General features: G+C 29.5%; 1 protein-coding gene across 1 annotated transcript; it reads left to right on the forward strand.

Annotated features, from left to right (window-relative positions):
• Nucleotides 1-31955: 31955 nt before the first annotated feature.
• On the forward strand, nucleotides 31956-57066 carry LOC129988662 (pancreatic triacylglycerol lipase-like). Its single transcript, XM_056096932.1, has 7 exons — nucleotides 31956-32081; nucleotides 38474-38736; nucleotides 43480-43626; nucleotides 46549-46657; nucleotides 48021-48131; nucleotides 50082-50204; nucleotides 55640-57066. The coding sequence occupies exons 1-7, from the start codon at nucleotides 32018-32020 to the stop codon at nucleotides 55930-55932; spliced, it is 1110 nt and encodes a 369-aa protein (XP_055952907.1). The 5' UTR covers nucleotides 31956-32017; the 3' UTR covers nucleotides 55933-57066.
• Nucleotides 57067-68312: the final 11246 nt, after the last annotated feature.

The following is a 68312-nucleotide window of genomic DNA, read 5'->3' on the forward strand; positions in this document are numbered from 1 at the left end:
CTGTAGAAATCTACAAACTTTGTGTAAGGGCTACGTGTTAAAATTCCTAGCTTAATCATAACATGATGCAACCTTTATGCGCATGCGCGCTTTGATGACACCAGGAAAAAAAATACCATGACACCACAGAAGCAGAAGTAAGTTTAAGTTTGTTGGTGAAGTGTATGAATGGAACGAGAGATGGCTGTATGCCATGTAAAGAATTTGTGGACTTGAAGTGAAATATGTAAATAATCTTTGTAAATAATTATCTGTACCTGAGCCCTCGTCCAGAAAATAAAAAAAAAAAAAGATGTTAAAATAGAGAATGCTCATTCGTTATTGAATTTATGATTTCAATGTTTATGTGGACTAATTCATGTTGAAATATTTTAATTATTTTGATTTAGAGTTTCCGAAAAGACAGTTAAGAGTAAATTTTCTCTTACAGTTAGATATTTTTGAATTTGGGGCCTAAAAATCTCAAAACTGCATATCAAATTTACTCAGTATGGCGTAAATCGTTTTTGAGATTTCAGTGTCCTGTGCCACTGAGTCAAGCCATACTTTCTTTGCAATCCAGTTCATTCCAGGTGTTTAATACATATTACCTCCATGTTTTTCATACCAGTTACTTCTATTATTGCAATATAGTTAGCCATTAAACTTGGTGAATGCAAAGACAATCAAACAGGTAACTGCTTTAATGCCCTACAGTTTTGGCATGTCCTGAAAGAGGGCGTTTCAGAGTTATATAATTTTGTCCTTTATATATTTACAGGCAGTGCATTCGAACTCCTTATTTAAGTATTGTTTAAGATTCCAGGTGCTCAACAGATATTACCTCAACATCAATTGCACTTTTTTCGCAGTTTAGTACCAATTAAACTTGACCAGTACATGCGAGGCCAGAATGCTCAAACTAGTAAAGCGACAACAGCTTTAATGACCTACAGCCTTGGTAGGTTCCCAAAGTCTATTTGAGATATTTTCAGGATATCTTAATTGTGTCCTTTAATTTTATTTACAGCCTGAGCACTCACAATTATTATTCAAGTATTGTTTAAGATTCCAGGTAGTCAACAGATATTACCTCAGCATTTATCATATCAGTAATGTGTTACTCTTATTTTTGCAGTTTAAGCACCAATTAAACTTAGCCAATATATTCAAAGTCAGAATAATGAAACAGTTCAAGAGACAACAGCTTTAATGCTCATACTCTTTGGTAGATCCACAAGATGTATTTGAGATATTTTAAGAGCAATTTAATTTTGTTTCTTATATGTTTACAAGCCGTGCATTCGAGCTCCTCATGCAAGAATTGTTTAAGATTTCGCTTGGTCAATAGATATCACCTCAAATTTTTCAATTTTATAACAATTAAACTTGGCCATTGAATGCGGAGAGAAATAAAACAAGTAAATAGACAACATATTCAGTGCTCAACAACCTTGGTGGTTCCCCAAAATTTATTTGAGATTTTCCCAGAGTAACTTCATTTCGTCTTTTGATTTGATTTATAGGCTGTGCATTCGAACTTATTGTTCAAGAATAGTTTACGATTCACAATATTACTGTTACAGTTTTTCCATATTAACATAAAAAAAACCTTTGGAGATAAATATAGTATAATTTATTTTTACAATTGATTCATTAATCGACAAATCAACACCCTGACTAATTTTTCGAGGAATCTTTATTTATATATAAGAAACGGAACTGCAATAATAGTGAGAAAAACAATATGAATTATTGAAATGCAATCATAAAATTGTAATTGTTACCTTTTTATTTATTTTTCAATTTTGAATTTTGAAAATTTTTTTACTTGCGATCCTGAAACCAATTCACTTAAATTAAAAGCTCAATTCTCAATGAAACATTTGCACATCTTTTCATGCGTCAATTACTTCTGTTACTTTTATACATTTCAATAAAGAGTCATTTTGAAACCCGATGAAATGTCTTTGTTTAATATACTGTCAGCATCATCGTGGAATTATGAAAACAACAAATGAAATTTTGAAAAAATACATAAACACCATCGCAAACAATATTTAAAAATATTTTTCTTAAAACTAAACAGTTTAATCGTTTAATAAAAGATTTTTAATGTTTAGTTTGAAATTTAATTTTAATAATGCTTCATTGGACTTCTAAATGTAAAAGAGATAACATTCGAGCACGGCAGATGCCTTATTAATGCGAGTTAAATTTGGTGGAATGCATTCACATTATGAAAGCCTTATTAAGCAAGATTAAAAGTAAAATTTTATAAAAATTCAGTATCTTAAGAATGGTGGCCATTAAAAGATCAAAATGAGGTTTGTATTTTAAAGTCTAATGCCTAAATGAAGCTTCCTTTTATAATTTTCTTACTATTGAAGCTTTTAGGATTTATTTTAACACAGTTGAATACATTTGAAATAAAGAAGCAGACTTCCAAATGTATTCGAATCCTGACACAATTGTATAATTTATCAAAGCACAAATTCTTCTAAATTACATATTTCAAAAAATTCATATTTCTTTATTTCAGAAAAATGCGATATACTATGTTTGCCAATGTTTTTGGATATTTATTTATCTGTTGAAATTTCATGCTTGAGCTGACATTCATATATATAATTCTCACAATATCATTAAACAGACCCCCCCCCATGCTCTTAGCCTAGAAAATACTGAAGATGTAGGACAGTATAAACAAATAAAATCTCATTATCTCATTAAAAGTTGGGGAAAAAGACATCTTCGAACACATATTTCTTCAAAACAAATTTCAATTTGAAGAAAACTGGAGTATGATGACAGCATAAAATATAAGCAAAGCAGCGAAAGTTAGAAGTAATGTTTCTTTCTTTCTTCTAGTAAAAATTGGGACAAACGTTTTTAGAATATTTTTTTGGATTACTTATTCATCTGCTGAAATTTCTGGCTGGAGCAGACGTTAATCTATGCAATTCTCGTAATATCATCAGAAAGGCCAAAGAAAAAAAGAACACTCTTCGTTGAAATACTCTTAATTTAGAAAATACTGAAGATGTAGGAGAGTATAAACAAAAGAAATTTCACTAGAAGATGAAAAAAGCTATCTTCGCACACACATTTCTTCAAAACAAATTTCAGTTTGAAGAAAACTGGAATATGATGATCCCATAAGATATAAGCCAAGCAACGAGAGTAAGCAGTAGTGGTTTTCTAATGGTAAAAGTTCCCCATCCTGTCAGTTTCAGCCGATCACTATCTTCCATAATTCTGGCACAGGATATCTTCAAGTTGTTAGGTGCATATTCTGTAAGATATCGACGCATAGAATTGGCTTTCAGTTGTACCCTTTCTGCTGATAAAATGACGGCAGTGATCATAGCTCCGCACATCAAAAAGTCGATGCCGTACGAGAACAGCATCATTCCCCTTCCTTTCTGGATGACATCAATAACAACCATCATATCCTTGAAGAGACTCACAAGAAAATGTGCAATGATGATGAATATCAGAGCAGACATCACCTTCTCTATGACCTTGAAGTACTTGAGAACATATTGATATAGACGGAATGTCTGAAACACAGAACGCCTCCTTTTTTTCAAGCACAGAGAGAATAAGTAACAGTACAAGCTGTAAAACAGAGCTACAGCGTAGGTGATGCTAGTATTTACGTAAATGCTTGCATATTCGTGCAGTAGAATAACCATAATACTTTGAACTGTTATCTCAGAAGGTACAGGTGCCAGAGAGCAGGTAAGACCCTCCCCTTGGTTCTTTAAATATCGTAATGAGAGCACTAACGGTTGTAGGCATAAGACAAGCAATGTAAAAACAGCAGCTACTTTAGAAGTCTTCAGAGCTTTTTGGAAATCATGATACTTGAGCTCTTCTTGGATGTATTCCAGTTGCTCCATCATTTCTAGAATATCTCGCGTCCTAGTACGAACAAACCACCAAAGTACTAATGAAGTTACCTTCACAGAAATAGTTACGAAAATACTCCAATGAAATTTGAAGGCTAGGCAAATAATTTTAAATATTATGATACCCAAACACATGACGTGGAAAAATATCAAAAACAATATGCTCCAACATCTTCGACGAGGCTTGTTAACATCTATACCACATATTAAAAAGAGAAATGATATAGGCTGAAAAAATTGTTTCATTTTGATAGAAACTTTCTTTTCAACTGTTTTAGAAGAGGTGTGGCTGAAAGAAGAGTTTTTCCGAAAACACCACTGAACGAAGGAGCTCAGTGGGAAAATCCAGGTAAAATAAATGCATGAATTCCATGTCTTTCGTCTCTCCATATCTTTGTAGACTCGATCTAACTCGTGGGTGTTATCAAGTAATGTCTCTCTTGAAACGAGCTCCAACATAATAGGAGAGAAACATTACAACAGAAAACGCACATTGTACAATCGATTTATGCTTAAATCATCGAGATCGTAAAATCGTGCCGCGTTAACAAGATATCGATTTCCATCGCTTGTAGGCATTTTGCGAAAGCTTCTAAATCTAAGTATTCTTCTTTCAAAAGTAGAACAAAATGTATATTAAGTAAACATATTTAATTGTACAATTTTACATTAAAATATAGTTTAAACTCGTTACAAAGTTTATGATCATTAAGTATAAGAGGATTCTGATGTTCAATATGCAGCTTTTATTGCTGATTGATTTTTCACTCATTCAACATTAGTTTAAATACCCCAAATGAAAATTCTTAGAAGCAAAAATTCAGAATTATCCATTAAGTAAACATTTATAAATTATGTTTAAATAGCAATTTATCATTGGAGACATAATTCGTTTCGCTTTAGAGAATCGAGAAATTTTATTGGAAATACAAAATAAATAAATGAATGAATAAAAAATAAAATAAAAAAGTAAAGGGCTGATTATTGATTTCCACATTAAAGGTAGCAGAATTTCCGAAACTAATCATTGATGGGGCACTTAAAGCTGTATTATGCAGTTAAGCTGCAGCTATTATTATTGTTAATTGTATCGGAATCTATATCGTAACTGTCTTGCTTTTCCTCCCATCTTTTTCTTTTTACAAACACACACACAAAAAAAGTCTCTCTCTCTCTCTGTGTGTGCGTGTGTGTGTGTGTGTGTGTGTGTTGGCGCTCTAAAAGATGGATCGTTTCACTGAGATCTAACAAACTTGGTAAAGAAATACTTAAAACTTTTTTAATAGAATTTTCATTCGCTAATAATTAAGAGATATTTTTAAGTATCGCCTTGATAACTCCCATAAATATAAAAAAATTAAAAAAAAAGGATTTTTATATTGGTTTAAAATTAAAAAAAATATCTTTATAATGATATTTTTTTTCTGAATTTAGGCAATTTTTTTAAAAAGAATATTTTTTCCCCCAAATTTTAAAAATAGCATACATTGCTACCTTAAAGTTCAAACTGTTTAAAGAGGTGATTGTCTGTTATAAAAATGTAAGAAAAAGGATTCTATTTGTGATCTTTGTAGTTTTCATGACAAATAAAGAAGTGAAATTTGCTATAATGTTAAAAAGGTAGGTGAGTCTGACAGATGATGTTTTAATAATGCTATGACGTTATAGAAATAGTTTCTAATAGAAAATTCATATATATTCTTTGGAACTAAAATGGGGCGTAAATGAAATAGTAAACGATTTTAACGTGAATATTGGGACTTCGTGGATGCTTTTAAAGTGTCACAAAAAATATTATTACCGACATCCATAGATTTTTCACATCTACGTATGGAAACGACCTCTTAACAGAAAATAACAAATTTCTCTCTTTACTTTTTCTTTCTTTCCGAAAACTTTTGTTTAATTTCTACTTTTTAATCATTAATTTATTTTACAATACATTATCAAACTAGTTTTTTAACTTTTAATGACCGAAGCAGATTACTCACTGCAGAATTTTATTAATGTTGCTACTCAAATGTAGATGGCAGCCTTATCGTGTGATTTTTCTCCACGAATGACCTATATTGAGAACTTGTATGTCATGAGTGACTCGTTAAAGTTTCATCTCAATGAATCTTACAGATAATTTAAAATAAGAATAAATTTACAAAGATAAGAATAAGAAAAAAAAATTATAGCCAAAAAAGACTGGTAGCAGAGCTGGTTATGGAAAAATCCCTCAATATAGATGCAATATTAGTATGGTGATGCAATTAGAATAAACACAGTGACACATGAAGAGAAAGAAATATGAATAAAGAATGCAAATCATTATGCATTTGTGCATTAAGTTATCTATGGAATGAGCCTTTGGATTTCCAGTTTTGCAACAGTTATCATTTCATCGTTCATTTTGAAAAAGATCAAAATATGAATGCATATAATAAGACAAATTTATTTTAATTCGAAAATAAATGCAGTTTTTCTTGAAAGAATTTTGTAAAATAAACATTCCACGCAGTCACAATTTTGTATTCCGAAGATGTTTATTATCTATACGGAAATACAAATGTTTACATATACAGGGTGTCCCAAAAACCTTGACCGCGACTATTGATCGTAGACATATACTGTAAATTACAAAGTTGAGTAAAAAAAGGTGCATATCGCTATGAAATCAATTAAAGGTTTCAAGGGATTAAACTTTAAAATTACAAAATTTAAATTTTTATACGGATCCAGTGAGTAAAATGTGCCCCATCCTCTAATAAGTTCATGTACAAAATTTCAGCAATTTATTCCAAAAAGTCTTAAAGATATGAAACTAAATAACTGACTGAAAAGTGCTGACTTAAACCACTTTTCGATACCTGGATATGAGTTCACAAAAGGGAAAAACCATGTCGGATGTTCGTGTTTTAGGGATCGTACACATATTAACAAAGAAAGTAATGATTGAATAAATAAATAATAATTTTGCTATTTATTGGTTCAAAAGTATTAAAAAATGTGTTGAAATAACAACTTAAAGAAAAGATTACATAAAGAAAGATCATTTAAAGGAAAGATCACATAAGTTTTTTTACAAGTTCATTGATTGGGCTATTTTTAAGTTATATTCTGTAATTCATTATATAAAATTTTAAAGTATTTTTCAGGAAACATATATATTAAAATTTGTATTTAAAACTAAAGATATGAAGTATATTTAATTTTCTTATGATGCATTCCTGCGTCGCGTCATCTGCACTGAAGCTGTAAACATTTACATTTTAATTTGAGATTGATCCTTCTCCAATCTTGTTTGAGAATTTTCATTAAAAAATTCTGAAATTTTGCACATGACCTTATTAGAGGATGGGGCATATATATATATATATATGTATGTGTGTGTGTGTGTTGGCGCTCTAAAAGACGGATCGTTTCACTGAGATCTAACAAACTTGGTAAAGAAATACTTAAAACTTTTTTAATAGAATTTTCATTTGCTAATAATGAAGCGATATTTTTAAGTATCGCCGTGATAACTCCCATAAATATTAAAAAAAAATTTAAAAAAAAAGGATTTTTATATTGGTTTAAAATTAAAAAAATATCTTTATAATGATATTTTTTTTCTGAATTTAGGCAATTTTTTTTTGAAAAAATATTTTTTTCCCCAAATTTTAAAAATAGCATACGTTGCTACCTAAAAGTTCAAACTGTTTAAAGAGGTGACTGTCTGTTATAAAAATGTAAGAAAAAGGATTCTATTTGTGATCTTTGTAGTTTTCATGACAAATAAAAAAGTAACATTTGCTATAATGTTAAAAAGGTACGTGAGTCTGACAGATGATGTTTTAATAACGCTATGACATTATAGAAATAGTTTCTAATAGAAAATTCATATATATTCTTTGGGACTAAAATGGGGCGTCTCTATAACTTGATAATTTATTATTACATTTTCACAGAACTGTTGTCAATATAAATGAACTAAAGGGATGGGTTTTTTTAATAGACGGACTGAATTACGCACCTAATTAAATTAATTGATTAATTAGTATCTAAAAAATTTTATAATGACTATCAATATTTCAAGCTCAATCGATTATTTGTCATGAAATACTCTTTTAAGCTAAGTGTTGTGAACTTCTGATGAAAGTTTCGAGAATTATAAGGTTTTGAATAATAGAGCTCCTAATATTAACTGAATAATAAAAACTATTACATATTTTTCAAATTTTTTTGCCCATTAAGAAACACAACTATATTATATAAAGTAATGCTATAAATTCATAAATAAAAATAATTAACAGATTTCACAACTTTTTAAACACGACTGTGAGAAAAAGGGAATTGTAACATAATCTATAAAATCTTTACATCATTAAAGTCATCATTAAATTGTAATCATTATCTTTAATCATTATCTTTAATCATTAAATTTGACCGGTTAGCTTAACAAATAACGAAAATATCGGAGTCCCAAAAATGCCGAGCATTCTGTAAAAGGTTTTGAAATATTTACACACAAAATTTTCTCCCTTAAAGCAATAATGAACTGTCACGTTTACTTGTTAAGGGACCCTATATTATTTTTTCTATTGATCTTTTCGACTTGAAACACGAATGTCTTCTTATTTCACGGCTCATGGTTCTTATCCCCATCTCCATCAAGGATTTTAAGATCTTTGTCGAGTGCCAAAGAATTCATCTATTTAATTCATCAATTAATTTCACAACTCAGGTGGCAAAGCTACTTAATAAGAAGACTCTTTCTCTGCTTTGGAGGCCGCGGTGGCCTGGTGGTAAGGTCTCGGCTTGTGAGCCGTAGGGTTTCAGGTTCGAGACCCGATTCCACCGAAGAACCGTCGTGTAAGGGGGTCTGTTGTACGTTAAATCCGTCATACCAAACGTCCTCCCGCTGGTGTGGTGTGGAGAGGGGGGTGCCAGCTCAGGTGTCGTCCTCGTCATCTGACCGCGGTTCAAAATTACGAGGTCCGTCCCAAAATAGCCCTAGTGTTGCTTTATAACGGGACGTTAATATAACTAAACTAACAAAACTAAACTCTGCTTTGGAAGTATAATTTAAAATCTTAATAATATCTTCATAATATAAATAATATCTTCATAATATAAATAAAATCTTCATTTGTACTTCTTTAAATAGTATCTTCATTTGTTTAGATAAATGTATAAGAAAGTAAAATGCCATGAAAGTTAGACGACGTGATTGAATTAATAGCACCAATTTGGTAAGTGAACAGCTGGTGGCCGAAGCAGTTTGATTTCCAAGAATGTATGCGTCAGATTAACTACTTTCACATATTAGATCATCATATTAAAATGTTGTATGATTTTTTTTATTTTTCAGAACTATGCAAAGGCGTCTTCCGAAACATTTCATTGCATAGGTCACAGTTTAGGTGCAAATATATGCGGCGTAACAGGACGAATAATTCATACATTAGGAGGAATAACTGGCAAGTTTTTTTTGTGCCTTAAGTAAACAAGTTTTATTAACTGATAAATTTTGTCATTTTTATAAATTTCAGATCTATATACATTGTTTTATTTCTTTAATAATTTTCAAAACTCGCACGGCATTACTTGTGACGTGATGGAGGTTAGTAAAATCCAAACCACCATAATGTGAAACAAAGCAATGTAGAGAAAGCATAATAATAATAATAAATAGCTTGTTTATTTAGCTTGTTTATAGCAAAGCTTGTCTAGTATAGCTTGTTTATAGCAAAGCTTGTCTAGTATAGCTTGTTTATAGCAAATGAATTACAGACGATAAAAAAAAAATCGATAACAATAAGAGATGCGAAGCTCAAACTCTATCAATAAAAATAGCTAAATATGGGATTGAATAATAAAAAGAAACAGCTCGTATTTGCTTAGGATGTTGGTATTTGACATACAAATCTAATAAGTCTGTGTAATGAGTTGTCTGCATATTCGTTTTTTCGTGTTTAATAAAAGTCATCGTTCGTTACTAAAGGACTGTTTCTTCATGTGTGTGTGTGCTATGGTCAATCGATGGTTATAGATAATAATTGCAGTTAATATTATATATATATGTAACATTATTTGTTGTGAAGCATGATGCAGTTTTGAGACAGTGAAGATACTTTTAATTTTTGTGACGTCGTTTTATTTCATTTTGAAGAAGCAAGCATATGTACAAGCGATAAGCACACAGAACGACACAGAGAGGAATGAGGAAAAAGCTCTTGGACTTTTTATCCCTGGTCTTATATAACCTATGATTTTGATAGGGAAAACATTTCTTCATAATACTAATATATTACGAGATTTCGATAGGGATTTTTTTACACACGCGGAGAAGGTAGGGGAAACAGAGGGAGATTTTAAAAAAGAATTTGCCTGATCAGCAGTATTTTATCTCTTCACGCGCAGTGTGGGAAAGTTAGATTTTAGCTGATTCAACAATTTAATAAAGCTTCTCTTGAATTAATTAAGTAGAGACAGTGGAATTGGATCACGAAATAAGAGAATATTTTAGAATGAAGTTACTATGGGCTAAATTAAGATAAAATCTTGAAAATTAATTAAATTGAAATTAGAGTTAAATTATCATTACATATATATATAAATATAAAGGCATATTGGTAAATATATATATTTAGTATGAGACTCCATATAAATTAAAATCTAATGTGTAGATAATTACTTACAGGAAGAACTTTGGTTAAGATGAATTTGATTGGCAAGTGGAAGTTTCCTACCTGAATCATTCAGACATCATGTAGAAACCAATGGATTCAGCGTTATGGGCATGTGTAGCCCGTGTTTCATATATTTGGTGGGATGCTTTGTAACGGTCTTTCCTGATTTTGTCATCTGTGACCTTTGCCAGATCGGGGTGGTTGCTTTGTGTTCAAATTTATTAAGCATCTCGCTCTTCTTTGAAAATCAGCAGCACAACTAAGATAAACAAAGATCAGGAATTAGACTTATATTTTTTTTCATTAAAACTAAAGCAAACAATTTTTTTCTTTCGTGAGAAAAAAGTTGGAATTTTCATTCTTTCCCTGCAGGGCGGGATATAAGAGTTTCAAGAGTTCAAAGGATTTTTATAGATTTATACGCTCCATCTAATGTGAAGTCAAAAGAAACCGAAAGATTCTGCTTAATGTTTGCACTCAATACATCCAACCCTCAATTCGTTCTACAAATTCACTTTCGAAATTCTAGCATAATTTGTAGATACGGAAATCAAACATATTCTTGTGCTGTTTCATTTTCTTATGCAAATGAAGCGAATACCTTACTCTCCTTCGTTTCCTTTTTAACTTTAGCATATGTCAACAATTGAAATCTGAAAATACACAGAAATTCATGAATATTAGAAAATGCAAATTTTTAATTCATGAAAATTTTTCATTTTTCCATAAAGTTTGCATTTATTTGTACGGTTTAATTTGTTAATGCTGTATGAATGGAAAATCTTTCAAAAATTTACTCACATATGTTAAAGATCCATTTAGAAATAAACAATTATGTAAATTTGTGTATCTTATACATTCAATACTTTTAGGAAACAAATCTGCATTAAGAATCTTGGCAGATCAAAGTTTTTAGATTTCGTAAACTTAATTATTCCACTTCACGGATAAAAACCTGTACATACTATTGAATGAGCTCTCAAAATACAGAAATAATCTGGAAGCAAATACGAGCCAAATCCAATTCAGACTGTTCTTCATTTTTTCTTCCAAATCCGCGATTTTATTATATAAAACAGATTCTGACAGACGTTAATCACATTATTGATAGAAAAGAAATCCTTAAGGAAAACTACACTGTGTGGGAAATGCTTCACTACTTTTGTACATACTGTCGACCCATATGTATCAGTTATATGATAGATAAAGTGCGGCAGTCAGTTCAACAACTATGAAAAAGAAAATTAAATCAGCAATTTTACTAATAGTGGTTAGCATATCTGTCATTAAAACAGGTAAATAATGAGTTATACTCCTTTTTTTTAATTTCAAATTTGCAAACTAAATTCAAAATATGTCCCTTTATCTTGATTTTTTACGAATCTTTTTATTCATTTATATTTAAATTGATTTTTTGCTTGTTTGTATTATAACTTTTTCGTACATTACGAAAAATAAGATTTTAAAAATGCATAATAGTAATTTATTATAATTTTAAAAATGTGTAATGGATTATTTTGAGCATTTTACTAGCATTTTCCTAGCTTTTATTCGGATTCTAACAAGATTTTGCTATAATAAAGATTTACTTCTAATAAAAATTATTACTATGTATTTCAAAAAGATTGAATTAAAGAGAGGTCGTGGTTTACGCAGTATGATATTACTTGAATCCATTTCATACTTTTCATCAATTAGTGATAGTATCTGTTATATTAGTTAATTTACAATAATTAAAATATTTTTTGAACCCAGGGGTTTTCCAAGCGGCAAGGTTTGAAAAGAAAAATGCGTGTATTGGACAGAAGTTGAAAATCCCAAATAATTTTTTTCGAGGCATCTTTTATTTAAAACAAAAAAATTTTCTTTCATAATCTTACTACCCATTTATTAAATAAACTTTCTTTAACTTCTTGGCCTTTTACACTCATTCAGTTGAAATTTTTCTTCTATTGTTACCGTCATCGCGCTCAGAAGTTCGGCAACCCCTACAAACGCACGCAAACATCGCATTACAGGAAATCCCTCGATTGAATAGGTTATACACGGAAAACCTTATCATTGGATCATCTCTACCTACATTTTTGGTAAACCTTGGCTTATTTTGCACTTCCCTTGGCTTTATTTATTTGTTTTGCTTCTCAGATTTGTATCGCTTTTTCCAACTCTCTACATTGATCTAGTATAGCATTGAGGAAGAAGAAAATATCTTTTATCTTTATGATTCGATACTGTTTGCAGAAAATGCTATGATTTCTTTTGCGTTCTACATTCATTTTGTCCTTTCACGAGCGGTGAATGCATCAAAGAGAAACAATTTTGCCACTCAAATAAATTGTACGTATGCGTGCTCCCTCTCATAAATATACGATTAATGACCATTACTTCAAGTTTTTGCCTTACATTTTACTTCCACTTTTATTATGGATTCAAGATTAATTTATTTACGTAGCAGTTCTTGCACTTTTTGGGCCTTCATTCATGTGTTTATCTTTTCCTCTCTCTACTCGTTTTTTTAAGAATTTTTTTTCTTATTTTCTCAGGTTTTTACTTCCAGTTTTTAAAGATTTATTTTTATTTCTTTTATATTGTCTCATATTTTTGTACATCGCTTTTTTTGTGTGCTTAATAATATTTCTTAATTTAATCTAAATTTTAATTAATGGTCCTAAATTTTATCTTACATTTGCTCACGTTACTTCATTCTAAAAAAATTTCTGATTTCCTGATCCAAATCACACTTTTTATTTCATTACTTCTAACACATGCTCTAGATAACTGATTAATCCCTTATTTACTGAGGCCATGAGCGAAGGAATAAAAATACCTAGCGCTGCGGAATTCTTTCAAAAATATCTAAAATTCCCTTTCCTACATCGATTCAGTCAAAAAAAAAAAAAAATCCCCATCAGAATCTTTTAGTAAGTCAACCAACTGACTCTCCGACCCGCCACGAAGGCACACGGATTTAAACCATAAGGCTGAATGACCCGACCGCCACAACAGCAACACTGGCTGGAAGTGCAGTTGAGTCCTAAGGGCCATCACCGGCCACGGTACAACCCTCCCCGAAGGAAGTACGTCCCGTCATCGATGGGAGGAATCAGATCCCCCACCAGGGTGGCAAGATCCAACCACCATGTCGGAAGCATCTCATCCTCATTTCGAGGTGCCCCCCGGGGGGGGGCAGAATCTCTTAGAAAAATCACTAAGGGGAAAAATTTCTGTCACTTTTGCACTTGGCTTCTGATAGGAAGGAAGAAGCCCTTCCTTCTTTTTCCCTGTGCACAATTCATGGCTTCCTTGGAAAAATAGTTCGCAGTTAAATTTCAAACGTTTCTTCCTTTCGTAACTATCAAAATTATCTTTACACAAACATATATATATATAATAAAAGACAAGCAGTATTTTGATGTGGAAGTTTGCAAACTGCTTTTGCGATGAAAAAAAAAATAATAATTTAGTTAATTTTGAATTTGAAATTTATACTATGAAGAAGGAATTTAAGTATACTCTTCATGTATTATTATTCGTAAGACCTGTTTAGACGTATTAATATTATTTGTCAGATATTCATAAATGGCTTTTACGGGACTGAGGAATTCCAGTTGCGAAAACGAAATTCCAAATCTTTGGAAACACAATCTCACTCTACTTTCACTTTTCCTGCAGATAGTGCTTTCTGGTTTTAAATAATCAAAATGGAAATCTTCACCTGAGTTCGAATTATTTTCTGTCAAATGGTGAGGTTTTGATTTCATAATTCTAAATCACACAGTTCTATTGTTTTGCTATTTAGTCGGCATGGGATTCTACCGAACTCAATTTTTACAGCCTTTGTTTTGAATTTAAAAATAGCTTTTTAATAGAGTTCTTGCATTTAGATCAAATTCCTGCAATCTGCGGAATTACAGGCAAATTAAATTTCGCCATTTTGCTCCCACATGAATTTTATCTCTCACGTAGGCATAGCCTTTCAACTGTTCTATTATTACTTACTATGATTCTCTTTTTTTGTATGTGTCTACAAATTTTGTTTTGTAGTGACTGAGGTACCTTATACTCCTTCAAAAATTTAGAAATACCAACTTTAATCAGATGTGCACCCATTTTCTTATTCATTTCATTATAACTAAAGCCTTATTCATGCAATATTAAAACTTTGCAAAGTTTTTTGGGTGAAAAAAAAATCGAATTTTTATGCCATTTCTTTTATTTTTTTTGTTTTGTCTACTCACAAAATGGTAGAGCATAAGTAAAGCTAATTGGATCGCAGTGACAAAAAACACGAAAAAATGACCTCCCCACAGCTCCAAAATATGGGATCCATTCCTGAATTTTATTAAAATCAATATGTCATCTTATTGGCTATCAAAACAAACATATTCATTGACTGCACTCTAATAATAATAAAAAAAAGACATAAATGGAAGCAAAGTATGCTTCTTTATTCTAGTTTCTTCACTAAACTTTTTTAAAAAACATATATTCTTGATAAATTTAAAAAAATGATTTGTAGCACAAAAGTATTAATACAAATACTATTACTTTTATGAGCATCCAATCTCCAAAAACGCACTTTTCCAAAAGATTTCCACCATTTTCGGCCATTACCATATATGTAGCCAGATTGAAGAGGGGAGTCTAAACAAATGCCTTTCTTGTATCCGGATTCTTTTGAGTAATTATTAATTAAAGTTGATTTAAAATTTATTACGCATTGAATATTAAAAGCTTTACAACTCAGAATTATACGTGTTTCGTTACATTAACGTCCTGTTGTAAAGCAACGCTAGGGCTATTTTGGGACGGACCTCGTAATTTTGAACCGTGGTCAGATGACGAGGACTACACCTGAGCTGGCACTTCCCTCTCCACACGACACCACGCCAGCGGGAGGACGTTTGGCATGACGGATTTAACGTGCAACAGACCCTCTTGTACGACGGTTCTTCGGTGGAATCGGGTCTCGAACCTGAAACCCTACTGCTCACCGCCGAGTCCTTACCACCAGGCCACCGCGCCCCTATCGTTGTTTCTTGTACTTTACAACAAATAAATACAGACGGAACTGTGGCCGGTAAATGTATAAAAACAATCAAAATTATTTTTTAAATATATGTTTATTTAAAAACGTGTTTGCATTATTCAACGCGCATGCGGTATATTTTATCCTTGAAAACCATTTACAAATGATCTCTGAATTGCAAGAGTAGAATTCTGTTTTTAGTAGCGATTCATATTAAAATGTATGCGAGTGTTTTTGCATTGAATAATAAATCAAAGTATTGTTATCTGAGACCAAAGAAAGTTTGTAATCTCTTGCTAATATTTATTTTTAAAAATAAAATTTAATCAATTAAATATCCAGTATGAACATAGAAAAAAAAATAATTTACCAAAGGCTAATTATATATTAATAAAAATTTTCAAATGAACAGGCATATAAAATTATATATCTTCCACATTAAGTAAGTTTAGGAAGCAAATATGCATTAAAAATTTTCATATTTCAGCATTTCTATATTTCGCAATCTTAGTAATTCCACTTTATCCGAGAAGTTAATGTATTGAATAAGCTACACGAAGCAGGAACAATCTTAAAGCACGTATATAAGCTATGAATTTACAGTATTTTAATCCAAATTGCTATCGTTCAGCTTCTTATTTTCAAATTCGTGACTTCATTATGTACAGATTCCTGCAGATGTAAAATCGCAATATTGATTCAGGAGAAATCTTTAAGAAACGCAATACTCCGCTGGAAGTACTTTACTACTTCCAGTTCAATTCAGCACTAATGAAAAAAGCTTTTGAGCCTGCCATTTTACTTATAGTTATTAGTATATAAATCATTAAGACAGTTAAATAATGTTATAAATTTTCTTTAAATTTGCAATTTGCGTAGTAAATTCAAAATATGGCCTTTTATTTTTATTTTTCTCTTTTTGATCATTTATATCTAAACTGTTTTTTCTTAATTAATAATTATTTAATTAATAATTTGATTCAATCATTACTGAAATAGTAGATACTCCAAATAATAGATATATTTAATTTAATGATAACGCAGCAAGTTAATTTAATCTATAGAACAATGGTGAAAGAAAATTGCAAAACCTCAAGAAAACAGAATGGTATTATAGAACAAGATGATTAAGTTAAATGTTGGACACTTAAATCAAAACGTTCAGGGTTTTAAATACTATAAAAATCTTCTTTATCTGACAATTACAAGAAGCATGCGATTTTAGATATAGAAAAATCGTGAAAGAAAAGTGCATCATCTGAAGGCCCCTGTGATAAACTGAGTGATATTATAGAACAAGACGATGAAATTGAATATTAGACTATTAATATTAAGCGCTGAGTATTTTAAATACAATTAAATCTTCTTTTTCTGAAGATTACAAGAGTATAAGATTTTTGTGAATTCTATGAAACAATGAGATAAAATAAAAATAAATAAAATGCGGAAAATATAATAAAGAATTTCAATTCATACATGTTTATGAAAGATTCTAACAGAACTATTTTTACACTATTATGAAATGAAAACGATTTAATTTATCCTTAAAATTGGATAAATATAAATATTTTGTTAGCAGAAAAAAAAAACTTTATTCCATATAATATATATATATATATATATATATATATATATATATATATATATATATATATATATATATGTTTATTTTGCTTCAAAACTTAAATCTATCCTACCTAATTTCGAGAAATAATTTTGAAATTCAAAGTAATAAAAAAAATACTTCCTGAGTATGCATTAAGGGAAAAAAAGAAAGAAATATGCCGGTGTCCTGGCATAGGGGTAGCGCATCTTCCCCGTGATTTGAGCGTCCTGGGTTCAAGTCCCGGTTCGGGCACAGTTGTTCTTCATCTGTTCTATCTGTGAGATGCATGTATGTGCCCCCTGGAGTATGTATGTGCCCCCATTCATTGGAGTGAATCGCATATTTGATGCAGCAAGAAAACATGAAATACAAAAGCAGAATCCACCGTCAAACAAAGACGATTCGATTCGGTACTTTCTATACACTCCAAGTAATAGGAATGAGCCTTGCCTTATACAGCCCGATCCCAAACAGATCGACAGGTGTGTGTGCATTTAACCCAAATTACAAGACTAAATTTATGATCCATGGATTTGCTATATACCTGACGCCTACAAATTTGTTTAATGTAAGATGTAAAGGACTTTTATTTCATTTTTATGATGCCTGACTTTTATATCATTTTTAAATCATTTTTATGATTCCAATAGCACAGAAATATTATATAGTGTTAGCTTAATACTAAATAAAATGACGTATACCAATGCATGCAGAATTCTGTACTAAAATATTGTATAGTGAATAAAAATATTTAATAAATTCTAAATTTTCAAAATATTACAAAATTAAAGTTAGTATAAAAATATTTGAATGTTTGAGGAATATAAATCAAAAAGAATTTTCTCCTCTTTGCTGCAATAGAAATGTTCAGAACATCAGAAGTCATTTACCGAGAAGTAATTTTTTGAAATATATTTTGAAGGATTTACTTGTTTACTATTTTGTGATTTTACTTCACGAATTTCTTTCCTAACAAAGTGAAATTTTCACTAGAGCTTAGATCAGATTTCTCGTTGAATATTGCATCCAAATGAAAAAAAATCAGAATACTGCTAGAAAATGGCATTTATAACAAACAAAACAAAGAGTAACAATTTTTTTTCAAAAATATATCTAAAATTTGAAAAATAAAAGCATTAGATTTTCAAAAAATTTAAATTTTTAAGTCGGATGTATCTTCTCAGATACCTTACAAGATTGTGCATCATTTTGACGTTTTTTAATTTTGAATGTCAAAAAATACCTACAAAGGGGTTAGAAGACGTAGATCAAAAGTGTGAAATCTGATTCCTCTGATCATTATAGCTATCTTCCACTTATCAATCGAATAGGTTTTGTGTTTATAGTACCATTATAGACGATGTTTGGCATTAACATCTGTAACAAGTGGTTTGGGAACTCTGATCTGCCGTAAATGCTCTCTTTATTAAGATGGCTTTTAACTCCCTACAAATCTGGAAAATACCTATTTTTTTAAAAAAATAATATAAATTCAGCATACAGATATTTTTTTTTTATTTATTACAAATGTCCAGAATAGTGGCTATGGCGCCATTAGCTAATGTCAGAGACAGGGAAGAGAGGAAGGAAGCAAAGCAGTAGCTGATTTAGTGTTAACCAGGGTGCACCGCGTGGAGGCCAGCTACATTACACACTACATTTTCATATGAAATACTTAGAGTACAAAGGAATTTATGATGAGAAAATTATATTTAAAATGAAAATATGTGAAAGTTACTTTTGCAATATCCTTTAAATTCTGGTTCCTTAAATCTTATTTTTTAGGAGTCACAGCAACACATCAAAATTTCATTGATCTTACCGTTACTTTCAGATCTTCTCTCTGTCTTAAGGGATATCATGAGGCGGTTATATCTACAGGAAATTTTCTCTTCCTCGATAGATATCACATTCTTATAAGTGCTTTCAAACAGAATAACAGATATGTGCTGTTATTAATAATAACGAATGTCTGTGCTTATGCCTGGACATACAGGCTAGATTATTTGCACTAGAGCTACCTAATTTGCGCATATTTATTTTGGAAGTTGAGAATGTGTTTCGGAAGGAGGTTTTAGAAATTTTTATTAAAATTTTAATAGATAAAAAATAAAGTGAAATTTTAACGTTTCTCCTCTATGGCATAGAAGCACAAAAATCATTTTTATATTATCTTAAAATTTAATGAAATTGCCGCTTCAATTATATCAATTTCTTTCGCGGTATGATTTTATCTCTCTTCATATACAATTTTAAAAATGTATTTTAAGCCTACTTTATAACTATATATATCATAACTGAAATGAAGTTAGAATCGTTTTCATATTTGCTATTAATCTTTTCCCCGGCTTTATTCCCATTGCTGAGGATAAAAATGCAAATATTCGATTTATTTTTACATGCCAAATAAAATCTGAGTTTAAGGCATGGTTTTAGTAAAATTTCTGCAATATTTTTGTTCTACTTACAATGAAAGCTTAACTTCAAAATCAACAAATTGCAAAAAGTTTTGAAATGTGCATATTTTTAAATATTGGTTTTCATTTCTATGATATTATTGGATATATAAAGATTACAACATGGTACCATGCTTTATAGAGTAGTTTATTTCATTTCAATTAAATTTTCACTGCTAATTTTTCACATGATGGCCCATGATCCTTGAATCATTGCAGACCTGACTCCCATCCTCGTCCAGCAATATAAAAATTTTGGCGAGGCGCTAATCTCCGAACGATTTTACCGATTTCATTCACTAATTAATTATGCGATTTGGCGCGCATGATTAACTAATCCGAAGTTTCAATTTAAAATAATACTTTCATTTGTTGAGATAATATGCATACCATAAGTGTTGGAAGATATAACTGTTACTAATGATGTGTGGGAGCAGCTTGTGGCTAAAGAACATTAATTTCTAAGCGTGTAGGTGTGAGATTTTATTTACTTTCACATTTTGGCTTACTTTATTAAAATTTTGGGGCATTTTGTCCTTATTTTTCAGAGTCATGCAAAGATATCTTTGGAAAATTTTCACTGCATAGGTCATAGTTTAGGATCTCATGTATGCGGCGCGGCAGGACGATACCTTAGGAAGAATAACTGGTTAGTTTCTTAAGTCTTACGCAAGATTTATTAGTCGGTAATTTAATTTTTTTCAGTAACTGTTGTCAATTACTTCGGGATAACTGTTAACTTTTGGATTTGTTTACATTGTTTTATTTTATTAATACCTACCTAACCCCGCAAGTTGGTGCTTCTGACGTGATGATAATCAGTGAAATTAAAATTACGATAACTTGAAATAAAGTAATAGACGGATCAAACAGATTAGCAATAATTTACTCTTTCATTTTTCTTCGTGTGAATGATATCGGTTTGTGATTTGCAAACGATAAAAAAATCCAAATAAAGAAATGAAAATGAAGCCAATTTGCAAAGAGGGAGAAAGAAAATAAAATTTGAAAATTTGTTACAAATAATGCTACTAAGATTTAAACTATATAAAAATAATTTTCACAAAGTTCGATTTCTCAATTTTTTTTTCACTTTCAAATCAGAAAAGAAGTAAATTACCTTATGGGTCATCAGAGAAAATATTTAAACATTTCAGAAAAACAAAAACTTTTATGGAAACTGAAATTTTGTACATTCGTGATTTAAATCATACCAATTTTCGTGTAATCACCTGTAAAAAATAGAAAAAGTGAACGGAATTAAAACTTTAAAATTTCAGATTTAATTCAATAGTTTTTTTTTTTTAATTTGACACCACCCCTTGAAATTTTCTCAAAATTTTGTAAATTACATCGAAGCTGTAAATGGATTTTTTCAGAATGGCATCTATTTTTATAAAGATGCACTGACTATTTTTCTACAATCACTAAAAAATAATCAAAATCATGATCACATTGATCAAAATCATGCAAAACTCTTGCAAAAACAACAACAAAATACGAAATAAAACTTTTGTACATTAAATTTTACTTTAAAATTCCAGGTTTCAAAATGAATTGAATTAAAACTACGATTTACTGCGATGCACATTTCGTTAGTGTTACTATGATAGATTAGTTTGAGTACCGTGGACACATAATCATATCAATCCCCCCCTCCATAAAAAATACCTTTTTCATGAACATATAACACAAATAAGTAAATCTTTATAATCTTGTTCTTAGAAAATTCTTAGCATAGAAAAAGCGTCTAATATATACATATCTTTATTGTTCTTAGTCTTGGATCCAGAAGGGATGCCGTTATACCAGTCACTAGGGATTGCAATACCGGACCAAAATTTGAATACCGGTATTCGGTATTTTTTAAATCTTAATACCGGTATTAGAAATTTTACAAAAAGAAAGAAAACACAGGTGTTTCTTTGTTTTATTTGCCAGTTTTGTTAGAGAGTGTAAATATCACAAAAAATAATTTGTAACTTATAAATTATAACAGCATATAATCACAAAAAAGCAAAGAAATATCTTATTAATTTAAATCACAAAAAAGTGTAAATATCACTATTCAGTCTGTGATACTATTACAAATTTTTGAAATGTGATCTTAAAAAACATAATCATCAATTGTACTGTCATTAAGCCTGAAAAGTAATTTTGTATAAAAATTACCAGCTGTCGAAAACGCTCTTTCGGCATCTACGCTAGTTGGTGGTACTGTTAGCAATGCGCGATATACTTTTTCCACGTATTTAGCTCTAAATCCCTCATCTTCAAACAAATCGATTTCTCGTCGGATGGTTTTGAATACAGCTGATTTCGGTATTGCATTTTGGTTTGTTGAATTTTTTTTTATTTATCGCTAATTCTAATTTTTGTTCAAGAGACAATTCTTTTTCACTATCGATAGTAGTGACATCATAATCTTCGATAATTGAACCGAATTCTTCTGAATGTGGATAGGTTGTTGGGTAAAAAATTTTAAGAAAATTTACTCTAAACTTAATCAGATTTGAACTGGTTATTTTCTTTTCTTTTTCATTTTTAAAATCCTTATAATTATGTAAATACCATAAGACATTTTCTATTTCGATATGCCTATCTTCTGTGCGATTCTTCAATGTAATATATAATTCTTCAGATAGTGATGTGTACTTTTCTTTCAGTGACTGCAACATGAAATTTATTGTTGTATTAGCTGTTAATAAATTAGAATCTCTCCGACAATGCCTCAATAGTCAGTTTTATTGGAAGTAGAGCTGATGTAGTTCTGGATATTAAGTCGAATTCACTATCTGAAAAATTCATTTACAGGTTTCAGTCAATTATTGCTTTTTGGATTGGATTTCTCAGTTTCAAAAATCTTTCCATCATTAGGAGTAAACTGTTTCAACGTGTCTTAGAATCTAATATTAACATATATTCTGTTTTATTTTCAGTTAGTTTATATTTAAGTAATATATCCTTTTTATAGGGGAACTTTTGAATATCTTAACAATTTTTAGAGCTTTATAAATTATAGGAAGCAATTCTTGATAGGTTAATATTTCATCCTCATTAGCAATATCTTCTTCAACAATTACATAGTCATTATCTTCATTGTCAATATCACTCTCACTCTTACTCTTTTCAAAGTTGGAATCCGAAGTTTCTATATCCACAGTATTTGGATTCTTTTGTTCTTTATTTTTTTGGTATAATACATCTATTGCTCCTAAATGAATTCTATGTGCATAGCACAACTGCTGATTTGCACCAATCAACTTTTCAACCTTTTTCATAATTGTTGCCCCATCAGTCGTTATGGATACAATATTTTCTTTCAGGGATAATCCATGTTTCGCTAATTTAGATTTAAGCCATTAATTGGCTAATTAGTTTCGTCTGTTAGGGAGACATAAAAACAAAAACGTATATTGTTTTGCTATGTTCGCGATACCTGAACATATAGTGGAGACAATTTTAAAAATTTCTAGTAAATACCGAAAAACCGGTATTTAAACTTGTGAATACCGGTATTACGAAATTGTACAAATGGCTCAAAATACCGGTATTCGGTATCCCGGTATACCGGTATTCGGTATCCCGGTATACCGGTATTCGGTATCCCGGTATACCGGTATTGCAATCCCTACCAGTCACTGACCCATCATACGTCTTAATGACACAGATGAGGACTTTATCGACGTCATACATACGATATATACTCGAGTAAAATTTTTATTTCTTTATGCATTATTAATTTATTACCTTTGGTTATAGTTTCACTAACTGAAAATATTTTATATGTTTAATTACAATCAAATCCTTACACAATACTTTATATCTACGCTTCCATCAATAAAATATTTTTAAACGTATGAAGATAGGCATTAAAACCGCTCTATTTTATTAGCTCTTCTTTACTCACGATTCTTCTCATTGTTGACGAGTTACATTTGGCAATCAAATGGTTTATCAGTAATAATGGTTGTATTTAATTTGTATTTAATGCAATCACTATTACTGATATCAATTTGATGCATTACCTTGATGCTCATGATTTTCTTCCCCAATGACGAATTTTGGTGCTTAAATTATGACAGACAATTGAAATTTATTGTTTAAACTTAAGCAGAATTTTTTTAAAAAGTATTATTAAACAGCCAAAATTTGTATAAACGTTCATTTTATAATTTTTAGCTGTATAAAAATGAGTTTTGAGCAATAATTTAGGCAGTTATTTTGGGAAAACACCGAAGAGTATCAAATTTTTAATTAATTACGTTCTAATGAAAAAATCAAACTGTATCTTCGCAATGCACATTCCGATCCTTCCAAGTATAGTTGTACCGAATTTAGTAGTTCAGTGTCAAATGTTCTAGTCCTGAAGAGTGCTAAACATGCCGATACATTCTTACACACTCATAGAAAGAGAGAAGGACACCGTTTCTTTAAAATAAATAAATATTTTGTTAAAATTCATATTAAAATAGAAATTTCTTTTCAGACTTGAAGAGTCTCATGCTAAAATTTTCTATTTGTGCTAATTTTATTTTATCTTTATGTAGAAATATCGACCCTATATAGAATTTCAAAAGACATTTTTGCTTTTTTTCCTAAAGTCAAATCATATAACGTCGTATTAAGAAGCTGCCATCGTTAAAAAGTCGTATTTTAGGGGAAATATCCTATAATATTATTTTTAGTATTCGCAATTACTGAACCATTTTCTTTATAAATAGGTTTGAATTTTGTTTTTGAATATAATTTTTGGAAAACTACATTCATATTTGTATAACTTTATTTGTTTTCTGGTTCGCATCATTAAATGCTGTTTTCCCGAATTCTAAATGTTGGTATCATCTTACGAAAGACCATACAAAATTTAAGTTCATGCGTACTTTTTTCTTTATATTTGGTGGTATACAATTACAGTCTTTCGTTAAAGGCTTAAAAAAATAATTTTTTTCATATAAAAAGATTTTGCAGGTTTTTGAATGCTTTATTAGGCGGAAAAACTGATAATGCAGTATTGTTTATGATGATTTCTAGTATTTAAAGACTGGAAAGAAATTCAGTATCTTTCTTAGTTCATATTTATTTTCGGCAGGCTGAAATCAATTGCTCATTACGAGTTTTGGAGGTGATTTTCTCTTCATCGTTAGTGAACCAATGCCTCTAAGCTGGAGATCTCCCCACCCCCTTTGCAGAAAGCCTTAAGCAAATTCAAACTCTGGTTAAACAAGCACAGACTAGTAATGTCAACTGAAAAGCAAATTATTAAATAAATTAATAAGTAGTCATAGGATCCTTTCCTTTGACTGTTCCTTTCGAAGAATCTGTTTACATCAGCGATTCTCTATCCCTTCATTCGGCATGTGGGAACCGCTGACGCAATCATTTTTACAAAGCTTCAGTTAAATTAATTAGAAAGAAAAAGTGGAATAGGATCAGGAAATAAGGGAATATTTTAGAATGACTTTGACATGGGCTGAATTAGGCTAAACAATTAAGAAATTAATTAGGATTAAATTAAATTTTAAAATATCATTACACACACACACACATATATGACGATACGATTACAAGATCATAATACGATTAAAAGATCATGTACTGAATATCATTGATTTCAGTTGTTGCGTTCACATGCATGCGAAAGTATAGACCAACAGATGTTAAACGGTTTGACAGATTTTGTTCGAAATGTGATATCTACATTTGAGACGCTAAACCTGCGACCTGAACCTAGACCTAAACCTGCAATTTTATTTACCTATATCCATACACTTTGAAGTGACTGAGTTCATTTGAAATTGAACAGCAGGAAAACAGAATGTGTTCGAATGGGTTTTTTTAAAAATTCGATGTAAATCTACAAATTTGATCATTAATTCACTTACCAAATTCAATCAGTCTAGTCCAAAGCGCATTTAAGTTCACTTGTTTTCAGACTGCCGTATGGACAGACATAATGCGAAAATGGCGCTATTCGAACTCATGGTCTAAAAACTGGTCATTCGACAAAGCTATTAGTTGAAATTTATACAAAACTTTCTTTTTATTTATACTTCGTATAAGGAAAATTAAAAAAAAAAAAAAAAAATAGAAGCCAAATATGCTGTGCTTTTTTGTGTCTAAATGAAACGATTGTTTTTCCTTTCTTTATATTATTATATTATGTCAACGTTACTACTTTTTTTTTGCATCTTTTACATATATGACATTTAAACGAATATTTCATGTCATCATACTTGGAAATATGAATCACACGAGATGAACGGAAGAAGAACACAGATTTGCATTTCGGAAAAAAGTTCTGATATTTTCATCAAATTTGTACTTACTTGAAGGTAGTAGTGAAACGATTACAAGTATATTCCACATCTTCAATTAAAAAAATCATCTTTTTTAAAGTTACTTATTTCGACAAAAAAACGAGTCTTGTTAACGCGAATAGTTTTCCGTTATCCATTCACGGTCCTGATTCAAATTGTGTTCTGCACCCTATATTAAAGACGACGGCGTTAGTATAACCTATTTTTATTCTTCACAATAACTAGACGTACAAACATATAGGTAATTTTATGGAATAACAACAAACTAAGGTGATTCAACTCAAGCTAAAAATAATTATACAGAATTGTTTGCTTGCTTGCTTGCCGCAACAAGGGATTGGATTGAGAGGCAGGCATTGAGTAAACAGAAAGTCTGTCAGAATGACTCTAATATACAAAAATTAAAACTATGCATTTCGAATGCTGTACAAATCAAATCTAAAGTGCATTTTTATTAACATTATAATGACAACATTGCTATCCTCTTTTTGCTGCAGGAGATAAAGGGATGTAATTCGAACAATCATGTCCACGATTTAATTCAAGCTATCTAATTTATAAAATAAGCGAGATTATTAGAAATCGAGATTAAATTTTGATACAATTTTTAAAGATTTTAGATACAGGGTGTCCAGTTTAATCGTGGTCCAATAGCTAGAAGTATATGACTATCTCTAAACCATTAGAGATAGTCATCTACTTCTATCAGAAAAATGTTTGAAATGAAGTAAAGAATAATATCTTATGTTGTTTGAGTCAGCAAAGATAATGCATAAAAATGACAAAATCTGGAATTTTATCCCTGTAGTTTCATTCACTATATTTAGTAAAATATTTTTGACACACTAATTTTTTTTTAAAAAAATTGCTCTTTATAAGACCAAACCTAAGAGTTTTGCAATTTTGAATATCAGAATGTTGGACTATTTGCACAGCTTTGTTTTACTGCGTTATGAATATTCTTAAGAAGATGCTTGCCTATTGAAATAGCCACTTTCGTGATATTGGTTTTAGATATATTTCGGTATCAAGTCTTAAGGGTATTAAGTCTTAATTCCTGCACTTAGAATACTTATAATATTATGCTATTTGCTTGAAAGGAATTTGATACATATTAAGTTTTAGTCACTTTTTTAACTCTCTAGATAGTATAATTCTAAGACGTCTCCGACAGCATTTTGATTCTGAACTTGTCAATATGTTACCGTTAAAGTTCGAAAGCCGTTAATGTGCAGTTTACCTAGCTAATCTGCAGATGAACTGATTTGCTCCGAAGTTCAGAATCAAGAGTTTTCCATATTTTAGCTAGGTGATGTGCATATTAGCGCCTTCTGTATCGTTAAAGCTAAAAAACTTGTTTTGTGGTGAAATAGACTTTAACGAGGAAAGGTATGGCAAGACTGTATTGTGCAACATCTGTAAAAAGAATATGTATCGGAAATTTCAGCGTGATGAAGTCAAGAAAGGTTTAGAAAACAAGCAAAGAAAATGTAGTTTCTAATGCAAAGCATCCATATGTCGATGAAGGTGTCACTGTGAGAATTAAGCTATCCGGTATAGACAGAGCAAAAATTGGTGCCCGTTCGAATTTTACTATGGTTCTGAGTAAAACGGAGGATGTGTTTCGTAAACTTGGTACTACAGCGGGTATTTTAAAACAATTGTATGAAATCAGATATGAATTCAGTGATTGGAAAAAGAGATTTTCAACAAAAAAAAAAAAAAAAAAAATATGTCACTGCGGTAAAAATATATTTAAGTCAAACAGCAATAAAACAATCCCTTGGTACCGAGCAGGGTTTCAAAAATTGTACGAATAGGTTTGCTTGCGACAAAAACCAGCTGTTCTGGAATTCAAGGTGTCACCAATCTTTAGATTGAATTAGAAAGTAAGCATAATTTTATCACATGTTTCGCGTATTCATTTCCATAATTGTAATAATACGTTAAACCATTTAATTCTTTGTATCATAGTTTTTCAATTGATAGATGATTGATTCTATTAACTAATATTCTCTTTGTTTGATTGTATTAACTTTATTCCTTAGATTTCAAAAAAATAAACAAACAATATTAATGTAAGCATACAGAAACATTGTTTGTGTTCCAGGAAATATCTTATTTTCATTTTAATGAACGCCTAGTAACCATTAGAGATTAATGAGTGGCAGAAGGCGAGCTGGCGTCCTGGTACAGGAGTAGCGCGTCTTCCCCGGGAACTAGGTGTCCCGGGTTCGAATCCCGGTTCGGGCATGGTTGTTTATCTGTTCTATCTGTGAGATGTGTAAATGTCCCCCCCCCCCTGTGAAAAGCGGGTATGAAAGCGAAAGTGATGCATAAATAGCTAAGACGTACTCTTGGCCCTAGTTGGCACTACTTAAAACAAGAGACGTTCCCTTGTTTAAAATCGCTGGCTTCGTCTGCGAGCTTGTCCATGATAAGTGCCATTAGAAACAACAACAACAGTAAGTGATGTGCTAATTATCTAGGTCATTCGCAGATTACATAGGTAATTTACAAAATGAGACAGTTTTCTGTACTTTACTGGATCACCTCAGTTAATGGACAGATTAGCTGTCTAATCTACAGATTAACTGATTTTTGCACTTTAGAGGTAATAAATATATTATTAATTTTGTGTAGATCTTGTAATATAAAAACGTAGAAAGTTATTACTTAAATATTTAATTAACATAATCAGCTGTGATAAATATTCGTACTATTTATCATTTAGACCAATAAAAAAAAATTCAAATATTGTTACAGAGAATTAAGATAAAAAGTTCTAAGATGATTCGTTGGTAATCACAGCCTCCACTCCATTTCAGATAATTTAAAGCAATTTCCTAACATTTTTAGCACATACCATTGAATTTATAGTAGTTGATAAAAAAATGTTGGATTAAACTAAATTTTGCGTTGAACCCAATTTCGAAAATAATTCAAATTCAAATACTTCAGAATACTGGAGCATTCAGGTTTTCTTTCAAAGGAAAAAGATATTCTCTAATCCTCAACAACTGCAATGACAACCCATGCTTTTAACCCTTAATTGGTGAGGTGAAAATTTAGGAATTAACTGGGGAGACACGGTCTATGAGACAGCATTTTCTTTACATTCAAATTAAACTTTCTAATGAAAGTATTAGTATGAAAATCAACCAATGCATTCTGCATATACTTTTTCTTGATATATAAATGTGTTTTAGAAATTTTTCAAGATTTATTATCGTTAAAAAAAAGTAATTGCATTTGAACATACATTTGCTTCCCAAATTACATGTTACAACAAATAATATTCTTGAAAAAAACATATTACTTTTTACTTTTTAAATCATATTTATTTTTCCAGTATACAAAGGTATATAGAAAACAATATAATGGAAAATTCAACAATTATATGAAAACAGAAATTGACAATAGGTCAAATTGGCCCTTTATATTATCGGCATTCCTTCTACGCAGAAATCTGTAAACATTCGTATCACGGTTTTCGAGGACTTTTTAAACATATAGGTTAAGTACTAGTATAAAAATCAGCTTGTAAATTCTATAAATATTTTTCTTGTTGTATTTATAAACTTTAGTAATTTTTCAAAATTCATTATCACTAGAAAAAGTAAGTATACTTGAAAATACATATAAGAATCAGAATAATGCGAACTTTCATCGAAAAAAATCTGCACAATTATCCTCATCACCAAAATCACTTACTGCTTCATTGAAAAATCTCTGAGGACGTGCTTCATAACAGGGATCAGTAGGTTAGAGGATATTTCGAGGACCCAGTTTTAGAGTCATCTGCAAAATCTTGTATAATACTGGAACACAAAGAGGGGGTTGCGGTCTCACAGACGTCGCGCAAAGAAATGGCTGAAATATTTTTAAAAGCATCCGCTGAAACCGGTTGAAAGAGTACACATATAGTGAAGGTCACGAAATAAAAAGCTACATGATTAATCCATTCGATTGAGCTAAAAAAAGAATAGAGGTGACCGGAAGTCCATCCTTAACGGACTGAGATGCCGCATCTCTCCAGTTAAGAGTTTATATACAAAAAAGGATTCTGCTTAGCTAATGGTTATCAAGCAGACGTCTACTCTAACACCTTCTGAGTGTTCCTAGTCAATCTCTCATTCCAAAAGTCCTTCCGGGCGAATTATCTAATTTAGCAATCTTTTCGCCTTTGGTATTCAATCAATTATACTTTACGAGATGAAGAGGAATATTGAAGCAGATTCAGGTACTACCCGTAGTTTTGTTGAATGGGCGTATGGGGCTTTTCAGTACTGACAGAGTTAATGTAAATTGAATAAAATAATATATGATGTATGTAGAATATAAAAATGGTTACACTGCGAACTATTTTATCATTTGCTAAATGTAGTGTTATTTTATATCAATCTTTGATTATTTTGTTTATTAAGTAGATTTCGTAAATTGACTAAGTGGTTTATTCCTGAGTCACTTTCTTTCATGACTAAAACTTTATAAAACGACATCATTAGATGCTGAGTTTCTTGTAAGTGATCTTTGTGATCACCATATTTAAGTCCATTAGATCCTTCAGCATTATTTAAAAGAACTAGAAAAGAGCATTCACTTATAAAGAATAGATTATCATATTATCAAAGTGTTTATCATAACTATATTTTAAATAATGTTTCATTTTGTAATAAAAATATTTAGTTCGTTTGACTATGTTATTTACTGCAGAAGTTTATCAATTTTCACACAACTTCTACAGTAAATAACTTACCCCCTTTTTTTTTTCTTTCGCTTACAAGCTGAGTACTTGTTTTGTGCTTTTCTTTTGAGAATCTAAAGCAATAAGAAAAAAATATAAGCATTTTATTGTGACACATGCATTGTAATATATCGAAAGCTGATTATTGTTTCTTTAGATAAATTTCATATGCATTCAATTTACTTCAAACAAAATATTCATCCATTTTTAAGGCAATGTAACTTTTATATTGTACGTGTTTGAGTATCAAGAAATTCCTTTTATTAAATTGAATTACTATGATAAGAAATGATATAAAAATTTAGAATTGATATTTTTTTTTCAGAATTAAATTTATTGACTATTTAAAATAAAATTCTTTACTTCATTTAAAAGATATTTTTTACTTGAAAGTACATACTTGCTTTTAGGTGTACTTTTGAACAGTTTTTTTTTTTTTTTTTTTTGAGATTTCTGCTGAAAGAGACACGAAACATCAACAATAAAGCGCAAGCGAAGTGTGTTCAAAGACTCACAGAAATCAACAACAACTCGCAAACAGTAAATCATTATTAAACAACAGCAAAAGTACAGTCCGAGGGCTCGCTTTGCGATCAATCTTTCGAATAGAATTTCCAAGATTGATGCACTTTAGTTCTTTCGAGTTTGTATCTTGTCTTGTTTGTATCTTGTATCTATTGTTTCTTGACAGTGCATATAATTTTCTAAGTGAATTTGTGTGTGGTGATATCGATATAATTCTTTTATTTTTCATAGAGATATCGCCATAGTTTAATGGAGATATAACCCTATATCTAATAGATATATCGACACAATTCTTTTATTTCTCCTTCCTCCATTAAGTCAAATGGTTACGAATAGTGGGGTCATAAACTTCGAATACATTCAATATTCGTCATAATACTTTAATATCCTTTATTAATATCTGTAAATTTTTCTTTCATGGAAATAGTTGCGCAGGAAGGTAATATTACAGAATCATAAATTTTATTACCAAATCATTACATTTAAGCATTGCTAGATTTCATAAGTGTGGTAATTCCACTTCACTTGAAAATGGCATTTTATATAACTGTATCAACCGCAAGAAACGGAATTAATCCGAACGCATATAAAGCACGAGATTGCCCCAGCTAATCGTTTTCATCTTGACGCCTTCCAATAATAAGTCTCCAAATGCGTGACTTCACGAAAAACTTATGCAAATACGTATCACCTAATTCATTCAACCTTCCCCTACTCCGTGCTTAAAATACTTTGTCTACACTGAGGATCTGCAGTGCAGGAGCATTCAATTCAGAAATATGAAAATTACTTTTAATTTAGCACTTGTATTGGCAGTATTCAGCATATTTGTTATTAAGACAGGTAAATATTAAATAATCTTACTTTCTTTAATTTTTTGTTTGCAAAATGAATTCAAAATATTTAAAATCTATTATTTTATCATTATATTTTTTACCTTTTTATTCATGTATACCTGCCTTTTTTCTCGCTTGCATGTATTATAACGTTTTCATTCAATACGAAATTAAGTCTTTAAAAATGCATATTGGACTGCAAATTTAATGTATCATTTTCAGCATTTTGATGTTTTTTTATTATTATTTTAATAAATATTTTTTTTCTTCCTTTAAAAATTATGCACAACGTTATTTAAAATTACTTTCCTCGGACAGAATATTAAATAATTCGAGTTATGAAGAGCATTAAATATTTTTTTAATAATTTAAGTAAAAAGAGTTTTACCTATTTTTATATTATTTCACACAATTTTTAAACCCCTATTCATTCCTTTTATGAATTTATGGCAGCACTTAGAATTTAATTACTTTACTGATTTTCAATAAATTTTTATAAAAAAGTATATATTAGGAAAAGCAGTCACGATGAATTTTCTGTATTTGAACAGCTAAATAATAAAAAACAATGATGAAAGCAGAATATTTTAATAAATTCATATGTAGGAATATTACTTTCAAGTTTATTTTTTTAATTAATTTCAAATTATCTTTATCTATCCTTCAAATTTAAGCAATAAAGTTGATTAGATATCTGAAGTTATTCAAACATCAACAATATATTTACTTAACATCCAGTAATTTTCAATTATTTTTAATTGAAACTTAATCTTTAAAATAAGTTGTTTGATTTTTTTTATGCATTTTTTGCTATTATTTACAAAGTTTTACCAAATGCATTAAAAAAAATCTTAAATGCATAAGACTATGTTAAATTCACATGTAAGGATGCTACTATTCTATTCATTTAAAATAAATTTAGCAATGCAATATTTTTGGAACTAATTTTTATTTATCACATATTATTTCACATTTTTAGACAGTAAAATTGATAAGAATTTGGACTTTACAACGGTAAAATTAACAAATAAATAAGATATCGCCAATTTTCAATTAATTTTAATTATAAAGTTATTTTCAAAATAAGTATTTTCGTCTATTTTTCTCACATCTCTTACCCTCATTTATAAAAATTTACACAAATTCGATGAAAAAATTTTAAAAAATTATCGTGAAAGCATAAGATTTAAATATAAACATAATGTTGTTACAAGTAAATCCATATATGCGATGTTAGCTCGGTACAAAGTGATCATAAAAATTTTATCCCAATATTTAAGACCGTAACTATAGTACCATTTACAAGGAACGGAATAAAATTTCAGTTCAAGATATTTTGTATGGATAGATATCTCAATTCTTGAACAGAAATTTATAGTACCATTCACAGGAACGGAATAAAATTTCAGTTCAAGATATTTTGTATAGATATATATCTCAATTCTTGAACAGAAATTTATAGTACCGCTCACAGGAACGGAATAAAATTTCAATTCCAGATATTTTGTATAGATAGATATCTCAATTCTTGAACAGAAATTTATAGTACCGCTCACAGGAACGGAATAAAATTTCAGTTCAAGATATTTTGTATAGATAGATATCTCAATTCTTGAACAGAAATTTATAGTACCGCTCACAGGAACGGAATAAAATTTCAGTTCCAGATATTTTGTATAGATAGATATCTCAATTCTTGAACAGAAATTTATAGTACCGTTCACAGGAATGGAATAAAATTTCAGTTCAAGATATTTTGTATGGATAGATATCTCAATCCTTGAACACAAATTTTATTCTGTTCCCGTGAATGGTACGATAGTTATGATTTGTTATGTATTAGAAAGCTAAAAAACAATTTGGTGCAAAATAAGTACCATCCTTAAAACAACATAGCAAAAACGTTTTTGTATAAATTTTAGAAGTTACGTTAAAGATTGCTTGTGAGATGTTTGAGTACATATATTAGCTGTATAAATTCTTTAAAAAATTATTAATTTCTAGTTGAATTAAAAACAATTTTAACTATGAAAAATATAGACTATTCAACTAACAAGTGGAAAGTATTTCAACAATTTTAAAATTTTTTTTCAAACTACACATATGAACATTAAATCAAGGATACTAAAGATGAAAATCAGTTTATTTCCAAGTAAAACCATATAGATGTGTAAAGAACACTATTAACATAATATGAAATATAATATTAAGACATGAAATAAGAAATGAATAAGAATAGGAAACATATAAGTGGATGAGACGTATTGTTATTACAACAGTCAGCATCAATTAACTTCGTTATAAATATAAATAGACACAAAAAAAAAGAAAATTTATTCTCAACCAAAGTAAGTATTGATTTTATAATCTAACGTGTATTATCATATTTAGTATTGATTTTATAATCTAACGTGTATTATCATATTTAGTATTGATTTTATAATCTAACGTGTATTATCATATTTAGCATTGATTTTACAATCTAACGTATATTATCATATTTAATGATGTAGGCATACATCTTCTTACCATGGAACATCCCAGATAATATTAGAAAAGCTACACATTGCCTTTCTAACATTTTTTTGTTAACTGAACAGTTAGTCTGATTTCAAATGTGCTAACAAGAAGTGTATAAAAAATCAGGAATGAAAATAAAAGATAAAAAAAATGCAGAAATTAAAAAAATGCAATGGAAAATCGTCTAAGAAGCAATAAAAAAGTTATCATAGCAAGCTTTTCGTTTTGTGGTAGTCAGTTTGAATTTTTGCATCTCCACCTTCAACTCGGGCACGCCATAACTATCACATCATACGAAAAATTGCCTGCTGAAGCTCGCCTTTCGTAATTTCCCTCAGTACTAGCTTCTTAAACTGGTTAGCATATAAGTAAGTTACAAGTTGTACCAGTAGACAACTTTAACATTTTAAATTAAACATTATTTTTCAAAGGTATCAATATTTTATTCTTTGGCACAAATATTTTAAAGTTTTTTTAGAGGGTTGGTATGAAGAGTAAAGATATATGGCAAATTGAACAGATCCAATCGGTACGTTTGGTATTTCATTCGAGTTGGGAAGAGCACATGTTCTTCTAATTAAACTTTCTGACTCATGTTTTAAAAATAGTATTGTATACAAAATAATTTTATATTGTGTTTTATAGAACAAAATGTCCTTTCTTCACTAAATGGTTTTAAAACGAAACTACCATACATTAAGTATTTCGCTATAAAAAGCTTTTGAAATAAATCACCATGTTTGAAAGAGTTAAAAAGATATATTTTTTTTCAAATCTCAAACTAAAAATATGTAACAAAAAAAAAGAATGACAATTGAAATTTTGTTAATTAATAACTGTCAGAAATGAACACAAATGACCTCTGAATAAAAATGAATGAAATTTAGATCATTTTTATTTAATACAATTAAGTTTGTACTATTTTTGACTCTAATGACCATACCTGGCGTTTGGCGTGAACTGTCAATCTGAATTCGAAAGAAGAATTCCGATTTTCTGCGCTAATGATGTCTTCGATTTGGTCGAAAATGAATCATTTTCGAGGAGCAAATATTTCGAAGGGATTTTTTTCTGACTTACATGAAAATAACAGCCCTCCATTTCAGTTGTCAAAAACAGGTTTTCTAAGGGCAAATTTAGAGATTGCCTTTGCTATCTATTCGTTATTTGCCCAGGATGATAAGGTTGTAAGAATAGTCTCCAGAAGAAGTCCCCCCGGGACACAACTGAGCAAGAACAACAGATATTTGTTCGTAATTCCCAATCGAAACGAGAAATGTTCTATAGCAAAAGTGTCCTGACCACACTTTCGTGGAAAATTGTACAGGTGATTAAGACAGAAAGTTTGATTGACTACGAATTCTAAATTGTTTTTTTCTCAAGTCAATTCATTGTCAGAGCGGTTGAATGATGCCAAAAACATGTTAACTAGACTCCAGAAAACCTTATTTGTACATTGCTTAATGAAGAATTTTTAGTGAAATTCAGGCTTATCTTGAAATATGACTAGCATTATTTACCATATAGGAAGTACTAGAAACGGTTATAATCAAGAACAGGCCACTGTTACTATGGCACTGAATTGCTGATTTGATATGGAGAATTTTCCATAAAATGCTTAAATACGCCAGTCCAGTTTATTGGAATATGATTTTGAAACAACAGCGGAAGAAGACTCTGACTGGCCTCACAAGAAAGACAATATAAGAGATAACCCCGAAGAAAAAATATATAATTTATTGTGAATGTTAGACATTTCCTCCCGATTTCATCTAGATTGAGTGTTTAAAGTGTACGTACACACTAGAAGATTTTTTTTTTTAAATTTTAACTTTAAAAATCCAGTTTTTTTCACAGTAGGTCATTAATATATGTTTAAACTCATTTCAGTGAGAGAAAAAAACCATATTACACTAATTATTAATTAATTAAATAAAATTTAATGAGCTAATTAGCCTATTTTTTGAAACATGATATCTTGAATTCTAACTTGTGCAGACACACAATTCTAGTTGACAATTATACCTAATATTAGTCTTCATGTTGTCTGCCTCAATCAAGTTATAAAAATATATAGTTTTTTTAAAACAATTTTTTCATCAACGATGAATAGAAAAAGCAAGATTTTTTCTGTAATTTTAACCTTTTAAATAGCTATTAAAAATTTATGTCTATAAATAGCTTTGTTTGAGACACAAAACATCCGCTATTTCATACAGATTATTTTGATATATAAATTACTGTATTTGGTTCATTTCTTGTTGAGTTATGATTTTTTGAATGAAGCAATATAGTGGAAAAATATCATTCTTCACAAAATGAAATTTAAAAACACCGTAACTAGAGTTTTTAATGAAAGCACCTCAAGAAAAATAATTATAACTCGAGAAATATTTCGAATAGTGACAACATCTTGGTATCGTTTGAAAGCTAAAGGAAAGGATCAGAGAACATTGTTAAGCTTAAAAAAAAAATTGATATTTCAAACGATTTTCGAAGTTTTAAGTGTGTACATACACCTTAATACACATGTTTGAATGATTGGTGGTAGCACATCAGACCGTTAAATCTGATTTAAACGGTCTCCTAGCACTGATTTAAACGGTCTCCAACCTATTGCGGGAATACTTGGGTAATTAAATACTCAGCATGGTCGTGTGTTATAGTGACTTACGAAACACGGTAAAAAAAATGTCTACTTACTCTCAGATAAAACAGAGAATATTATTTTTTCAAGGCGTGATATCAAAACTCTCTGTACGTACAAGAAATTTTCTTATTTAATTAGGAACTTCGAAATATGCAATCTATGTTTTAGATTTTTTTTAGATTAAACAGGTTTTATTTTTATACATTACAATTAAAGCAAATTATATTTAACTTTCGTTTACGAACATGTTGTGAAATAAACTTTGTTGCAACAGCGTTTAATTTTAATTTTGTTGATTTGTTTTAGAGTGCAGGGCAGAAAAAAAAATATTTTTGCTTGAAAACAAAAATTCCGTTTGAATAGTTCCGTCTTAATAGTTTATCATTAAAACTTCATTGTTTGGAAAATTCTGTTTTTTTTTATATAGATCTCAATTTGAGTATAAGAGACGGCTCTCTATGATTTTTTTTATCATAATTAAGCATACAAACCTACTGAGAAACATGTTTTAAAAATAGCTCATTTAGACTCAGAAAATCGATTGATTCGATAAAATCTGGAACTGAATATATTGACTATTATACTGCTATGCTCACTTTATACAAGATGCATAGAAATTCAAGAGATATATACCTGGAAAGTACAGAACAAATTACATGGAGGATTTCAGAGAAGTTGATGAAGATGCAAAAGCATGGAAGAGAGAAATGAAATTTCTGCGTTAATCTCAATCATTTCCTCCCAGTCTTAACAATTGCTTTATTTACCATTACTTCACCAATAAGGTTTGATCAGTCCAATTATGCGAGAATTGATAACTCATTAGAAAACTGTCTTTATCAGTCCAATTATTCATGAATTGAAGATTCATTAGAAAACTCCTGAAATTTCCAGTGGACAATAGAGATTCTTAGAAAGCGGATACTACCCCCCCCCCTCCTAAAAGTCCATGCATTCGAAATTTCAATTGCTAAAGATCAAACCCATTTGCAAATTTTTCAAATAATGAAATTAAGCTTATACATATGGAATTGACGGTCACGTTTTCTAAATAATTTTTACCTCATTTTTAAAAGTATGCAAGTTGATTTCTGTTTATTTATCCATGTAAAATAACCACATATGTGCAGAATTGGACGGTTTTAAAATATTTTATTCCTTTACAAAAACTAAACCTAGTTCAATTCTTTTTCAGTATATTATAATTGATCATTCCATTTGTTTTTCAGATGCCTTTTTGGATCTGCTCTCATTTGGAATGCAACTGGTATTTGATGGAATGAGGAAGAGTTCAATCCAGAAGCGAATTCCGCCGTCAAACAGAGATGATTCTATCCAGTACCTTCTATACACTCCAAGCAACAGGAATGAGCCCTGTCTCATACAGCCGAATCCCGAACAGTTTGACAGGTGTGCCTTTAATGCAAATTACGAGACTAAGTTTTTGATTCATGGATTTATTGTACAACTGATTCCTGGAAATTTGATTAATGTAAGATCAATTTAATTTTATTCTTTTTTTTTTATGATACTCAATAGCACAAGAATATAATCTAATAATTACATAATATTATGAGTCACAGTGAATATGGAATATTATAACAAAATATTCTATATTACTTAGCAATATTTCTGAACTTTCAAAAACATATTAAAAGTAAAGATTGATAGAAACTTTCCTCAGGATATCACTTGGCTTAACTTATTATTATTATTTTTTAAATTTCAATGGGAAATCTATTATTTATTGGATCATGGATTTATTGTACAACTGTTTCCTGGAAATTTGATTAATGTAAGATCAATTTGATTTTATTCCTTTTTTTATGATACTCAATAGCACAAGAATATCATCTAATAATTACATAATATTATGAGTAACAGTGAATATGGAATATTATAACAAAATATTCTACAATACTTAGCAATATTTCTGAACTTTCAAAAACATATTAAAAGTAAAGATTGATAGAAATTTTCCTCAGGATATCACTTGGCTTAACTTATTATTATTATTTTTTAAATTTCAATGGGAAATCTATTATTTATTGGATCATGGATTTATTGTACAACTGTTTCCTGGAAATTTGATTAATGTAAGATCAAATTGATTTTATTCTTTTTTTATGATACTCAATAGCACAAGAATATCATCTAATAATTACATAATATTATGAGTAACAGTGAATATGGAATATTATAACAAAATATTCTACAATACTTAGCAATATTTCTGAACTTTCAAAAACATATTAAAAGTAAAGATTGATAGAAATTTTCCTCAGGATATCACTTGGCTTAACTTATTATTATTATTTTTTAAATTTCAATGGGAAATCTATTATTTATTGGATCATGGATTTATTGTACAACTGATTCCTAGAAATTTGATTAATGTAAGATCAATTTAATTTTATTCTTTTTTTTTATGATACTCAATAGCACAAGAATATAATCTAATAATTACATAATATTATGAGTCACAGTGAATATGGAATATTATAACAAAATATTCTATATTACTTAGCAATATTTCTGAACTTTCAAAAACATATTAAAAGTAAAGATTGATAGAAACTTTCCTCAGGATATCACTTGGCTTAACTTATTATTATTATTTTTTAAATTTCAATGGGAAATCTATTATTTATTGGATCATGGATTTATTGTACAACTGTTTCCTGGAAATTTGATTAATGTAAGATCAATTTGATTTTATTCCTTTTTTTATGATACTCAATAGCACAAGAATATCATCTAATAATTACATAATATTATGAGTAACAGTGAATATGGAATATTATAACAAAATATTCTACAATACTTAGCAATATTTCTGAACTTTCAAAAACATATTAAAAGTAAAGATTGATAGAAATTTTCCTCAGGATATCACTTGGCTTAACTTATTATTATTTTTTTTTAAATTTCAATGGGAAATCTATTATTTATTGGATCATGGATTTATTGTACAACTGTTTCCTGGAAATTTGATTAATGTAAGATCAAATTGATTTTATTCTTTTTTTATGATACTCAATAGCACAAGAATATCATCTAATAATTACATAATATTATGAGTAACAGTGAATATGGAATATTATAACAAAATATTCTACAATACTTAGCAATATTTCTGAACTTTCAAAAACATATTAAAAGTAAAGATTGATAGAAATTTTCCTCAGGATATCACTTGGCTTAACTTATTATTATTATTTTTTAAATTTCAATGGGAAATCTATTATTTATTGGATCATGGATTTATTGTACAACTGATTCCTGGAAATTTGATTAATGTAAGATCAATTTAATTTTATTCTTTTTTTTTATGATACTCAATAGCACAAGAATATAATCTAATAATTACATAATATTATGAGTCACAGTGAATATGGAATATTATAACAAAATATTCTATATTACTTAGCAATATTTCTGAACTTTCAAAAACATATTAAAAGTAAAGATTGATAGAAACTTTCCTCAGGATATCACTTGGCTTAACTTATTATTATTATTTTTTAAATTTCAATGGGAAATCTATTATTTATTGGATCATGGATTTATTGTACAACTGTTTCCTGGAAATTTGATTAATGTAAGATCAATTTGATTTTATTCCTTTTTTTATGATACTCAATAGCACAAGAATATCATCTAATAATTACATAATATTATGAGTAACAGTGAATATGGAATATTATAACAAAATATTCTACAATACTTAGCAATATTTCTGAACTTTCAAAAACATATTAAAAGTAAAGATTGATAGAAATTTTCCTCAGGATATCACTTGGCTTAACTTATTATTATTATTTTTTAAATTTCAATGGGAAATCTATTATTTATTGGATCATGGATTTATTGTACAACTGTTTCCTGGAAATTTGATTAATGTAAGATCAAATTGATTTTATTCTTTTTTTATGATACTCAATAGCACAAGAATATCATCTAATAATTACATAATATTATGAGTAACAGTGAATATGGAATATTATAACAAAATATTCTACAATACTTAGCAATATTTCTGAACTTTCAAAAACATATTAAAAGTAAAGATTGATAGAAATTTTCCTCAGGATATCACTTGGCTTAACTTATTATTATTATTTTTTAAATTTCAATGGGAAATCTATTATTTATTGGATCATGGATTTATTGTACAACTGTTTCCTGGAAATTTGATTAATGTAAGATCAAATTGATTTTATTCTTTTTTTATGATACTCAATAGCACAAGAATATCATCTAATAATTACATAATATTATGAGTAACAGTGAATATGGAATATTATAACAAAATATTCTACAATACTTAGCAATATTTCCGAACTTTCAAAAACATATTAAAAATAAAGATTGATCGAAATTTTTTTCAGGATATCACTTGGTTTAACTTATTATTTTTTTAAAGAATTTCAATGGGAAAATTATTATTTATTATACTGAATATTATATCCTACTATTAATCCTACTATTATTTAATATAATGATTATGAATTACTACTACTACTAATATATTACAAAAGCTGAAATAAAAGCTATTATAATTCTATATTTATCTATGCTTTTTCAATATGAGTTTGATGAAGTCATGTAATCGAAGTGTTATTACATTGAATAAGTATTTGATTTTCAGTATCGTAAGAATATTATAAATGTAAAGGCACTTCTGAATACACAGTAAAATAAGCAGAAAATATATTCTTAAATATTATGGGAAAAGAAGATAAGAAAAAAAAAATTAAAAAGTTTGTATGAAGGAAAATAATTTAGCAAAATCAAAACGAAGTGTTTTTTATAATTATTTCAGCCGCCTTTGGCGACCAGTTTGTTGGTGAACAAACTGTTAGGCTGCTAATTATTAATATGAAATACACTTCTTTAAAAATCAGTTCATCTTGTAATATGAAAAGACTTAAACATTTGTTTCAGTCACATGAACAATCACATACAAACAAATAAATACATGAAGTAGTTTACTGCAAATTACAAAGCGAACATATTATGAAATAAAAGCGAAATTGAAAATCCTACAATTGATTTCATAATTGGCAAAATCACGTTTTTTTAATATTTTGATAGAAAGTTTCAATTCCATCATAGCATTTAAAAGCATTGTTTCAGATCGTGTATCAATTTTTTTTTGAAAAATATTTTTAAAGTTAAATGAAAAATTGTACGAAAATGAAATTTATATAATTAAAAAGGTAATTTTTAAGATAATAATACAAAAAGCATTTTTATAAGAAAATTGTTTTAAAAAATATGAGCATCGCTTTCCGCAGGCAAGTCATAACTATTAAGGCTAGACTTAAGATACGGGCGCCAAAATTGAAAACTTTTGTAAATAATAGTTACCAATAATTGGACAAAATTATCCGAAAAAATACCATTCTATAAATGAGTTTGTCACTCTTAAATAAACACAAATTAGGAAATAATATGCTAGAAATCGTTGAAAAATAAAAAGGGTAGTAAATCATCAATAATTTTTTGAGGAACTGACCAGTTTTTATAATTTAGGATTTAATAATGTAACTTGGAACTCACTTGGTTTCATTTGTTGGGTGAATTTGTATAATTTCTAAACCATTGTACTAAAAATTACTGAAAATGGAAGAATGCATATTAGAAATCTGACTCATAGGAGTGTTTTCTTTTTTATAATGCTTTGCTAAAATGGATGTTTCTTTAACAAATTTTTTTTATCCGATGCCGATAACTGGGCAAAATTATACAAAAAAAAATTACCATTCTATAATTAAATTTGCCATTCTTAAATAAAGACGAATAAGGAACTAATGACCTATAAATCATTAAAAAATAAAGTATGAAAAAAGTTGACAATATAAGAGTTATCGAACATTATATCTAAATATCACTATAGACAGCCGGATATTTTACAAAATGTGGAACAGCGCAATATTCGATATTCAGTTATTATCATTGAGCCTGGTAATTCAAAGTTATCGTAATCGGCTGATTTCTATAAAAAAAATATCGCAGAGCATAATATTGGAGGTGTGCTAATATATCTTTTAAAAATCTACCCATGTAAATCTTTGGAAAACATCTTTATCACAATAGGTTGATATTGGATATTTTTTTTACATAATTTCTTCCACTAAGGTGAATAATTGTAAGTTATTAGTCTCTAAAATTTTCTGATATGTGTAATAATTTATCTGAAATAAAAGAACTGTATCATTAATTCAAATAGATTATGAAGGATGCCCTACTGGAGCATGATAACTATAACGTTATCGTGGTCAACTGGACAACTTACGGTGTTATGCCTTTCCGTAATGCTTTTAAAAACTCTCAAGTGGTTGGGGAGAAAGTGGGAGAAATGATGACATTTATTCAGGTGAGTGTGGAATTATTATTACTTTTCAAATTTGATAGCTGAATCATAGAATCAATACAACTGTTAAGACATTCATTTGCTGGACAAATTGCATATTCGTTTTTTCAGTGTTTCACAAAATAATTTTTTGATTTAATGTGAATTAAGCTGAAAGCTTATATGTTGGCTAATAAATAAAGAATTAACATAAAAGTTTGTAAAAATAATTATTTTAATCAGCTAAATTTTGAGGATTTTCTCGAACTTCTCTTTATTACAAGCAATGCCCTCCTCTCACCCTTTACATTATAATCTTCAAGCACATGCTAGAGTTGTATTTTGACAAATCCTTAAAATTCGTAGAGGGTGTTTGTAAGATAATCACATATTGACCCTCTGTATGGCATATGGATAAAACCAGAATAACCGGACCACCACGGCAGCATTGGCAGGAACTAATATAGAGTCGTAAAGGCCATTACCGGTCATGGTACAACCCTTCCCGTGAGAAGCACGTCCCATCATCGGCAGAGGATAGTCGAACTCTACAACATTTCTACATCCATGACCACAAGAACTAACCTCCATGCCGGAAATTTCTCATTTTCAAGTCTGAAGTACCCCCCTGGTGAGAGGAATTTGATGATAATAAACCGCTTTACCCAGATATGTTTTCTTAAATTGGGTAACAGAGAACTGTATGGTTGCTGCAGGATTTCAGAAAAATACACTGGCAAAATGAAGTCAGACTTTATCATGATATTGAAACTATCCTGTTGCTTATGGATGTGATCTTGGAGAATTTTCAAAAAATCCCTATAATATGCTCCAATTATTTTGCATATAGAGATATGACACCATTCTAATACACCATTAAAGATATATTAAGAAAAATTACTTGAACTTTGCCGGCATCAACCACTCACGTCTCCTTCAATGTTGGTGATGGAGACTTAGACATAGAATTCCGTTACTTGGACTTAAGATTACAATGATGAATTCAACTTTCATCGACAGTTTAATTTTCGAAAGTAACATAGTATCATTTAGTATTCACAAATTTAAACCCGAAAAAATTTCCACTACAAAGAAGAGACAATTGATTTCGAAAAAAGAAGGTTTCAACGCTCTGCTTACTGCTCTAATGGAAGTAAGTACACATTAACTCAAGTGCTATGATAGCAAGACAAAATCATCGAATCACTTTAAGAAACCTATTAGAAAGAGACTAAGCATTTTATTGGGTGTCACTCACATGCTTAAATGCCCTCTCTGAGATTGTTCTTTCTCCAAAAAGATATTTAATTTTCAGCAATGCACATTTAAACAAAAATTAAATTAGACATCTTGATAATCAAAAATAATCATGCTATCTAATATTATTTGCACAATCATAAGACATCAAACATTGTTCAACTTCATTTACAATATGATAAATGCCTCAGAATAATCTTATGCTTTGTGTATCCTGCAATTATATCCATTGCTAAAATGATATGGAGCTATCTTTTGATGTAGTAAAGGCTGCATTCTTTGAGTAAAGATATTCTTTGTCTTTTGGGAAAATTTTACAAGAATTTCAAGTCATTATTGCTAAAATAAACTGCTAGTTTCAACACAGGTAGTTCAATTTTTCTGGTAAAATTTGAAAATTAATGCCTTAATCTGAAATTCTTATATTTTTGATGATATAGTTTCATCACACCCTTAAATTACCATTTCATCGCACATTTCTTAAAGAGTAAATGTTTTGGAAGCTTAAGTTTTTTTTCCTAAGTTATGCTTCATTTTTTAATCAGTCAGTAGTTGTCAGACAGGTAAACAATGGAACAATAAATATTTATTTCACAGAATGATGCACTAGGGTATTTTTTCCGATATTAAGAAAACTCAATAATGTAACAAAAACGCCATCTGCATATTTTAATAAAGATAGATCGTATCGTACGAACTGTCAATTTAAAGAGGGTAGGTAGGAGAGCACGGGGAAGTTGTGCACAATACTGAAAAATATTATCATGTGTATGGTAAAGCTCAATGGTTAGGCATTCTGGCAGCTATTTATAGATAGAAGGGGCGTATTAGTACAATGGGCAGTGGACATAAAAGTGGAATTGCTGAGTTGGTAATTCATCAAGGCCTGGCGGTTAGTAATCCATGATGGAACTAGCATATTTCTAACTTTTTTTTTATGGAATTCAATATAACTTGTCAGACTAAAGTTTAAAAATGCCAATGATGAGAAAACTCCTCGTTATGTAGCTTCTCTTAGATAGCAATTGAAATTTAGCTGACATGAATGCCGACATCATACAGAGAGCGGCATATAACCACTCTTTGTAGTTGTGCTGTAGCTGGGTCTTAACTGTCTATTGTACTACTCTATATTAAAGCAAACAAGAGATTGACAGACAAATGCTCAATGCATTGTGACAACAATCTCAGATATCTCGCTTGCATAAATTAATCATTGACATGAGGTGATTGATAGTCGCCTCATGTCAAAGAGGAATGTTCCATCGAGAGATTGACCACAAGATTATCGGTGTCAAAGTTGAAGTGTCTGTAAGATAAGACGAGAACAATCATTTTATCGATCTTATCAGTTTTTAAGTGGAATTGATCCTTATCACTGTCCACCTTGATTTTACCAATTTAACTTATCGATTAATTTCGTGATTTTGCGTGCTAGACAACTAATATTAATCAGGAGATTCTATGTTAATTGTAGAAGTATAATTTGAAATAACATTTTTATTTGTCGAGATAACAGTGTTATTTCAATTTATACTTCGATGTTATTATGGTAATCGAAGTTGTTTATAATGCATAAAATTGCATTTGCATGAAATGAAATGAGTTATATATGCATGAAATCTTATTTACTTTTATATTTAGATTCATTATATTAAAAATTTGAAATATTTTGTTCTTATTTTTCAGAGCCATGCAAAAGTATCTCCAAAAACTTTTCATTGCATAGGTCACAGTTTAGCTTTTAATTTATGTAGCATAGCAGGACGACATGTTCATACATTAGGAAGAATAACAGGTTAGTTTCTTATGTTTTAAATAAGCGACTTTCATCAGCTGACAAATAAATTTTTTGCTAAGTATGGGCATTTATATTATTTTAAAATCTATCCATATTTCCAAATTTTGTTAATAAATAAAAACATCCTCATCTCGTTACTCGTGACATGACGAATGTTACTGAAATCAAAACCAAAACTAAAATAATTAAAACGATGGAAAAAAGGATGATGATTTTGCACGTGTATTTTATACTTCCTGGAGGGGGAAGGTTCAGATATAGGGGTGAGAAATTCCCATGATGATGGTTCAATTTCGCCACTTTGGAAGGTACAGAAATGGTATGAGGTCGGTTTCATCCTGCCGATGACAGGACGTGCCTCCTACGGGATGAGTTATATCATGACCTATCATGGTCATTAGGATTCAGCTAAAGATTCCATCGATGAGTCACAGCGTTCGGATTATTCAAATTTTCAGTGCACTTTTGGGCATGTAGGTGTAGTCATTTATGATTACACGTTTATTTTCTTTAGAGATTAGTACATTGCTTAGAAAACTACAAATGACAAAAATGGAAATACTGAATTGGAAATGAAGTCATCTGGAAAAATAGAGAGAGAAACAATGAAATCAGAAGGTTTGTCGCAAACAGTGCTATTGAATTTTAAGAACTTTTATGAATTATGAATTCTGGAATTCAAATCTTGTGAAATAAAAGAAATAAAGCCAAGAATCAGCAAAGAAGAATCTCTGAACACTGGAGAAGAGCACGAAATGAAATTGAAATGAAAAGAGGAATCTTGAACTTTCATATTACAAGTTACAGATAAATATTTGAATGAATACGTCAAAAAATTTGGAAAAAGAAATCGGAAATAGAAAAGTGTATGCTATAATTTTTAGCTTCAATTCATAAATATTTTTGTAAAAAAATGTGGCCAATGTTTACGAAGTTCTCAAAATTCAGTAAATTATACCAGAAGTGTGAGATTCTTTGGAATGATAACTGCTTGTTCCCTATGAGGCTGCATTATTATACGCATTATTATATGAATATATATTATATTCTAAGCTTTATTGTATGCATACTTGCATTATTTGTATAGAATCATTAGAAACCATACTTTGATCAAATTTATGCTCAAAAGTTCGGAAAAAAAGCAAAATAAAATATTTTTGCATTAAGTTTCGAAATTCGGGCTTCAAGATGCATGCCTTGAGATGTCTACTTTGTATGTATAGAAAATTTCGTGACCGTAGGAAACACAGATCTGCTTGGGCATTGCAGACATGTTTATTAATCCTCCTTTTCACAAACACTTTCTTTTATAAAAGTTAGCACAGAAATTACATTAAACATTGCTTTTTATTGTTTTTAGGATTGGATCCAGAAGGGATGTCATTGCGCTGGCAATATATCTCTAATATAAGCTCTGATCCTACTGATGCTGATTTCGTGGATGTAATCCATACCAGCAGTACAGATAAGGGTAAGAATCTTATTTCTGTTCATTCATTATTATGTTATCAACTTTTGAGATAACTTTTTCGATGAAATTTTTTCGTGATAATATTTTTTGACGAAATATTGGCTGTGTTTTAATTTCAGTCAAATCCTATTGTAGACAGTCGTAATATCCATGCTTCCGCCAATAAAATACTTTTGAATGCCTTATTAAGACATTAAGTATTAAAAACATACTATTTTATTAGCTTTTCTTTTTCTTTTATATTACTTTTAAGTTTCAAATTACTTTTCTTTTTTAAATGAAAGAAAAAAGTATAAAAGTAGACAGAAACATTTGATAAGTTTTTTTAAAAAGTCACTTTAATAGCATATCAGGCAAAATGCATAAACCTCTTTTATCACAGAATGTACACAAACATAAAAGCTGGTCACTGGATTTTTTTTGTCATTTAATTATTTAAAAGGGAAAAGATATAACATAGTGTTCATAATTATTATGAAAATGTCATGTTTAATCTTTAATGCACATTTACCTATGAGTGGATTTTCTCAGAAGCATACATCTGAATACACGTTGAAATTTAATGATTTAAATGAAATCAACTTCGCATAGTCATATTTAAAAAGTAGTATTTCCGGAATAAAAATATTTCTAAATAATTGTGTAATCTTGGCGAATTTCTTGGAAAACATTCGAAATGGAACATTTTGGTTTGCTTAAAGCTATAAAGATAAATCATGATTTATTAAGAGATAAGAAAAGAATCATAGGCAATAATTTATTTAATCTATGAACTACAAGTATCTCGTACATTGTTACGAGAACACCAATATAACATTTTTACGGGATAAAGATTTTGACAAGTAATCCCCAATAAAATGACTGTAGTCAAAAGTTTATATAAGTTCTTATACTAAAATTTTTGTTGAAAATATTTTTTTAATTAACATTATACACATTGTAATTGCCCTTTGTTTACGATCCCATGCCCTGTGTTAAACATAATGTGTTTCTCTGTATTTGGCCTATACTTAGCCTTAACCAGAGACTGAATTTCCAAACGCTGCCAGAGACATGAAGTCAAAGTCAAAATGACTCCATTGTTATTTTTCAAAAAGCAAAAAGCTTTGGAAAAAGCTTCTTTTGCAAAAAGCTTTGGGATTTATTTTGGAAACACAATTACATTCCGAAAATCGTGTAATTATTAAAAATATTAAGTGTTATAATATTAAATATTGGAAAGATGTTATAAGAAAAACCTAAACAATCTTTTAATGCGTATTTACTTCGTTTAGATATTACAGAATTACACTTACGTTAGAATTCTACAAACAAAACTGAAGATTACAATATTTTAAGAATATTTCCTTATTCTTTTTGCATTATTCGAATTAAAAGCAGTTTCAGAGACATGGAGGCAATGACTCCATAAATAACAATAAACATTTTGAAAAAGAATTACTCAGTTATATGCACGTCTTCATACTTTTACTTTTGTCAACTTACTGCTAAAAGAACAATTGAAGGTACTGAGGAGATGATTATATTCAAGGACAAAGTACCACGTGATAATCAGAGCAAATGAACAACGTGCAGTCATTTTGACTCCCGTCTCCAGTAACGGTAAATGTTCCTAAATTACCTCCTCAGTACCTTCATCTAATGACGACAGTTCTGACTAATTTAGAATGCCTAATGATTGTATCCGCATAGGAAAGTTGGAATTAAAAATTGCCTCTCCTGCCTAACTTTGAAAAATTAAAACTCCCTACACAAACTCCATGCGAAACCAAAACTCGACACAAACCTGTACATTTTACTCATATTCGGCCAATTCTTTAATTCCAGCCATGTTATCAAACTGGTTATTCTAGCTATCAATTATGTTCAGTCATCGCATTTATACTTCTATTAATTTATCAATTTCGACAAAATGTAATCAAATCAGATAAATTTTTCTTGCATATTCAGGTGGTGGCCTTGGATTAGAAGAGGCAGTTGGTCATTTCGACTTCTATCCTAATGGTGGTGTGCAGCAAACCCCATGTGATTATGGAAATACATATAAAATAACTTCCGGAAAAGAATTCAGAGGTAGTATATTGTTATAAAATGTTATACTTTTATGCTATTTTGAAATAAGCTGTATCAAAAATGAAATTTTATCTTTATTCAATTCAATCAATCCTTTCGATGCTTTGTTTTACATTTCAATTAGTTTCAAATTAAAAAACAACAACATTGCACTTAATCTAAACAATCTCGTTATATTGCTGATTATATTGTTACGAATCTGCAATGTTGCTTCCCAGCACAGTTAGTTCCATAAAAAAAAAGACATATTTTTTTTGTTTTTAGACAAAGTTTTATATGCTACTCTTTCGGATGATGATTGAATGCCGGATCAGTGATTCCAGGTTTGGCGATCATTTGGTGAATTTTCGAAGGATTTGGCCTCTTTGTTGATGAAATAGATGATACTAGAATCTTCAGCACTTTCGGCGATAGGGGCAATAGAAGGAGAATTATGCTGAATCTCCATGAACCTTCTACGCCCAGCTCCGGAAATTACACTAGCCTGGCAAGCTAATTCGAAGTGAGTCGATTAACGAGTGTTTGCTGAGTCATATAAACAATCAGCGACGGATAGGTTGGATCAGTCCAGCGAAGCTCAAGCGCTGAGTGGAGCTCAAAGAATTAGCGAATTAAGAACATGAGTTGAGTCTTCAAACCTAATATTCAAGCAGTGACTAGCTGTATGCTAAATAGTCCGTTGTAGAGTAGTGAGTCGGTAGTTGAGAACAAATAAGCAGTGGAGAACAGCACACGTTTGGGGAAATTTTAGAAAATAGCTAGGTGAATTCTCCCCTTCTAATGAGTTCTGTCTGGCCGCTTTGGATGCTATTGGGGTTATTACTATCAATTACTATTTGTGGGCTGATATTTGTTGCAAGTTCTGCTATGTATTGTTTGTGTACGTCTCGGCTGTGGTTTGTGGTTTGTGCATTCGTGTTAATATACGTCATTATTTGTTATTGAGACCTGTTGATTGTATCACCATACACCCACTACAGCGAATACGTCGAATTTACGGAATTTTGTAAACATAATTTTTTTCCGTAACAATATATACCTCAATGCATTCTGGAGGAATATGTAAAAAGATTAAAATTGAACATTTTTATCTAATGCAGCAACTGCGAAACAATATTTTAAACTGCTATTCTAGCTATTACAAATGCTCATGAAAACAGAATTCTAATATTACATTTTCTCAAAATCAATTATTGTTGAGCAAAGATGTGATGTGCAGTGTATTACAGATATCTTGACATTGAATGGAAAGTGGTGCCAAGATATCTATAATCCACTAAGAAGGGCACTGATTAGTTTTTCAAAAACCTATATAATAGCAGTTTCCTTTTAATTAAGCAACCATTCACATTCAAGACTGATATATGCAACTAAATTAAATTGGTATCAAATATACTTTTAGCTGCCTTCGGTAACCAACTATTGGTAATGTCAACCAAATTTGATAAATTACATGATATGACATCAAATGAAAGTGCTATTGTAAATTATACTAACAGAATAAAAGCATGGGTCACTCTAATTTATTAAGTGTACCGCTTCCTGCGACCAGCTGGTTCTCCAGAGTTAATGATTGCTAAAAATTTTTATTAAATATTTTACTTAACTGAGTGTTAATGGTTTCTTCAGCAAAATATTTTTAAGCTTCAAATATTGATAGATATTTAATTGCATATTATATTAAAATACTTCTAGATGCTGCTCATTTTGCTATTCATTTCTCTTATTTTCTCTTAGCTCCATTAAAATTATCAAAAAATGGATATACTTTGCTATTTCTAGCCTTTTAATAATTTAACCGAATTTCTAACCTGAAACAATTTAAAACTTGGAATGTTTCTTCATATTAATAATATTTAAAATATTAATATATGTATATATTTTCTTTTTCTCAGAATTAACTATGCATTTCTTGCCTTCCTGAGAAATATATTTTTCCAATAATTATTTGCATAAAGGACAGGATAGAAATTATCCCCATAAAACAAAGACGAAAAAACAATATCAAATTTAATTGCAACTTTTATCAATAATTTTGGTGCTCTTCCAAAATTCTTCAGTTTTTGCATTATTGTTAGTAAAAAGTTTAATATTTACTCAAACTTCTAACATTTCTTGTTGGAAAGTGCGTGTAAAATATTTTTTAAAAATAATTTATTAAATGCAGAAAAAAATGGCTGTTGTTTAAATGATATTTTTTTTAAAAATATTAAGTTGGTACAAAAATCATTTTTGTGCTATAATATTTTCTTCAATTATCTCAGAAAAACTACAGAAATTTGCTGATTTTTAATTAATTAAAATTTTAAAAATATCATTCCGACTTTTTCTCTTCATGCACTTTTCCATTCTTTAATGCGGCAAATTTGGTAGTTAAACAATTTGGCTTGTAAACCGTCAACCTACATACTCACGTAACATAGCTTATTGTTTGTAGAGCTTGTTCCTGACGACCAGCTGGTTCACCGAGAATATTGATTGCATTTCACTTCAAATAAATCGTTTATAGATAACTTTATGTTCATGATTCTGTCAAATTGTCAGACATTAAAGCTGTATAACTTCAATTGTCTTACATAAGTTCTGTTTACTATGAATATAATGATATATAATTTTTTAATGGAGATTCCCATAATATTCAAGCTCTATTAAAAATATCATCCTATCTTCTTATCATCTATCATCTAATTTCCGCTATATTGTAACTTCACGTTATTATTCATCTTGTAACTATGCAAATATTAAACAAGGTGCTCTTTATACAGCTCTCAAAAATGGGAGAAAATCATATAATTAATTATTAGATAAAGCATTGAAAACAGTTTGAATTTCAGGATAACAATGTAATTTATTATTGAAAATTAAGCGAAAATTTAAAAAAAAATTGATAAAATTCAGAAAATATTTGTAAGACAATATAGTTGATAACGTTAAAAAGATATTTTTTTGAATTTTAAGATGATGTAAAACTTAATTTCGTGCTGTAATATCATGGGAAAACGCTAAAATTCAGCCTGATGTTTAATTAATTAAAATTTAAAAAATTCGCTCCTAGATAATTATTCTCACCTTCCAAGGTAAATTTATTTAACATGTGCCGAATGTGGTAGTTATAGGTCAAATTGACTGGCCTGTAGAGTGTCATGCACACACACATACACACACTCATGTTAATTATTATTATAGATAAATTCAAAGTACATAAACTACTTAGAGGATAAAATTGGTGTAGGATGTCAAGTTAGAGAAGTACGCCAGATTTTATTTCCCACATTTCAGAAAAATGGGAATTTCCCCGGAAAGGAAAAGGATACCATTGGAAAAATCTTTAAACTTCATGGTTTTTGAAGTGAAATAAAAATTGCCGAAATGGGTACTATTAATATTCTCAGGGAAATTTTGTTATGCATTTTTTTGCCATAGATAATCAATAGTCCCAAAGTATTTTATCGATTTCTCTCTCTCTCTCTCTCTCTCAAAAAACAAACAAACTAATGAATGATGGTAAACAAGTGATTATTGATAAAATATTTGAAAATTCTGAGCTATCATATAAAATTAGAAAAGCTGAAATTGGTATACAGGTTGCTGCTGTGTACCAATTTCTGTTATATATCCCCCCCCCAAAGAAAATGTGGTATTGTTTAGTAGCAGTAGTATTGTTTTTTGAGATTTACCTCGAAAATAATAAAGAATGGCAGCGGCCTATCAAATCAATTTTTTTTTTTCAATTTTTCTTTATATTTTAAATATATCGTTACGGAAAAACTTCTTAATAATAATTCAAAAATCTACATCCTGCTATGAAAGCAATCCAACAGATTCAATAATCAATAATAACGCTTTATTCAACACGAAAACATAAACATATAGACAACTAAACTTAGCCGAAGCATAAACAAGAGCAATAGTAACAGCACAAAGAACTCGGAGAGAATTATGCGGAAAAGAGACCACTCTTCTCAAACATATGCAATTCTCCAATCACTACCCCCTTGAGTTGAATTCGATTGCCGATTCGCTACTAACGCAATTCTTGATTCATTACTAAGTGACTACTTAGCAAACAATGCTATCTCAAATCTCGACTGATTTCTGCTCTGTCTTTCGGCTTTTTATAGTTTTCGTGACAGGGTAGATTAAAGCTGTGGAAAAATCAACACAACCCAAGTCTTAATAGATGCATCGCCACAATTCTTGTATTCTTGAATTTTCTATTCTGTTGAGAAAGTAGTCACATTTGTCGTCAAGTCATCAAAATGTTCCCAAATCAGGCTTTCAGTGTTTCCATTCAGCATCCAACACAGATATTTATAAAACAGTCTTTATTACCAAGAAACTAATAAAGCTGAGAGGCAACATTGAAAATTCGTAACACTATATATTAATAATAGATTTTAGAAGATATTCCATGATGGTTTTGATTACTCTTTACTGGTGAAACTAAAATAATCACGTGAAGTCAAAGGCAGATAGATTACTGTATCATAACTCATACGATATAATTACATGAAATTAAGATTTAATTGACAGTTTCATTACTTTCTATTGTAAACTTCGAATTCTTTTCTTCTGAAAGGCAGATAAGGAATTTAAAAATAAAATTTTGGTAACTTACTTGAAGTAAGTCATGCTAACTCAAAATTATTTCATTATAGCTATTACAAAATTTTTAGGAAGTTTACAAAAAAAAAGAGAGAGAGTGTTGAAATCTTATATGTGGCAAGGCAACCAATTCCATTTTTTTTCTTGTTTCGAAGTAAGATGAAAAAAATAAATGGAAGCTTTCGAAAGACTGAGGATTTGTGATATTTTATTCTCAAGAATTCAAAAGACTTTGCGAATGCGGAATATTAAAGTGAAGATTTATTTATCCGTTTTATTCCTGAAGAGTCCAATTCGCCCATTTCAGCAATGAACGGAAATCGACAATTATCCTGCGGAATTTCCTTCCTTTTCTTTAAGTTGAGAGATTTCTCAGAGCTTTCAAAAGATATTTGCTATCTTTCTTCGAAAATCTAGACTTCAAAAATACAAACTGAGATTGAAGTCTTGGACTTCTGAAGTTGATCGGAATCAGAGGGTTAAAAATATCAATTCGCAGATAGAAAGATTTTGATTAATATCTCCCTTAACACAAAATACCGAACAGCATTGTTACGATATCATCCCGAACATTAGCCGGCATTCAGAACATCGGAAAACATCATGGGAGTATCGTACAATATCTTGTGCTAATTGAGATTTGTTTTTAAAAAATGTAAACTGAATATTAAATGTAATATATTAATGTTTTAAAAATTAAAATGTATTAAAAAATTTAATGCTTCCAGTATTTTAATATTTAATCATTCATAACGTGAACAATTCATGCTTTTTGTTATATTTTTTTTCATCTTATGTCTTTATATAAATCATTTTGTGATATTTTATAGTTCGAACGGTTGTGGACAAAATCATATGCAGTCACCATGCCGGGATTTATTATTTCACTCACTCTATCACTGATAGATGCAAATTCACCGCCAATGCGTGCCAAAGCTACTTAGATTTCCAAGAAGGTCGGTGTTCGTCCGGTACCACCACACAAATGGGATTTCATGCCAAGAAGATACCTGGGATTCTGCCCAAGACCAAATTCTATCTAAACACTCTGGGACATCCACCTTATTGGGAAGAAGAAGAACTTGGGTTGAACGATATACCGGATGATTCAAAAGTTTGTTAACATTTGAAAATCCAATAATTTGCTGAATAATGTAGGTAGAGAGGTAAAAATTGACACACATGCTTGAAATGATAAAGGGTTTTATTGAAATCAGAAGGAGTGTCAAAAAGGACCAAGAGATGCCTTGGACAGCAAAAAGTCAATGACGCCACATAAAATGAACTTGAGCGAGCGAGAGAGAAGGACATGAAACCTCAATCCTTCCATGTTGACTTTGTCAGAAACGGCATTGTTAATGAAGCTGTACAATCAGAATGGAAAATCTGCTTCTGCAGCGTTAAGATGCTATCGCTATAAGAAGGGTATTCGAACAGGTAAAGATTACGTGATAAGTGTAACTATGAAGAAAATGATTTAAAAGTTCGAAATTACGGGTGTTAAGATAATCAGCCCCGGAGTGGATATGACGTAATGGGTTATAGGTGAATCACGGCCGTATGTTGAACATTTGTTCTAAGGAACATTGATGAAAGTCAGTTGCTATGTTAATAACTGCTTTTGTTGCCATATGAGGCGCCATCTATTGGCCATTTTCTGCGCTTTTGTGGAGAGGGAGTTTTTCATAAAACCCACGTCATTTCAATCATGTGTACCAATTTTTACATCTCTACCTATACTTTTCCGTAAATTATGGAATTTTTAAATGTTAACGGACTTGAATCACCCGGTACTTAATACATGAGAAATTCTATTAAATATCATTATATTAATCTATAAAGAACTGGAGCTGGCTACAAGTTGTACAGAAAGAATATAAAAATGATTTTATATCCTTTTATAATTTCGATGTCCTTCCTGCAAATAAAGAATTAGCTGGAAATTTAAATATCTGATTCTTAGTTCAAATGGATCAACTGACAAATTTTGTTGATGCAATAAGGATCGTTTCTATAACGCAAAAGAGAACACAATATTCAATTAAATGAATTAAAAAGAAAAATTGCTAAAAACTAATGAAATCTAATATATTTTGATTACTGAAACATTTTGACTTTTTATAATATAACAATACGAGATGCGAAGTTAGAATGCCATTAATAAAAATAATTCAAAATAAAATTGATTTATAAAGACAACAACTTTTATTTAGATTGTTGGATAGGTATGTTATATAAGCCCATAATGAGAACTAAAATTACCATAATTTATTTTATACATTCTGTCTAATTTTTTTCAATTGCAATTTCTAATAAAACATAAAAATCTAAATACTGTTCAAATGAATTGAAATTTTTTTTAAAGGCCTGTATCTTCATTTTGATTCATTCGAAGTCAAAATAAAAAAAAAAAAAATGCAATATTTTAGCATATTTTTGAGTTGCTTTCTTTACTTAATTTTAGTACTTGAAAGGAATATTTTCAGCACCTTAATTCACTATAAACTTTAACATTCTGAAGTGCATTAAAAAATTAATTAAAATTTCCACTTCTCTAAAAATCTTTGATGTTTTAAGTGAATTGTTTTGTTAATTCTAAATGTTTTAATATTAACACATTTATTAAAATTATTATTTTAAAAATTAAGCATTATTTTATTATAATTATTATCTTTTATTTATTTTTTATTACGTTTAAACTTTAATTAAATCATGCATTATTGATTAAAGTTGTTAAACATCAAAAATAAATCTTTACTACATATTTATTTTGAAAATTATAGGTTTTATATTAGATGCAGTTTTTCTTAATTTTTGAGTTAATCGATTTTATTGTGATCCATTACTTTTAAAGTACAGAAGAAATTTCAGTGCAACTGAACGAAAAATTAATATTTTTATACTTTATTAATTAAAATATTATTATACAAAATATCAAAATATGAATATTATATTAATTGATTGAATTAGATATATTTTTAATATTCAACTCGGTAATTAAAATAAAAAAAATTATAGATAATTCTGCTCCTACAAGAATTACTGATTCTAATATGTCAACAATTGACAAGAGAGATACAGTTTTAGAAGTAGAAGAATCTTATTGGTGTTATGCTGTAGAAAATTTTTTATATATAAAATTGTTTATATTCTGAACCTTTACAGCCTTTTAATTACCCACATAACAGAACGCTTCTCATTTTTACTTAGTATTAGATGTTTCATTCTCATGTTTCTATTCGTACTTCTCATGTTTCTATTCATACTTCTCATGTTTCTATTCGTACTTCTCATGTTTCTATTCATACTTCTCATGTTTCTATTCGTCTAAATATACACATTCTATTCGTCTAAATATATATAAGAATTCTCATGTTTCTATTCGTATTCGTACAAATACTTACAATTAGATGTAAAATTGTTTATATTCTGAACCTTTACAATCTTTGAATTGCCCACATAACAGAACGCTTCTCATTTTTACATAGTATTAGATGTTTCATTCTGATGTTTCTATTCGTTCTTCTCATGTTTCTATTCGTCTAAATATGTATAAGAATTCTCATGTTTCTATTCGTATTCGTACAAATACTTAGTATAAGATGTAAAATTGTTTATATTCTGAACCTTTACAACCTTTGAATTACCCACATAACAGCATGCTTCTCATTTTTACATAGTATTAGATGTTTCATTCTGATGTTTCTATTCGTTCTTCTCATGTTTCTATTCGTCTAAATATGTATAAGAATTCTCATGTTTCTATTCGTATTCGTACAAATACTTAGAATTAGATGTAAAATTGTTTATATTCTGAACCTTTACAATCTTTGAATTGCCCACATAACAGAACGCTTCTCATTTTTACATAGTATTAGATGTTTCATTTTGATGTTTCTATTCGTACTTCTCATGTTTCTATTCGTCTAAATATGTATAAGAATTCTCATGTTTCTATTCGTATTCGTACAAATACTTAGTATAAGATGTAAAATTGTTTATATTCTGAACCTTTACAACCTTTGAATTACCCACATAACAGCATGCTTCTCATTTTTACATAGTATTAGATGTTTCATTCTGATGTTTCTATTCGTTCTTCTCATGTTTCTATTCGTCTAAATATGTATAAGAATTCTCATGTTTCTATTCGTATTCGTACAAATACTTAGAATTAGATGTAAAATTGTTTATATTCTGAACCTTTACAATCTTTGAATTGCCCACATAACAGAACGCTTCTCATTTTTACATAGTATTAGATGTTTTATTCTGATGTTTCTATTCGTACTTCTCATGTTTCTATTCGTCTAAATATGTATAAGAATTCTCATGTTTCTATTCGTATTCGTACAAATACTTAGTATAAGATGTAAAATTGTTTATATTCTGAACCTTTACAACCTTTGAATTACCCACATAACAGCATGCTTCTCATTTTTACATAGTATTAGATGTTTCATTCTGATGTTTCTATTCGTACTTCTCATGTTTCTATTCGTCTAAATATATATAAGAATTCTCATGTTTCTATTCGTATTCGTACAAATAATTAGTATTAGATGTAAAATCGTTTATATTCTGAACCTTTACAACCTTTGAATTACCCACATAACAGCACGCTTCTCGTTTTTACTTAGTATTAGATGTTTCATTCTCATGTTCCTGTTCGTATTATATATTATCATGTTCACTCATTAAATATTCTCATACTAAAAATATTGTCCATTTTTAAACTTATATCATTGTTGCCCACCTTATATATAATCATATTCTTTATCATCTGCATGTTATTTTGCAATTGACTGCAATGCAATATTTTTCCTTTTAATAAAATTCATTTACATCTTTCCGAATCGAATAGAAACCAGATGAACTCTAAAAACAAAGGAATGCTTTAATGGAAGATTTATAAGTAGAGAATATTCTTATAAGAAAATCCGGAAAAATGGCGTTTTATCGCTTAAATATACGAAAAAGAAGGAATAATATTACCGCTTGTTGCTAAATGTTTTATGCGTGTCTTAAATTTAACTTTTTTTCTAACGTTTTGATAATTAGTTACTAGTATAAAAAATTTAACAGAAATTTCATTTGTACTGTGCATCAAAAGTTCGCAGTTAATATTCCGAATTAAATTTCGTACATCTTGTTCATAAAATGCTTTCAGGAAACTAATACGCATTAGGAAATTTGATGACAATTACTAGATTAATAATAATGATTAAATTTAATAATGATGGTTTTCAAAATAATAGCATTTGTACAAGTTGCATCCATTAACACAAAGCAGGTAAAATCCGACCAAAAAAAGTTCTAAAATGAGATGTAAACAAGTTTTATGACAAAATGAAATGCCTTAACACAATTCTTTACAGAAATAAACTTCATATTTCTCCAAATTTAAGTAGTTATATTCTATTATACATCATGATGGTTCCCAAAATATAATAATAGAATTCATAAATATTTCTCACAGTTGATTCGTTCGGTTATTGGGCTATATATTACGAAAATTAATTCAAGGTTAAAAAAAAATTTAATAATTGCTGGCATTCTTTTCTATCTGGCAAATATGAAATCCAACTGTTTCACTGATTATAATTGGCATAAGTATATTCTAAACAGGTAATTAATGCTTAACATTTCATCTTAAAAAGTATTTTATCTTTATTCTTTTAAAATTTTATTTAAAATTTAAAGAAAATTGCTCCGAGATGTATATTTCCATCGTCCAAAGTATTTACTTCGGTAGCTTTGATAATGCCCCAATGCCAAATTTGGTAGCTTTGATAATGCCCCAATGCCAAATTTGGTAGCTTTGGTAGCTTTGATAATGCCCCAATGCCAAATTTGATAGTAGACATACAGGTATCTGGCAAATTGAGAACTAATACATAATAATACATATACGTAATACATAAAGTTACTTCTTATTATTATCAAAAATATAGATTGGTTCAAATAATCTGGAATTTGCTTTTAAATTTCATATTTTTCTTTAATTTTTATTTGTTAATAAAATTACAACAAGATTTCTATTATTGTTTTCAATCAAAGCCCTTTAATTAGGAGTACAAATGGATTCATCGGCAAATAAACGTTCTCTCTCACTAATTATATAATGAAAAAAAATACACAAATGTTTATGCTCAATTTTAAAGACAAAAAAAATTACTTAATTACTTTGGAAATAAATTTTTGAACAGCAAGAATCAGGTAACGAATTACATCTGCATATTTAAATTAAATGTCAGAAAGCTATGTATTTAAAATAATAAAAAAATATCAATAAATATGTCACCCAGACCTAACCAATGGTCCAATTTCACCATTTTTTTAATATGAAAGTCAATATCCTTTAAATATGATAACTGAGCCGGCTGTCTTCTTCCATCGTTCACTTTTAAGACAAACTGAAAACATTCTGATTTATTGTGTACTAGCCGCCTTTGGCGACCAGCCAGTTCACCAATCTTAATGCTCGTTAAAATTTTAATAATTAACTATTTTGCGTAATTCCTACTTTAATAGCTTCTTCATAAAAATATTTTGAAACTTCAAATTTCAATTCACTTAGAATATTATAAAGGCCTTCAGTCATAACGTAATCTGTATCTCTCCAATTTTCTGTTAGCTTCCGTAGAATTTATGTTTTAAATTAAAGTGGAAATGATTAATCTGCAATTAATATAATAACATTTTTTACTGAAACAAAGCATTTTTTTTTGTAATATGATTACTGAAAACAGAGTCACTGAGCATTTAAACCTTATGGGCACTAAAGAATATCTTTCTTAATTTATGTAATATCTCAAGAATTTGTCAACAAAATTTTTTCAGATTCATCTTGAACAGATCGATTCATTAACAATGTTTCATTTTAAATGCATCAAACACTAAGAAAATAAACAGAATCGTTTAAAATAACCGGTCGAAAACAGGTAAAAAAATTACTTAAAAAACGATGAACTTAAATTAACATAAATACAATTTAATTACAAAAGCATACAACTAACCTAAAAATAATTTAAATCGAGTGCGCTTCCGTTGAAATGTTAACAATCAGAATACAATGCGCATGCGGGAATTTTCAACGCCAGTTACGGTAACGCAGATGCGTGAATTTTTCTATGTCAGTTGGGGTAACGCTATGTAGATTAGAAATTTTTAATTACCTTTAATCTGTCTTATTTTAATTCAAAAGTACTTCAGAATGAATCTGAAAGATCGATTCATTAACAGCGTTTCATTTTAAATGCATCAAACATTAAGAAAATAAACAAAATCGTTTGAAATAATCGGCCGAAAAATGTTGTTAGTTGCTAGCCTCATTGCTGTTGGAAAAAAAAACTGAAGCCTTACTCATTTGGCGGTGGGAAAAATGAAAAGATTTTTTTGGCTGGAAAGTTAGTTTTTAATTAATAATTAAAATTCGAATTAAAATTTCAGAAAAAGGGACCCCAGGTGCATATTCCCGACCTCCAAGGTATACACGTACCAAATTTGGTAGCTGTAGGTCAAATGGTCTTTTCTGTAGAGCGCCAACACACACACACACACACACATTGAGCTTTATATATAAGTATAGATTGTATATAGGGAAAACCCTCATTAGAGTGCGCAAACTACAACCACTAAATCGATTTTAAAAATTTAATATCTTATAAAAGCTCTTGATCTTCAGATGAGATATTAATGTATATAGGGAAAACGCCTGCACTCCAGGTTCCTCCATTTGTGACAGAAATAAAAAAATAATCCTTCATTGTATGTTGATTTCGGGGAAAATGTAAGACAGAGTCCTCCAACCACATCCATTGTGCCTATTTTAGAACCTATTTTTCTTTCGTATGAATATCCACAAGCATCTAGATACTTCATCAAATATTGTCTTTTCCCTTCTCTTTATTTCAAAAAATATTTTAAAATAAAATTTTAAAGGAGTTCTCAACTTCAACAACTGAAAAAAACTTAACAACTTTACATTTTAGACCCATTAAAGTACAGCTCACCAATCAGAACGTCTCTATCAATATTATGTAAGTATAATGCAAGTATAATTATTTTAAATTGCAAGTATAATTATTTTAAATTCCAAGTATAATTACTTTTACTTGTATTATTTTAATTGCATTTTTATAGTACATTTTTGTAATATGATGTAATATTAATATTAATTGGCTAGGCCAAATTAATTTCATTTATATTAGTTGTCTTCGGCGAACTTATTAGTGGCGGTTGACAATTACAATAATCTGAACTAATTTAAATGAAATACATCTTATCAAGACAACAATTTAAAATTATCATTACATAATACAGCATTCTGACTTATTAGATACTCTTTCAAAGTATCGACGAGCATTTGGAAAAATCGGTCTAGTTGTTGATCTTTGCTGACTTTTCTAGATGTTGCGTTGCAATATATCTCTCAAAAATGGAAATGATACTTGATGACTTTCTAAACTTATATCGGTACATTAGATATTTTATCTAATAGTTGTGATAGTGAGATTCCATTTATATATTTTTTTCATGGAGAATGTGCAGTCAAATAAAATTTCAGAATTCTCCCCCGCCCCCCTAAATGTATAGTAAATGAGAGCGGATAATCATTTGTGTATTTGTTTGTAATTAATATTATATGGAAGAAAAGCATCAAAATCATTGCAAAGATTGTAGTTTGGGAAATATATTTTTAGTTTTACTAATTATTTTAAACTAAGAGTTAAGTTCCATTATATCATTGTATAATGAGAAACATAACTGTCCGATTCTTCGAGCTTTTGCTGCAATGTAACTTCATTTTCTTTTATTCATCTTGTAAACCACTCATTTATTAAGAATTAAACCACACATTATTGAAAGATAAGGGGGGTTCTCCCACCCTTATCTTTCAACAATGGAAGGATGTCCCGTGTTTAAGTTGATAAACGATGAAAACAGTTTAAATTTCATGGCAGCAATGTAATCAGTTAGTAAAAAATGAAGCAAAAAATATTTTGAAAAACTTGTCAAAATTTAGGAAAATTTTGACAAGTAATAAGTTATAATAAAATAAATCTTTAAAAGGTCATTTTTTTAACAAATTTTGAAAAGATGCAAAAAAAAAGATTTTTGTGCTATAATATTTTCAGGAGTTATTAAGGGAAATCGTCAAAATTTCGTTTAACTTTTAATTAATAAAAATTGCAATTAAAGTTTCAGAAAAATCTCACTAAGGTGTCCATTTCTGACTTCCAAATTATATTTGTCCCAAATTTTGTAAATGCAGATCAGACGGCTAGTCCTGTAAAGCACCAATGCTTCCAAACGCACAGACTTTCAGCTTTATTACTAATAGAAATGTGTAGATGGTAGAAGAACAGATGGTCGCCGAAGGCGGATAATATAATATTTTTTTTTTTTTGTTTTTAAATTCTCTCTGGCTGTGCCTATCCTAAAATGTTAAAAGCACATGTTAACCAAAGATGAAAAGCCATAAAATATAAAACTAAATAACGTGGTATAATAACAAAAGAAATATAAAAATAAATAACAATAACAAAAGAAATAACATGGGATGAAATTAAAGGGGAAATTTAAATAAGACACAAAATAATTCAATACTGTTTCTATTGCATATAGAGTAAAATTTTATAGTTAAAAAATGTTCAGAATAGTAATAAAATTTAGAGTAAACCAACTAATAAGCTTAGCAAGATATCAGTTAAGATAAAGTAATATCTTTCGAGTTTCATTCAATTATAAATTTCAAAGTTTTAATTAGTTACGTTTCAGAAAACAAAGCATTTGAATCAAAAATCAGAAAAAAAAAAAAAAAAAAAAAAAAACAGTATCAGTTTTTTTTTTTTTTCATTTTTCATGCCATACCCCCAGCGTACAGTAAAGTAATAACCTAAAGTGCTAAAGTAGTACTTATAAAGTCAAGCACTAATCCGGGTAGAAGAATGGAGGATAAAGAAGCCCCTCTTCAAAAAGAAATAGCAATAGGGTAGAATAAAAGGAGGCAAAATAATAAAATCAGGTAGCCCGCATGTACCGAAAAACTCAATCTCTTTCCGCTTATTTAGCCTGAATGACTGCTTAATAATGGCATCAAATGTATCTATAACCATTTGTTTAAGCATTCTCTAGCATTACTGAAGGGATGTCTTTCGGTAAAATCCATTTCTTTTTTCCATAAAGCCTTTTATCCGTTAAAAATGGTTTTATTAATTGGTTATGCAAAATTCCTACACTGAATCTAACAGAGAAATGGCGTTTGTGTACATGAAATTTTAAAATGACTGTTCTCTATGTACATATGAAAAACAATTTCATATATAAAGAAAGTTTCACCTCAAAAATAACAGTAACTAGAGATTCCGGTGGTACAAAGGTCTGTTCAAAGCACCATCTGATACACATCAAATAACTTGTTTGGACTCTTACAAATGGTGAGTGTAACAATTAATTATTCATAATTAATCGTCTTTGGTGACCAACTGGTAGTAGTGTAGTATAAGTGTAGTAGAATTTCAGTGAAATCACCCGTACATAATTTGATGTCCATGATTTCTTTCATAAAGTAATCTTAAAAATTAAATTGTGATTTATACTATAACCATATTGCCTTAATAATCTTACAACTGTTCTGTTGATTGTGTACATGAACGTGGAATGGAATCCTATGTTATCTTAATGCCATTAGAAATCTAATTATTCATGTAATCCATCTTTTGACGGCACATTGTCTTCCGCGGTATTGGAACTCCACTTTCTGATTTTTTTTACAGGAAATTGCGTTTTTAATTTTATAAGTTAAAGCGCCTACACAAATATGAATGGAATACGCTTCCTCCACTTCGAGCAGATAAAAAAATAATGCGATTAAATAATTTAGAAAACAATGGAAATGATTTTAATCTCATTTTTTCAATGAAATATAATATTAAAAACTACATATAAAAATATTTTTGAGAAGCTTAGAAAAATTTAGAAAAGAAATTACATAACAGCCGATAACACAATATAAAAACGATGCGAATATCTATTTTTAGAACTTTTTCAATATTTTTTTTTGAGTATTAACATTTGAGTTCAGTTGCAAATTAATTCTTGGCATTTATATGCTGAGCATTACATTAAGCTGAATTTCTTTTAAAAGCATTATTGAATTTAAAAGATATGAGACAAATTACGTCTTAAATGAAAGTACCTATCTCTCTGTCTTCCATATATTATAATTAAAATCGTAATATAAGTTTACGGTGGAAGAAGTACAACATATTAGATAAAGGAAAATAACTTTTTTGTTCCATAATCAAACACAAAAAAAATTGGTAACAAATAGAAAGAACACGCCAAAAGATCGCCTAGATTAATGGAAATGATTATGGGCATCCATTTAGAACAGCTGTAAATTTCTCTTTTAGACGATTAGATGATGTTTTCATAGTGAGACATTTATAAGTAAATGTAAAATAAGAAAGAATAAATTAGAATTTTTTTCATGTAATTTAAGAAATTCTTTTGGTAAGAATATTTTTCTCGTCTTCGTTTAGAATTTATTGAAGGAATTTAAAGGTGCAAAAGAAATCATAAAATTTCTGATCATGATTTCTGATACTGGATCATGAAAAATAAAAGTAATAAAAATATATAACTTTTTAGTGTACTGATAAATACAATTATTTTTATCGGAAATCTGGATGTCGAAACAAAATTTATAAAAATATGAGTTGTTGAAAGAAATTTTCATCATATAACAGAATTCCTAAAAATATTTTATAGAATATTAGAAAAAGCATTTAGAATGTGATTAATATTAAAATCATTATACAGTACTTCTACCATCTCATGATATTTTGAAATTTCTGCTTTGATTTCCGAACTACTGAATTAATCATAAATCCTTTCCTGCTTTTCAAAATTTTGGTAAATGTCTTATTTTATAATTTATTTTTTAATTTGTTTTAAGTATATCATCCAAGATATTATATAAAATCTCATCTGTAAATAGAAATTGAAATCTGTTCTACTACTCAGTTACCTGTTCAGTTCAATTCGCTTGTGCTACAAAGTACAATTTCTTGTCCCGTAAGAATTTTGCTGACGCAATAGATTTTCGCCCAAAATTTTCCTTATTTCAGTATGCAGTAAAATTTATAAAAATACTAATTATTGAACGATATCAGTTCAATTTCTACGAATTATTCCCTTGGCTTCCAGAATTCCTTAGATATTTATTTGTAATTTTAAATACGATTATTTGAATATAAATATACTATGTAAAATATTTTTATTGCAGGAAAAAATAACAAATGCGTACGACAAATTCTTAACTGGGGAAGTGCGGTATCTCAGACCGCTAAAGGATGGACATTCAATTATCCTTATTCTATTTTTAGTTTAATCGAATGGATTGACCCTGTAGCTTCCTGTTTCGTGGCCTTCATTACATGTGCACTTTTTCAACCGGTTTCATCGGATACTGTTTTAATAATATGTATTATGAGATTACGTATACATATACGTATGCTAATTATACGTATACCTAAGAGTCTTTGACGACCAAATATTTCACCAGAAACATTTGTTGTATTTACTTTCAAATAAGATTCTAATTCAGAGCTAAATTTTCATTTTCCCCCCAAGAAAAACTTTTTAAGTATTAGTTTGCAACAGACATCAAAACGATATTATTTTAATAGACTTACATATGTTCTGTTCATTTTGGTATTAAAGTCAAGTCTTGTGACATCACAAGGCTATTAATTTAAATAATAAAAACTCAAAACTTTACAATTCTTCTGGCTTTTTTTTCTTGCAGTTATCCTGATTTATTTAGCTGTTACCGCTAAAGCTCGAAAACTGTTAATGTGCAAATTACCTAACTTATCGGAAGATTAACTGATTTGCTCCGTTAAAGTGCTGAATCAGGAATTTTCCGCTTTTTAATTCAGCAATGTAAATATTAGCGCCTTCCATATTTTAAAAGTATTTTAAACATATTTACATATTGTTTTTTCAGAAGTATGCCTTTAATTAGTAAAATACATAGTAAACTAAACTCAGTGCCACGACAGCCCATGTGGGCCAGGGCCTAAAATGCCTATATCTGCTTTCCTGGCCGAGGGCCCTGGGGTGCAAGGCATACGTCCCGGTTAGGTGGTCAGCCTAACGCGGAACCCCAGTGTTTAGTTCCCAAGCATGCTTGGTCCTCAGTTTATCGACCCACTGAAGGGATAAAAGGCTGAGTCGACCTTGCCCAACCCGAGGCTCGAACCTCTTACCTGTGCGTTAGGAGCTCAAAATACATACTTTCATACAGAAAAAAAATCAAATAAAATTTTGCAATAATTTTTATTTTTATAAAAGAGATGTAATGCTCCCAACAGAATGGTATCAATTATTATACTTAAGTCGACAAATATTTTTGTTTTCTTTAATTTTTAAATTTCCGACCCATTACAACTAACTCTTATAATACTTTATCACATCAGTTTTATATACTCT

Source organism: Argiope bruennichi, chromosome 10, assembly GCF_947563725.1.
Source record: "Argiope bruennichi chromosome 10, qqArgBrue1.1, whole genome shotgun sequence".
Lineage (NCBI taxonomy): Eukaryota > Metazoa > Arthropoda > Arachnida > Araneae > Araneidae > Argiope > Argiope bruennichi.

What these genes read in the sequence shown, in the direction of transcription:
- LOC129988662 (XM_056096932.1), top strand. Translation starts at nt 32,018, where the DNA reads ATGAAAATTACTTTTAATTTAGCACTTGTATTGGCAGTATTCAGCATA. An exon ending in CATATTTGTTATTAAGACAG is followed by an intron (nt 32,082 to 38,473) that starts GTAAATATTAAA and finishes TTTGTTTTTCAG; the next exon opens with ATGCCTTTTTGGATCTGCTC. An exon ending in TACCAGCAGTACAGATAAGG is followed by an intron (nt 48,132 to 50,081) that starts GTAAGAATCTTA and finishes TTGCATATTCAG; the next exon opens with GTGGTGGCCTTGGATTAGAA.